The sequence below is a fragment of the Bos indicus x Bos taurus genome, chromosome 16 (genome assembly GCF_003369695.1).
Source record: "Bos indicus x Bos taurus breed Angus x Brahman F1 hybrid chromosome 16, Bos_hybrid_MaternalHap_v2.0, whole genome shotgun sequence".
In the NCBI taxonomy this organism is placed as follows: Eukaryota; Metazoa; Chordata; class Mammalia; order Artiodactyla; family Bovidae; genus Bos; species Bos indicus x Bos taurus.
Window position 1 is genome coordinate 75136971 of NC_040091.1, and position 66368 is coordinate 75203338.

General features: G+C 40.9%; 1 protein-coding gene and 1 pseudogene across 1 annotated transcript; both read left to right on the plus strand.

The window, feature by feature from the left end:
* Positions 1-12171: 12171 nt before the first annotated feature.
* Positions 12172-34531, plus strand: LOC113906254 (annotated as a pseudogene).
* A 7388-nt stretch (positions 34532-41919) lies between these two features.
* Positions 41920-48387, plus strand: LOC113906941 (complement factor H-related protein 2-like). Its single transcript, XM_027565761.1, has 5 exons — positions 41920-42072; positions 42493-42687; positions 43031-43207; positions 47483-47665; positions 48099-48387. Exons 1-5 carry the CDS (start codon positions 41988-41990, stop codon positions 48293-48295), a joined length of 837 nt encoding a protein of 278 aa, XP_027421562.1. The 5' UTR covers positions 41920-41987; the 3' UTR covers positions 48296-48387.
* The last annotated feature ends 17981 nt before the right edge of the window (positions 48388-66368 follow it).

Below are 66368 nucleotides of genomic sequence, written 5' to 3' on the forward strand. Positions count from 1 at the left end.
CTATGGTTTTTCCAGTGGTCATGTATGGATGTGAGAGTTGGACAGTGAAGAAGGCTGAGCACCAAAGAATTGATGCTTTTGAACTGTGGTGTTGGAGAAGACTCTTGAGAGTCCCTTGGACTGCAAGGAGATCCAACCAGTCCATTCTAAAGGAGATCAGTCCTGGTCAAAGCTGAAACTCCAGTACTTTGGCCACCTCATGCAAAGAGTGGAAAAGATTTTGACTCATTGGAAAAGACTCTGATGCTGGGAGGGATTGGGGGCAGGAGGAGAAGGGGACGACAGAGGATGAGATGGCTGGATGGCATCACTGACTCGATGGACGTGAGTTTGAGTGAACTCTGGGAGATGGTGATGGACAGGGAGGCCTGGCATGCTGCAATTCATGGGGTCGCAAAGAGTCGGACACGACTGAGTGACTGAACTGAACTGAACTGAACCATATAATACTAATACTATGACCAGAGCTCTTCCAAGTCAGATATATTTCAATGGCTCCCTTATTCCCTCATGATAATGTATAAGGTTCCTTGATACGGCTAAGACAGCTTTAGTATCTGCTCACTCTTGCACACTTGTCTAAGCCACATTCAATTCCACCAGCAGTGCCCATTAAGTCACTCAGCTTCCTGTAGCACTCTGGACCTCTATGCATCATTTGACTTCAGCTTTGACCAGAGACCTTGCCATTCCTCCTTCAGTGTCATCTTAGATGCCACTTCTTCCCTGAGGCTCTTAACATCTATCACGCAAAAAACTGGGTCAAGTGTCCTCACGGCTGCCACAATTTACTTCTTTCATAGCACTTTTCATGCCGGATTGCTCATTGCTTATATTCCTAGGACATGGTAACCTTCCTGGGAGCCATGTCTCATTCATCACTGCGTTTCTAGTTCCTAGGGCCACAGCTGAAGGAGCACTGTTATCAGCTTTACATACTTTTGATAAAATTAAAACTCTTTATTCTTCAGCCAAACTGCTCCAGAAATATATTCAAACCATCACTTTTTTTTTTTACTGCTGTTTTTGTCTGTTTCCATTTTGGGGGGGTTTCTTTACAAAAATTTCATTTTATCAGAATTTTTCACTTCTTTCATGTCAAAATATTTGTTTCAATATTTTATTATAAACCTATTTTATATCACTTCTATGACTAGAAATAGTATTTTAACATTAAAAGTGAACTTCAAAGACTGTAGGTTATATTTTCCCTAAAGATTAGCAATGGACAATTCCAGAACATGTTTCTTACAAAAACATTGGTGATATCAATCATTTTAGAAACAGCAAATCAGGCATTACCTGTGCCAATCATTGTTTCCGTGTTTTTTAAACTAACGTATCCTTCACAGTCTTCCTATGAATTGAGTGCTACTTTCCCTTCTTCAAGATAAGCAATCTGAACTTTCCCATGAATACATTCCTAGTAGGTAGCACACCCAGGGTCAAGCCAGGAATCTTGGTTCCATTACCAACACTGTGTTCCCTCACTGTCAGTCATCTGAAACCCTCTATGGTAACGACAGCATCCGCATTTAGTCCTTAAGAAATGGTCTTATACTGAGCCTGGGGAAATTAAAGCAACCTGGTTTAGATGTGGTTTCCTGGGTGGTGCAGTGGTAAAGGGTCTGCCTACAAACGCAAGAGACACCAGTTAGATCCCTGGGTCAGAAGATCCCCTGGAGTAGGAACTGGCAACTCACTTCAGTATTCTTGCCTAGAAAATTCCATGGACAAAGGAGCCTGGCAGGCTGCAGTCCAAGGGTCGCAAAAAGTCAGACACAACCGAGTACACACACACGCAGAGTTTAGATGTGCATTTGCTAGAGCCCACAAAAAGTCTCACGGTGCCCAAAAAGAACAAGTAATAATATCGTAATCTGATTTTTAGGATTTTAATTGTTCATTCCTAACTATCCTGTTTCTCCACAATTATTCACTCTGTGATCTACGCTGCTTCCTTCCTCTTGCCTCCTTCACCCCACTGCTGCCACACGGGGTAGCTGGACAGGTCAACACTGCCCCAAGCCACGTCATCTCTCTGAGCCTTTGCTCACACTCCTCCCTCTGCTCTGAACACCTTTCTTCCTTCTCTGGAGCAACTCCTTCAGCTCCTATCTTCCTTGTTCACTCAACGTCTCCTCTAGGAAGTAGTTTCTGCTTCCCTAGGGAGGCAGTGACCAGTCCCTTTTCTTGTGTAAGCAGCTTTTTGTAGGAAAGAGCTATCTGTAGGAGGTCCCCTTTGGCTTGTCACTTGATCAAAGCTATATTTTAACTAACCTCTGGCCTAATCATACTTTTCACATCTTTTGATCACACAATACTCTGCCTATTGGCTCTTTTCTAAGTTCGAGAAATAGAAATGAAGAATAATTAAGAGATGGCCAGCTCTTTCCCCCAGTTTTCCCTTCAGTAATCTTGAGAGCAAACTCTGGGAGAGAGAATCTAAAGAAAGATCACAAGGAGTCAAGAAGTCTGCAGGCAATTGGAGATGTCAACAAATATGACTCCCTATTACAATGACTGGGCTTCACGGTGATGCAGTGGTAAAGAATCTGCCTGTACACGTATGAGACGTGGGTTCAATCTCTGGGATCAGGAAGATTCTCCCGGAGTAGGAAATGGCAACCAACTCCAGCATTCTTGCCTCGAGAACCCCATGGACAGAGGAGCCTGGTGGGCTACAGTTCATGGGGTTGCAAAGAGTCAGACACGACTGAGCATGCACGGCCATCACAATGATTAACTTTGGAGATTACTTTCCCTTTAAAAACTTCCAGGGCCAAGCAGAATCTTCAGAGTAGGTTCTGGGACAGAAGTCTGCCTTCTCCCCAGATGCCAGCCTTCTGCTTAAAGCAACCTTTCCATTCCTACCAGCACTTGTCTCTTAAGTATTGACCTTCTGAGAGGTGAGTCGTCCAACCGAAGTTGAGCAGCACTTGGACTTTCCTCTGCATGCTTCTCATTACATGATTTTATGTTTAGCACATAATAGAGTGGACTCCCTTCATCCCTGTGGCCAACATCATCTCACACAGCATGTCCGTCACAGTCACTCTTCAAAACACTTTGGTTTTCAAAGTATCACTACCGTTCAACAGAAATCAATGGTAAAAAATATAGTACAATAAATCCAACCATTGAAAATAATCATTTAAAACTTTATGCACTGGAGAAGTATTTGACCACATCATTTCCTTTGTTGTCTATCTCCCGGTAGTATGGTAACCTAGCAACTGACCAATAAGGACTGTTCTTCTTGCACTGTAATACGAAGAGTAGGAAAACTAAGAAACTATCATGTAAGCATTTACTGGTCTTGGCTTCTTTCATTAGGAAGAAAGAAAAGACTTAATATAGGCAGAAGAGATCACCTATGAAAAGAAATTATAGGTTTTGGCCCAAAAAACAGACCCTGCTCTGGAGGAATGAGACTGGTCCCTTCTGTGGGCTCCTGCCATTTGGCAACTACCTCTGAGCTAGCAAGCCTTCCAGGCACAACAACTGCTGCTGCTGAGTCGCTTCAGTTGTGTCCGACTCTGTGCGACCCCATAGACGGCAGTGCACCAGGCTCCACCATCCCTGGGATTCTCCAGGCAAGAACACTGGATGGGGTTGCCATTTCCTTCAGGCACAACAACTACTACTTCTTAAACCTGCTCCTCAAGAGCCACTTCTGTGACTGTTAGTACCCACATACTTTCCATGCCCAGTATAGTGAGCTCCCATTTATACCTTATTTAGGTTTCCTACCTATCCTGATTTTACCTTTCAACCTTAAACATAACCTTTTCATCTATTCATTTTATCTTTTTTTCTCTATTTTGAACAATTTTCATCATCTCATTCAACTTCTAGCCTTAAGCATATTTTAAACATCATTAAAGAATTCCTTTTAATGTCTTGTTAGCACGGCCGTTCCATCACTCACACCTCTCCTGCAGAGAAATAAACTTTTTAAATGATCTGTAACAAGCAAGACTGTAGTCGTGTGAGCCCTGAGGAGTCTACTATCAGGAGCATATAAATCCTTTCTGATCCTCAGCTGCCTCTGCCTTAGCTTTTAGGCACCACAGAAAGGCCATCCTAAGTGTGGCTCTTTAGAGAACATTCCTCCTGGAAGCAAGAGAAGTTGTTTCTGGGATCTAAGCCCCAGCTGAAAGTTACCTGTAATTTTCCAGTACTTGATAGTTATACGAGAGTGTTGACACTGAGGCAAAAAAAAAAAAAAAAAGGGCATTTTGAACCACGAGTGTGCCAAGACAGCCAAGATCTCTGCATTCTAGTGAGGAGAGAATGGAGAACACAGTTTGGGTGGGTGACTACCAGTTAGCAGGGGGACTAAACTGAAGTGTGTGTGTCCACTGGGAATGGTAGGTCAGAGAAGGTCCCTCTGAAAAGGTGACATCACAGAGCTTGAAGAATAAGAAAGAGTTAATTATGCATAAGGCAGAAGAATTTTCCAAGCCCTCTGAGGAAATAGCAAGTGCACAAGACAGGGTGGCAGAGTCTAGCCTGTTTGTTGAGCAGAAAGTCTTCCCTCCCACCGGCCCTTTGTTAAATGCCATCAGAGAATCACGCTTCTTTCCTCTTGGGCACTTCTCTTGGGTTATAACATATTCATTAATCTTATGTGTTGGCTACCGTCTGCCACTCCCAATAAATTCTAGCAAATATTAATATTTGATTTCCTAATGTGTGCCTGGCACTGGGGATGTAACAGTGAGCAAAACTCAGTCCCTGCATACACTCACATGTGTGTGCAGGAGGGGGACAGACAGACAGTGAAATCAGGATAGTGAAAATAGGAATGCTGCGTTTATTGTTCACCAGTGCATCCTCAGGACCTGGACAGGACCTGGCATACAGAAGACAAGTATTTGTTGAGTGAATGCTGCTAAGAAAAACTGCAGCAAACAAACTACATGAAATAGATCCTAAAAATATCCGGGGCATAGAAACACATCTGTGGACAAAGACCAGGAGATATACCAAAATACTAAAAAATGGTTGTCCTTGTTTATGTGTTATACAATAAGCATGTATTTTTGTACATATTTAAAGTATTATTTATTTGATTCAATGAAACACACAAACTTAGTGAACGGGGTCTCAGCTCTAATTTGTGAGCTTTAAGGGAACACCAGGTGAACATCATTTATAGTTCATTTCCAGGATACTCATTTCTCACCAGGTTTGACTACCAATGTGTTTTTGGTTGCTTTGGTAAGCCCCATGCAAAGCAAACAGTAAGCTTCCTAGTCCCACACTGGGCACCACTGGGTTGGTGACTTTCACAAAGCTTATACCGGGGTACACTTCTCCCGGCTCCCCCAGCGGGACACAACCCACCGCCCCCCCGCAACCGCTCAGGGAACACAAGGCAAACTCTTCCCCTCGCAACATCCTCAGACACTTAAGCCCTCCCCACCAGCACCAGGGCCCTGCACCTGTCCTCATTAGGCTCTGTCCTGTAAACACCCTACAAGCTCTTGCCAGGGAACCAGCCTGGCCCTGGTCAACCCAGGCCGAGCCCACCATCGCGCAGCTCTCAGTGCCCCCCAACAAGCAAGCCTTCTCCTTAGGTGTCCGCACAGCTAAACCCGGGAAACACCCGCCTCGCCCTCTACCCCAGCTCCGCCCTCTACCCCAACTCCGCAGGATCCCCGGTGGATCCAACTCCGTGTCAGCGCCCCCCGCCCCGGGTTCTGGCCTGCCCGCCTCCGACCCACTCCAGTTCGCCGCCTGGGCGCACGCTGTCTACAGTCTCCTACCGGAGAATATGGGTAACGGGAGCACTAGAGCCGCCAAGAGCATCCCGACGCAGCACCAAGGGAAGGGGGGACTCTCGGGGCGAGCGGGAGGTGCCTGGCGAGGCGCGCAAGACGCTGTCATTTTCTGGACGAACAGCGGGACACCGCAGACCAACGCGGGACAGACCTTTCCGAATTGAGTTACCGCGCGCAACAATCCGCGGATTCACCCAGTCCGGTGCTGTCACGGAGGTGGGCGTGGCCTGGAACGCGGCCCGGCCGGCCAATAGGCGGGCTGCAAGGCGGGGCCTCGGGCCAGGGGCGGTCCTTAGGCCGGGAAGGGCGGGGTGTTGCCCCCGCCCAGGTCTAACCGGTGAGCATGCGGGCCGCTTTGCACCTCCTGCTCAGACCCGGCCCGGACGTCACTTCTCCGTCTGCAGACCTAAAGGAGAACCTCAGCGGCTCGCGGGAAATGTTCACCGCCTCTTCGTGAACACACTGTCACTGCCCTACTTAAGAAGGATGGGAAGGAATCAAGGGCAGGCGCAGTCGTCGTTGGCCCTTTTCCAGAACGCTGTACTAAATAAAAAGAATCAAGCGCCTCCATCTGAAAACAGTCTGGATCCCTGTGGGGCAGACACAGCTCAGGACTCCACTTTGGACCTGGGGCCCTCCAGACTGTCCCGACACCTAGGCCCTTGCTCAGTCTTTGGCGTTGCTGCTGCTGCTGCTGCTAAGTCGCTTCAATCGTGTCCGACTCTGTGCGACCTCATAAACGGTAGCCCACCAGGCTCCCCCGTCCCTGGGATTCTCCAGGCAAGAACACTGGAGTGGGTTGCCATTTCCTTCTCCAATGCATAAAACTGAAAAGTGAAAGTGAAGTCGCTCAGTCGTTTCTGACTCTTCGCGACCCCATGGTCTGCAGCGCACCAGGCTCCTCCATCCATGGGATTTTCCAGGCAAGAGTACTGGAGTGGAGTGCCCTTGCCTTCTCTGGTCTTTGGCGTTAGGCAGGCATAATTCAGGACAATAGCTGAGGTTTCCGTGGTTGATTGTCTGCTGCTGAAGCCTCTAGTGGCCCGATAGATTTCAGAATTAGGAAAGGTATGACCATTGCTCTTCCAAATGCTAGTCAATTAGTTTCCCCTCTGCTCCCAGAAAAGGACTCCTGGTAAGGTAAATTATTTACACCGACCATTAGCATAAGAGACCTCAACTCTATGGGGCTTCAGTCCTTGAGCAACTAAGTTTTATTGAAGGTGAAATGTACATGCATGAAAAAGGTAAGGACAAAGATTCTGGAGAAGACTCTTGAGAGTTCCTTGGAGATCTTGGAGATGCAAGGAGATCACACCAGTCAATCCTAAACAAAATCCATCCTGAATATTCAAGGACTGATGCTGAAGCTTCAATATGTGGCCACCTGATGGGATAACCTACTCAAGAAAAAGGCCCTGATGCGGGGAAAGATTGAGGGCAGGAGGAGAAGCGGATGACAGAGGATGAGATGGTTGGATGACATCACTGACTCAATGGACAGGAATCTGAGCAAACTCTGGGAGATAGTGAAGGACAGGGAAACCTGGCATACTGCAGTCCATGGGGTCACAAAGAGTCGGACGTGACTGAGTAACTGAACGACAACAACAAGGATTGCTACTGCTGCTGCTAAGTCGCTTCAGTCGTGTCCGACTCTGTGCGGCCCCATGGACAGCAGCCCACCAGGCTCCCCCGTCCCTGGGATTCTCCAGGCAAGAACACTGGAGTGGGTTGCCATTTCCTTCTCCAGTGCAGGAAAGTGAAAAGTCAAAGTGAAGTCGCTCAGTTGTGTCCGACTCTTCGTGACCCCATGGACTGCAGCTCACCAGTCTCCTCTGTCCATAGGATTTTCCAGGCAAGAGTACTGGAGTAGGGTGCCATTGCCTCCTCCTACAACAAGGATTAGATGAGGTATTTTGGATGGAGCACTTATGAACAGGATTGGGGTTCTCCAAAGACGTGCTTCCTTTTGCTTCCATTTGTTCTTTTTATTTCATGCTCTCCCTGAGAATTGGTAGAATGTTTGTTCCTGCTCTGTAGCTTCTAGGAGTGAGCATCTATCTTTGGTTTTTTTGGCTTGCAGCTGCATCATTCTAATCTCTGCCTCTCTGGTCACAAAAATATCTCCCTGATTGTCTTTGTCTTTACATGTATTTTCTTCTTCTTACAAGGATGTCAGTCATATTTGATTGGAGGTCACCATAATGACCTCATCTTAATTTGATTACATCTGGTAGACACCCTAATTCCAAATAAGGTAACACTTTTAGGTCCTGGCTGTAAGGGACCCTGTTTGACACATAAGTGTTCACATTGCAATCTCTCAGATTCCTATTTTCCCATATGTCAAATAGATTCACCCAATTCCAACATCCTCCAAAGTTTTCACTCTTTACAGCATCAACTCGAAGGCCCAAATTTTACTTAAATGTCTTCTAAATAAGTTATGAGCAAGACTCAGTTTCTGGACCATCCCTGGGAAAAATTTGTAGTCACATGTGACCCTGTGAACCAGAAAACAAGTAATGTGCTTCCAAAGTACAATGTTAATATTGACATAGGATAGAAATTACCATTCATAAATGGAGAAAGAGATAAGAAAGGGGTCACAAGTCTTAAATTCAAAACCCACCAAGAGAAATCTCATTAGATTCTGGGACCAGAGAACACTCCTCTGTGAAAGTAATGCTCCATGTCAGCCCCTGTGCAGGCAGACTCAGCTTTATGGACCACCAGGGAGGTGAGACTATTTTCTCAGCTGGAAGAGGCCCCGCCTCTTCCTGTTGGCCCCGCCTCCCAGGGCGCTGTCTCTGGAGACATTCCTCCTCTACATGTATGATGCCTGCTCCTTTCAGTCCTAGCTGGAAGCATTTCTGCTAGAATAACCTTCTCAAAAACTTTGTCAGTCTCTTGTGCCCTAATACATGCCAGCTGTTAGTTGTGTGTGTACATCATACATCTTCCCTGGATAACAGCATCCGTGCTTCTGGCTTAGGCTGAGACAACTGATTGGATCTCTACACTCACCTGCATACCCTTGTAAGCAAAGGACTGTCCAGCCTCACTATGGGCTTGATTGGTGAGTATAGTATGTGGATAGGCTGACTCATTTCAAATCATCTCACATTGGTTCCTTCTTCTTTGACAGTTCATTCTTCAATTTTCATCGCATTGAATGTATTTTACTACAAGAAGCAAGACAAAATCAGGTGGGTCTTTCATAGTTGGGTTGGGAATCTTTGGAACTAAATATCCAAGTTCATCTTGGATATTTTGTGTGGTGGTTAATTTTGTGTCAACTTGGCTAGACAGTAGTATTCAGATGCTTGGTGAAATTATCAGCTAGATGTTTATGTGAAGGTATCTTAAAGATTAGATACATACAGTTATATAACCACCCTATTATCAAGATGTAGAATATTTTCATCATCCCAAAGGTTCCTTCATGCCTTTTGAAATCACTCCCTATTCCATAATTATATTATTATTTTTTTAGGGTGAAAGTTTGAGTTCAATGAAAAAAATGAACATTTGAAATAAAACAGTAACTTTTAACTTTATTCTTCAGAAAAATGGTATTTTTAAAGCTAAAGTAAACATATAAATAGTTAAGTACCTAAAGTGAAATTAACCTTAAGTGTTCTGATTGATGTCTCTTAATCACATATATATACCCATATAACTACTACCTAGAACTAAAGAGAGCAAATTTCCAGTACAACATAAGATTTCCTTTTGTCTTTTCCCATTCTGTACCACACCTTACCTCCATAGGCAACCACCCTTATGGTCAGGTTTTCCACGTTTTAAAATTTATATCAATAATAAATTGATTAACCTAGTGAGTGTGTTTGACTTTTTTGTTTAGCTCATGAGAACTGTGAGATTTTGTGAAATTGCTGTCAATAGCTATACTTCATTTTGGTTTCTAAATTAGTGAATATTAATCCATTGTATGAAAATGCTACAAATGCTTTGTCCAGTCTCAGAATGTTCATGGGAACAATTTGTACCTTTGCCATTTATAAATAAAGCTGCTGTGAACCCTGCTGTATGTGTCTTTTTATGGGCATGCACTCCTGATCCTCTGGTGAGGGAGGTTAGGGAGGACAAACTGCCAGTCCAAAATACGTGAGTCAGGAGCATGAAATATTCAATGTAAAGAATATGATCATTAATTGTGTAATTTTTAAAATGTTGATAGATGGTAATTAGACTTATTGTGGTGATTATTTTGAAATAAACAGAAACGTGGAATCACTACACTGGGTAACAGGAAGTAACAGTGTTCTTGGCCAATTCTACGTAAAAAAACAAGCACACTGAAAAAGATCTGGTATGTGTTTATCAAGGCTAAGGCTGGGGATGGGAGAATTGGATGAAGGCAGTCAAAAGGTAACAACTTCCAGGTGTGAGATAAATTAGAACCAAGGATGTAGCATACAATGTGGTAAATATGGTTAATATTGCTGTATCTTATGTATGAAAGTTAGTAGAACAGTAAGTCCTAAGAGTTATTTTCACACAAAAATTTTTTTTTCTATCTTTAATTTTGTATTTATATGAGATGATCTGAAAGTGAAAGTTGTTCAGTTGTGTCCAACTCTTTGTGAGGCTGTGGACTAGACAGTCCAGGAATTCTCCAGGCCAGAATCCTGGAGTGGGGAGCTTTTCCCTTCTCCAGGGAATCTTCCCAACCCAGGGATCGAACTCAAGTCTCCTGCATTGCAGGCGATTCTTTACCAGCTAAGCCACAAGGGAAGCCCAAGAATACTGGTGTGAGTAGCCTATCCCTTTGCCAGTGGATCTTCCCAACCCAAGAATTGAACTGGGGTCTTCTGCATTGCAGGGGGATTCTTTACCACCTGAGCTATCAGGGAAGCCCATATGAGATGATAGATATTCACAAAAGTTGTAGTCATCATTTCAAGATATATATAAATTAAATGATTATGCTCTATATATGGAATCTAGAAAGATTGTACTAACGATCCTACATACAAGACAGCAAAGGAGACACAGATGTAAAGAACAGATGTTTGGACTCAGTAGGAGAAGGCAAGGGTGGGATGCCTTGAGAGAACAGCACTGAAATACATACATTACTGTATGTAAAATAGATAACCAGTGTGAGTTTGATGTATGAAGCAGGGCACCCAAAGCCAGTGCTCTATGACAACCTGGAGGGGTAGGGTGGGGAGGGAGGTGGGAGGGGAGCTCAGGATGGAGGGGACACGTGTATACCTATGGCTGATTCACACTGATATATGGCAAAGCCCATCACAATATTCTAAGATAATTATCCTTCAATTAAAATAAATACAATTTAAAAACAGAACAGAGGGCGGGTGGAGGGGTCGGGAAAAAAAAAAAAAAAGAACAAAACAATTATGCTCTGCACACTTGAAACTTATGCAGTGCTGCATGTCAATTATATGTCAAAAGAGCTGGAAAAAATAACAACCATAAAATATGCTCCCCAGTCCCTGGGATTCTCCAGGCAAGAACATTGGACTGGGTTGCCATTTCCTTCTCCAGTGCATGAAAGTGAAAAGTGAAAGTGATGTTGCTCAGTCCTATCTGACTCTTAGGGACCCCACGAACTGAGCCTACCAGGCTCCTCCGTCCATGGGATTTTCCAGGCAAGAGTACTGGAGTGGGGTGCCATTGCCTTCTCTGACCCAAACATAAGTATCATATAAATACAAAGAATTCACCATAACTTGTGTACTTGGTATTAAGATCTAATGTAATTTTTAAAAAATCTCCTCACTTCCCTGTTGCTTCTGCTAAGTCACTTCAGTCGTGTCCGACTCTGTGCGACCCCATAGATGGCAGCCCATCAGGCTCCACCGTCCCTGGGATTTTCCAGGCAAGAACACTGGAGTGGGTTGCCATTTCCTTCTCCAGTGCATGAAAGTGAAAAGTGAAAGTGAAGTCGCTCAGTCGTGTCCGACTCTTAGCGACCCCATGGACTGCAGCCTACCAGGCTCCTCCATCCATGGGATTTTCCAGGCAAGAGTACTGGAGTGGGGTGCTTGCCGCTGCCTTCTCTGCCTCACTTCCCTAGGCATGTGAAAATACAGATAATTCAAAGGCTGGGAAAAACTTCACCTATTCTCTAGAAATGTTTTAATAAAAATTAATATTTTATGTTACTTTGAAGCCAGTCCACACCCAGTCCCACACAAAGTTGTACACGGACATAACAGGTGTTGAACACAATAGCTTATTGTAAAACCACCAATAGAAATCATTTATGGACATTGTAAAACATTGAACTTTGATATTTATTAAATGGCACTAATTAACTAGCTTCATTGTAAGGCACTTAAATTCGAAGTCACGTTTGCTAGCTGCAAATGAAGTAGATTTTAAACCTCAAAGACGGCCACTGGAGTATTTGTGTGAATGTATCATCAGAAAATCGAACATGTTTTTGCTAATCAATATTGTTCTCACCTTGTGGTTTTCCTGTGCTCATGGGCAAGGTAAGTTGAAAAAGGTATGAACACTCACCCTTCCTCCTACTTCGTTTCTACTTTCATGTATGTATTTTTGATTGAATCAACTGGCAGAAATAGTCTTCAGGATGTGATAACCATAAAGAATATCTTAATGAAATAATGATCACATATTCACCTGAGGGGGAAATAAGATAAATTATCTTCTACATCCTCTGAGTACCACAGTATGCAGAGCCACTGAATATTGATTTGTGAGGTCATGTGAATATGCTCATGAAAATGTGAACAGAAAATATGTCACAGAAAAGCTAGAGTATGACTCCAAAATGTTTAGGGGATTCTTCTTTGTAATACAAGAAATTTAGAGAACAATGTATATCTTCATAATCTTATATGTGGTAAGATTATTGATTTTGCAGATTCACACTTCATCAAATACTAAATTTTAAGTATGTTCAGTTGACTGTATTTCAATTATATCTTAGTAAAGCTACTAAAAGTCATTAACATCACTGCCAAATTAATGTTTAAACAAAATTAGCTACAGGTAACAGGCATCTCTTTTAACAAAATCCGGAGTATATTCTTTATTTCTGCTGCAATGCCAAAACTTTAAAATTGTTTTCAGAGAGCATTAGAAATTGTGAATTAAAAAAAAAAATTAATCACTTCTATCTTGAAATTTATAAGTTCTTCATTATGATGCTTTTCTTCTGTTTTTCTTTTTTAATAATTCAGTCCTTTCTTTCTTGTAAATATGTCTTCTAATGAGTTTTACGATTCCTCATTAAACACTGCTACTGCTAAGTCGCTTCAGTTGTGTCTGACTCTGTGCGACCCCAGAAATGGCAGCAGGCTCCCCCGTCCCTGGGATTCTCCAGGCAAGAACACTGGCGTGGGTTGCCATTTCCTCCTCCAATACATGAAACTGAAAAGTGAAAGTGAAGTCGCTCAGTCATGTCCAACTCCTAGCGACCCCATGGACTGCAGCCCACCAGGCTCCTCTGTCTATGGGATTTGCCAGGCAAGAGTACTGGAGTGGGGTGCCATTGCCTTCTCCAACACTAGGTGTGACTATAATATGCATTGCTCTGCATTATTGATTTCCTAATATGTTGCATGTTGGGTTTTGCATATTATTTAAATCAATTTGTCAATTTTCCTCATAAACAATGTTTACAACACAACAGAGCTTCCTGTCCAGTCCTAAGGGTAACAATTAAAAGCACCTCAGGTCCCAGGTCACCTATAAGAATGGCTCCATTACCAGAGTGCTTGCTGAAAGGGAAGACAGATGTGTTACTCAGTTTATCCCTGGTTCTCAGGTATATGGGAGATGGTCTATTAATCAGTTACAGAAAATATTAAAGGCATATTTCTAAGTAAGAGAGATAGCAGAGGAGAAGGAGTATACAAGAATGAGAGAAATTTGGAATTTTGACAAATCCTTGCCTGATATTCCAGTTGAAAACCAGTCTTCTCATTAGCAAGGGAACTCTTTCTAAAAGTGGCCTTAGAGATAAATGTTCTGAATATTTGTGAATAATTATTTTTCACAATAGATAAGTGCTTCACAATTGTAGACTTCTTGTAAGAACTACTTCCTCATCCAACAGAAATAGAAAGTCATATCTTTTTCTTAATTGAAACTCAAAATTACAGAAATAGATTCATCATCTGTTGTTCATGACCCATTCTCATCATGAAATCACACTTGTTAACGACATATGCTGAAAACTGAAAAATCCAAGAGTAAAGAATAATTATTCCAAATCTCCAACAGTGTTGGAAACATACACTAGAATGTTAACCAAAAGGAATGAGATTAAATTAGTAGTTTATTCCCAATATGGGAAGTGAAGGGGAAGGGGAAAAAAATCCAACATTACAACATGTTACAGCATTAGAGTATCCTGCATGCAACCGTACACTTACATTTACCAGTGTACTGTGTATTTTCATGATATTAATTCACATGCTTCAATTTCACCTTGAATAACTCTTTTCAGGGTTTCTAGTAAGGCAAGTCTAGAGGTATTCAGTTCCTTCAGCATTTGTTGGTCTGGAGAAGTCTTTATCTTCAATTCATTTCTGAATGACAGTATTCTTGGCAGTTTTCTCTTTCAGCACTTGGAATATATCATCCCACTTTCTCCTGGCTACTTAGGATTCTGCTTTGAAATATGCTTAGAGACATATGAGTGTTCCTTTGTAAGTTTCAAGCTTTTATGTTTTGCTTTGATTTTTTTTTTTTCATGCTTTAAGATTTTAAGCCTTTAAGACTTCAAGCCCTTAAATCTTCTCTGTTTTTCTTTAATTTTTGAAGCTTCATTATAGTATGTGTTGTAGCTGCGTCTTAATGTTGATTTTGTTTCAGTTCAGTTCAGTTCAGTCACTCAGTTGTGTCCGACTCTTTGCGACCCCATGAGTTGCAGCATGCCAGGCCTCCCTGTTCATCACCAACTCCCGGAGTTCACTCAAACTCACGTCCGTCAATTCAGTGATGCCATCCAGCCATCTCATCCTCTGTCGTCCCCTTCTCCTCCTGCCCCCAATTCCTCCCAGCATCAGAGTCTTTTCCAATGAGTCAACTCTTCACATGAGGTGGCCAAAGTACTGGAGTTTCAGCTTCAGCATCATTCCTTCCAAAGAAATCCCAGGGCTGATCTCCTTCAGAATGGACTGGTTGGATCTCCTTGCAGTCCAAGGGACTCTCAAGAGTCTTCTCCAACACCACAGTTCAAAAGCATCAATTCTTTGGCACTCAGCTTTCTTCACAGTCCAACTCTCACATCCATACATGACCACAGGAAAAACCATAGCCTTGACCAGACGAACCTTTGTTGGCAAAGTAACGTCTCTGCTTTTGAATATGCTATCCAGGTTGGTCATAACTTTCCTTCCAAGAAGTAAGCGTCTTTTAATTTCATGGCTGCAGTCACCATCTGCAGTGATTTTGGAGCCCCAAAAAATAAAGTCTGACACTGTTCCCACTGTTTCCCCATCTATTTCCCATGAAGTGATGGGACCGGATGCCATGATCTTCGTTTTCTGAATGTTGAGCTTTCAGCCAACTTTTTCACTCTCCACTTTCACTTTCATCAAGAGGCTTTTTAGCTCCTCTTCACTTTCTGCCATAAGGGTGGTGTCATGTGCATATCTGAGGTTATTGATATTTCTCCCGGCAATCTTGATTCCAGCTTGTGCTTCTTCCAGTCCAGCATTTCTCATAATGTACTCTGCATATAAGTTAAATAAACAGGGTGACAATATACAGCCTTGACCCACTCCTTTTCCTATTTGGAACCAGTCTGTTGTTCCATGTCCAGTTCTAACTGTTGCTTTCTGACCTGCATACAGGTTTCTCAAGAGGCAGGTCAGGTGGTCTGGTATTCCCATCTCTTTCAGAATTTTCCACAGTTTATTGTGATCCACACAGTCCAAGGCTTTGGCATAGTCAATAAAGCAGACATAGATGTTTTTCTGGAACTCTCTTGCTTTTTCCATGATCCAGCGGATGTTGACACTTTGATCTCTGGTTCCTAAAACCAGCTTGACCATCAGGAAGTTCACGGTTCACATATTGCTGAAGCCTGGCTTGGAGAATTTTGAGCATTACTAGCGTGTGAGATGAATGCAATTATGCGGTAGTTTGAGCATTCTTTGGCATTGCCTTTCTTTGGGATTGGAATGAAAACTGCCCTTTTCCAGTCCTGTGGCCACTGCTGAGTTTTCCAAATTTGCTGGCATATTGAGTGCAGCACTTTCACAACATCATCTTTCAGGATTTGGAATAGCTCAACTGGAATTCCATCACCTCCACTAGCTTTGTTCATAGTGATGCTTTCTAAGGCCCACTTGACTTCACATTCCAGGATGTCTGGCTCTAGGTCAGTGATCACACCATCCTGATTATCTGGCTCGTGAAGATCTTTTTTGTACAGTTCTTCTGTGTATTCTTGTCACCTCTTCTTAATATCTTCTGCTTCTGTTAGGTCCATACCATTTCTGTCCTTTATCGAGCCCATCTTTGCATGAAATGTTCCCTTGGTATCTCTAATTTTCTTGAAGAGATCTCTAGTCTTTCCCATTCTGTTGTTTTCCTCTATTTCTTTGCATTGATCGCTGAAGAAGGCTTTCTTATCTCTTCTTGCTAGTCTTTGGAACTCTGCATTCAGATGTTTATATCTTTCCTTTTCTCCTTTGCTTTTTGCTTCTCTTCTTTTCACAGCTATTTGTAAGGCCTCCCCAGACAGCCATTTTGCTTTTTTGCATTTCTGTTCCATAGGGATGGTCTTGATCCCTGTCTCCTGTACAATGTCACGAACCTCATTCCATAGTTCATCAGGCACTCTGTCTATCAGATCTAATCCCTTGAATCTATTTCTCACTTCCACTGTATAATCATAAGGGATTTGATTTAGGTCATACCTGAATGGTCTAGTGGTTTTCCCTATTTTCTTCAATTTAAGTCGGAATTTGGTAATAAGGAATTCATGATCTGAGCCACAGTCAGCTCCCGGTCTTATTTTTGCTGACTGTATAGCGCTTCCTCATCTTTGGCTGCAAATAATATAATCAATCTGATTTCGGTGTTGACCATCTGGTGATGTCCATGTGTAGAGTCTTCTTTTGTGTTGTTGGAAGAGGATGTTTGATTTTGTTTAGTCACATATAAACTTCATGAACTTCGATATCCAATCACACCCCTGATTTTGGAAGTTCTCAGTTATTCTTTAAATTAGCTTTCACACTCATCTCCCCTTTCCTCCTTCTGAAAATTCAAGAGTTCACAAGTTAGTTCTGTTGATGCTGCTCCATAGATCATATAGACTTTTTTCATTCTTTTTTTGTTTTTTATTTTTATTTTTGTTGTTGTTGTTTTATTTTCTTTTTGTTCTCCTCTAACTGGATAACTTCAATATGTCACCTATCTCACAGATTCTTTCTTCTGCTTGTTTCATTCTGTGGTTGATGCTCTCTAAAGCATTTTCATTTCATCCTTGAATCCTTCAGTACCACAATTTCTGGAGTTTTTATATGATTTGTTTATTTTTTTAAACTGCTCATTTTGTTCATTTATTGTTTTCCTGCTTTTGTTTGACTGTCTTACTGTATTTTCTTGTAGCACATGGAGTTTTTAAAAACAGCTGTTTTTAAATCTTCATTGGGTAAATCACAGGTCTCCAATCTTTGGGTGGAAATGTGCATGCATGCATGCTAAGTCACTTCAGTTCAGTTCAGTCGCTCAGTTGTGTCTGACTCTTTGCGAGCTGTAGCACGCCAGGCCTTCCTATCCAACACCATCTCCCGGAGTTTACTCCAACTCATGTCCATTGAGTTGGTGATGCCATCCAACCATCTCATCCTCTGTCGTCCCCTTCTCCTCCTGCCCTCAATCTTTCCCAGCATCAGGGTCTTTTCAAATGAGTCAGCTCTTTGCATCAGGTGGCCAAAGTATTGGAGTTTCCGCTTCAACATCAGATTTTCCAATGAACACCCAGGACTGATCTCCTTTAGGTTGGACTGGTTGGATCTCCTTGCAGTCCAAGGGACTCTCAAGAGTCTTCTCCAACACCACAGTTCAAAAGCATCAATTCTTCGGTGCTCAGCTTTCTTTATAGTCCAACTCTCACATCCATACACGACTACTGGAAAAGCCTTGACTAGACGGACCTTTGTTGGCAAAGTAACGTCTCTGCTTTTTAATATGGTGTCTGCTGCTGCTAAGTCACTTCAGTCATGTCTGACTCTGTGCAACCCCAGAGATGGCAGCCCACCAGGGTCCCCCGTCCCTGGGATTCTGTAGGCAAGAACACTGGAGTGGGTTACCATTTCCTTCTCCAGTGGGTGAACGTGAAAAGTGAAAGTGAAGTCGCTCAGTCGTATTCAACTCCTAGCAGTCCCATGGACTGCAGCATACCAGGCTCCTCCGTCCATGGGATTTGCCAGGCAAGAGTACTGGAGTGGGTTGCCATTGCCTTCACCGAATATACTGTCTAGGTTGGTCGTAACTTTTCTTCCAAGGAACAAGCGTCTTTTAATTTCATGGCTGCAGTCACCATCTGCTGTGATTTTGGAGCCCAGAAAAATAAAGTCTATCACTGTTACCATTGTCTCCCCATCTATTTGCCATGAAATGATGGAACCAGATGCCATGATCTTAGTTTTCTGAATGTTGAGCTCTAAGCCAAAATTTTCACTCTCCTCTTTCACTTTCAATAGGCTCTTTAGTTCTTCTTCACTTTCTGCCATAAGGGTGGTGTCATCTGAGTATCTGAGGTTATTGATATTTCTCCTGGCAAACTTGATTCCAACTTGTGCATCATCCAGCCCAGCATTTCTCATGATGTACTCTGCATAGAAGTTAAATAAGCAGGGTGACAATATACAGCCTTGATGTACACCTTTCCCAATTTGGAAGCAGTCTGTTGTTCCATGTCCAGTTCTAACTGTTGCTTATTGACCTGCATACAGATTTCTCAAGAGGCAGGTCAGGTGGTCTGGTATTCCCACCTCTTTAAGAATTTTCCACAGTTTGTTGTGATCCACACAGTCAAAGGCTTTGGCATAGTCAATAAAGCATAGTCAACCTTTCTAGAGACTCTCAAACTAACTCAGATCTTTTACGGGGCACCTTCTGACACTTATTATCCCTCTTTTCCCAGAATTTCTGCGCCTTGTCTGTATCCTGTAATGCACAAGAAAGGGTGCTGACAGCCTGTCTTTTGTTTCCCCAAAAGCAGCACCACACCTTGAACTCATGGTCTCCTCCTGTCCCACAGATTTGAGCCAGATTTCTGTGCACACTCACTGGTGACCTGTCAAAGCTTGCTCTTGCCTCCGATGTCAGTTGTACCCACAGGGAGCTGGCTATAAGGTGGGAAGGTGTGTGAGTGAGGCAGACAGAGTTTCTGTGAAAACTGGACTTCCGCATAAGGACTTAGCTCCATGTTGATTTTCTAAGATAGTGTTTACAGGGGCTCTTGGACTGTGGCTGAGAGGTTGAAAGCTGGTTCATGAGCCACTGTAGGCACCACAGTCAGGACAGAGGCCTGTCTGCCTTTACCTCATGCATGTATGGGTGAGACTCCTTCTGGGTCCCTTGGCATAGGGTGTTGAGTCAGACACCTCCATCCAGGGCAGGTTTCTCTGTGGATGGATGTCTAATTTCTGTTGTTGGGTTAGAAGCAAAAATAATGGATGTCTTATTATTCTGATGTGAATATATTTCTTGTTTTATCATTTTTCTGGATTTCTGTGTTGATATCTGTAAATTATATTAAATGTCCACTTTTCCTAGTCTTCACAGACCTGTCTCATACATAGAACCCTTTCATCAACCAGCCTAGCCAGAGATTCTGGGTGCCTCTCTAACCTCTATGCTCATCCAAACCACCGTCTTTATTTTTAGCATCTTTCAGGGGTCTAGAGTATGCCAACTCCCATTAGTGTCCTGAGAGAGGTAGGCTAGGAGCCAGAATAGTTGGTAAACCTGGGAACTGGAGGTTATCATTTCATTCACTCTGGACTGAGCTGGGGAGAGGAGCTGTGCAAATGCATGCACGCTCCTTCAAACCTTGTGCTCTTCGAAACCATGATTCAGCTCTCTGTAGTCCCCAGGCACCAAGCAAACTCTGGGCTTCCTCAGCTCTCAGGGACAGGTTAGTTAGAAGCCAATTCCTCGGGCAGCAGCTAAAGAAGATGAGGGTCTAGATGTGTGGTGTGACTCTTCCATGAAGAAACTTGGAGCTGCTCACTCCACATGTAGCTGGGAAATGACTTGTGAGGAGTGCTGGCACAGCCATTCACAACTGCTATTTCGTTCTCTGTAATCCCAGGAAACTGGAAATTATGGGCCTCCCAGAGGCAGGCAAGGAGAAACCAGACCCTGGACTAGCATGGATCTCCTTACATATGTTAGTCATCTCAAGTTTTTATACATTTTTTGGTCCTAGAATCCCTAGTGCAATGAGTGTAATTGTGCTAGTAAGAGGATATAATTAATAGATGAAACCATTTTGATTATTAAGATAAAATATTATTTATACATTTTTTTCATTTCAAGTGAAACCTTGTGATGTTCCAGTAATAAAACATGGAAGGTTATATTATGCATTTAAAGGATACTTTCCAGCGAGTGTAGGTCAACAGTTTTCCTATCGCTGCAACCGGTATTTTGTGACTCCTTCACAAAGTTCCTGGGATTACATGACTTGCACCCTGAAAGGATGGTCTCCAGAAGTGCCCTGCCTCAGTAAGTAAACCTCTTAAATTTTATGTGTATAAATCTTTCAAAGTGTGAAGAGACACTAGTACTCACTAGTAAGTGAGTACAATTAGGTCTTGTATACAACAGGAAGGCTGAGGGACATGTTCTATGAGTAAAAAGATCCAAATAGGTCTTCCTTTCCTGAGGAGCTCTTCCTGGAAATCACAGGAGAATTATAGAGACCTTACAAGAATATCTGCATCATTTATACGTATTTTAATTATAAAAACTAAAGATAAATGACATGGAGTATTCATTTATTTTTTTTTTCCTTTTTAATAAGTGTGGTAGTAACTTTCCTTTTTATTAAGTTATATGTTATTTTAGAATACTAATGCACTGTCAGGTAAATACTATAAAGTTAATTTTTGCTGTGCTTTTACCAAACATATGTTATTTTTCTATTCTGTTGTTTTTATGATCCTTAGGACAATGCACTTTCAATTATTTGGAAAATGGATATTACACAAACTCCCAAGAAAAGTATTTACAAGGTAAAACTGTAAGAGTCCGCTGCCATGATGGCTATAGTCTTCACAATAATCAGAACACGATGACTTGCACAGAGAAGGGCTGGTACCCTCCTCCAATATGCATCCGCGTCGGTGAGTAAACTGGGCTCAGACCCCAGTATGTTCCTAAGTTTCTAAGACTCAGCTGTATTATCCACTGAAAAATGTGTAGATCAGCCTCTTGTTTTGTCTGAGGACCTATTTAATTTTATTCTCTAACAAGCGTGTATGAGTGTACAGATTCCTAGATAAGTGTATAACCAAATAAATGTGCCTATTGATGGACATTAGTCAAGAAAATGAAAAGAATCACAAAGAAGAAACCGTAATAACAGGGTGAAGTTAGAAAGCTGGCAGAATAGGAGTTTTGCTGTCTCTCCTGATATAAACACAGCCTTTGACAGTCACGCATGAAGGAGTATCTTTGTGGGAGGCAAGGAGTCTAGCAGAGCGATTACAGCAAATACTCAAGACCCGGCACGTCACAGAGGCTTGGAGGAACAGCCTCACCCTTCGTGTGTCGCCCTCCCCTAAAGCGGCACAGCTTAGTGCCAAGAGACACCGCTCAGCACGGGATTTTACCTGTGGGGGAATCAGAGCATCTGACCAAGCGTGGCTTCCTCAGCCTCCAGCACTGATGAGAAGGCGCCCTTCTCTCTCCCCTCATCCAGGACACAGGACACGGGGGTCACCTGCATGGCTGAGGGGGGGGGGGAGAGGCCGGCTGTACAGCTTCCAGAGCTAGAACTCATTGAGGGACATGGATCCCACTGACCATGTTGGAGACACTACCAGGAAGCCCACCCTGTAGGCATTGCAGACACCTTGCTTGTGGGTCCTGCTCACCCACGGGCACCTCAACACATCCACATCATCCTGCCCCAGGGCCAGCTCCCTGTGTAGGTCCTCACGGTGGTGTCCCAAGCCTTTGATCTGTGAGACGTCCAGAAGCCAGTCTGACTCCTGGGACTGTGAGAAAGCACACAAACTGACTATTCAGCATTGCCCCAGGGAAGCAGCCGGGAAGCTGTCAGCACAGAGACTGGCTTTGCTGGGTGGAGAGAAGCAGATGAGCTTCAGAATTCTCTCCCAAGAGAAACTGAGATATGTGGCCAGGTGTATCCTTAAAAGAGGTCTGGAAAAGCCTCAAAATCCTATCAGTGACAGAGTGAACTTCTCTCCCCAAGGAAAGTCTGTAAAGACTAGAGGAAGTGACTGCTGCTTTAAATGCAAACAGCATGCTTTAAACGCAAAACAAACATGACTATAAGGAACACAAAGATCAAGGACTATAACACAAACAGAAGAACATAATAATTATACAGCAACTGATATCAAATAATGAAATGATGGGTGTTCACTAAACTTACTGTTGTAAACATATTATTATATATAAGTCAAATCATTACACTGTGAGTGATCGGTCACTTCAGTTGTGTCCGACTCTTTGCAACTCCATGGACTGTAGCCTGCCAGGCTTCTCAATCCATGGAATTCTTGAGGCAGGAATACTGGAGTGGGTTGCCATGCCTTTCTTCAAGGGATCTTCCCAATCCAGGGATCAAACTCACGTCTCCTGCACTGGCAGGTGGATTCTTTAACACTATCACCACATTTAACACCCCATAACCTGTGTAGTACATAAGATCTACTGTAATTTTAAAAAATTTATCAGTTTCCATAGCCCATGAAAATACAGATGATTCAACAGGCAGAAAGAACTTCACCTACTGTCTTGAGATGTTTTCTTGAAAATTAGTATTTTATATTACTTCTGGAGCCAGTTCATACCTGGTCGCACATAAAGCTATGGCTATATTTGTCAGGTGATGAATAAAGTAACTTACCATGAAACTACCAACAGAAAACATTTAGGGATAGTGTAAGACATTGAACTTTGATATTTACTAAATGATGCATTAACCAGCTTCGCTGTAATACACTTAATTTCGGAGTCACATTTGAGAACTGCAAATGAGGCAGATTTTAAACCTCAAATGGTGCAACTGGAATATTTGTGTGACTGTACCATCGAGATAAACCTAACGTGCTGTTACTAATCAATGTCTTTCTCACCTTGCGGGCTTCCACTGCTTAAGGACAGGGTAAGTTGAAATTGATTCAGACACTCAGCCTTCCTCCTTAATGTAATTTTATCTACTTTCATGTGCATATATTTTTGATTGAATCTCCTGGTAGAAATAACCTGCAAGGTGAGATACTTATAAATAATACCTTAATGAAAAAATCAACATGTTCACCTAAGGGGGAAATAAAATGAATTGTTTTCTGTATTCTGAGTACCACAGTGCGAAAGGCCACTGAATATTGCTTGTGAGGTCATGTGGATATGCTCATGAAAATGTGAATAGAAAATATGTCACAGAAAAGCTAGAGTATGACTCGAACATGTTTGGGAGATTCTTATTTGTAATATGAAGAAACTTTGGGGAACAATGGTTATTTTCATAATCTTGCATAGGGAGATGATTTTGCAGATTCAAACCTCATCAACTCCTATATTTTAAATATGTTTAGTTGACTATATTTCAAAGTCACTAACAACGCTGTCATGCTAATGTTTTAACAAAATTAGATCTAGGTAACAGGCATATCTCTTTTCACAAAATGTAGAATATATTCTTAATTTTCAGTGTAATGCCAGTATATTTAAATGCCAGTTCATTTAAAAATTGTTTTCAGAGAGCGCTGAAAACGTTGAAAACGTAAAAAACTGTTCAATGGAAAACTCTGGGCTGCAATCCTGACACTGTCCTAAAGGTTCCCAAGGGATTCTGTGCACATTTCAGTCTAGGAGCCATGGCTACAGCCTCTTGTACCTTACATCCCCTCAATCTCACTGAGGAATTATACACATCACTCACTGCAGTGTCCTTAAGCATTTGCCCAAAATATCATTAAAGAGTAGTTTTGTAAATTATACCTTTATTTTTCTGTTATTTTGTCAGATCTTCTATTTGGATCTTTTGGTCATCTTCTTCCTTCAACCGTGTTATCCTCAATGTGTGTTAATCCCACTTTTTTACACTAATGAATTGGCAACAAAGTCATGAGACAGACTCCTTTATTCAGTATATCAAACTTTGTATGTATTATGGCACTTATATGTAATTTATATATTAATGCATTTAATTAATTTTTGCATATTCAAATCATTCTTTTTCTTAATTTCACTGGTTTCATATAGAATCACTTTTAATTTTGGCAATTTTTTTGTGTTGGCAATGGATGTATATCAAAATTAAACCTTCCTATTCATATCAGTAAATGTATTCATAATTTGACTATTTATAGAAGTTGAAGTGTTTGCACTGCCACCAAGTTTTTTTCCAAAAAATGTCCTCTGTCCTTCCTACAATGTCCCTTCTAATAACTTACAATATATAGCACTTCTTCTAAGATGATGGAATCTCAGTGTGCTTTTCTTTAATTACCCATGATTGGTTAGAGAGCGCAGATAGTCTCCTTCATATATTGGTACTTTTGGTTTCAAGTTCTTGCTTATGTGGACAGCTGGACACACATCAGAATGGTGATTTTAGGACACATGTGTGCACTTCTGTGTGATATCATGTAAGCTCCTGTAAAATCGTTTATTACTTTCAATTAAACTATCAAATATGACAAGCAGTACATAAGTTAAATTTCAGAGTTAGTGAAACATAAAATCTTTCTTCCATTTATTCCTAGGACTTCCCTGTGGACTTCCACCTTCAATTCAGAATGGTGCTGTACGTCACAAGAAAGACAGTTACCAATATGGAGAAAAAGTCACATACACCTGTGACGAAGGATTTAGGATTTATGGATTTGCATCTATAAGATGTTTAGGAGGAAAATGGTCCCGTACACCAAAATGCATAAGTATAGTGCATTTCATTTTATTCTAATGCTGATAAATATCTTTAATTAAGAGCATAGATGGTACAAATATGAAACTAAGCAGTAATTCTAGAACTTTACAAGGCATCTTGTGAAAGTTCTGAATTCTAGTAGGGAATTAACAATCCTAGTAATAACAGAAGTTTGAAAACAGGAGCTAAATTATCTCATTTTCATATCAACTTGGGTGCAGTTTGGACATCCTCTGATAAACATTCTCAGATTTCTGGTCTTTGTTCCACACGACTGTATCACAGTTGACCTCTGCTTATCAGTCTTATCACTACTCAATGTACTGTTAATTTATCAATCATTTCTTTATAATACATAATTTTCTAAGACACGTGACGTAATTCAAGGTAACAGATTTTGATACAAGAAACAGAAACACGTTTATAATGTAGGCGGCCTGCAATGGGGAAAAAGAATTTAAGTGTGAGAAGTATGCTCTCAAGCATCACACGCATCCCTATCTCTTTGAATATCACCATTCCCATGTTGTACTTCTGATGAGTATAGAGACACTCAGTGTGACTAGGTCAAGATGTCTGACATGTGTTTTAAGTTATAAGAGAAATTTGTACAATATTCATTGGTTTGATATGTACCTATCAATTTTTCTGGAATATAATCATTGGTCACTATGTATTTTTAAAGATGGACTAAACTAATATATATTCCTTTTTTTTCAGGCACAGATTGTTTTAACTTGCCCAGCTTTGATGATGCTGTACTCACAGGCAAGAAGAAGAAATCATACAGATCAGGAGAACAAGTGGCTTTTAAATGTCGACCATATTATCAGCTGAATGGATCCAACACTATACAGTGTGTTAAGAGCAAGTGGATAGGAAGGCCAGTGTGCAGAGGTACTTTGGTAAAATTTTTAAATTTTATTGTTAAAGTATCTTAAGTAATATAATATTCACCATCATTAAATGGCCATAGATTATTCGTTGTTCTTATTGTCGTTCAGTCGATAAGTCGTGCCTGACTCTTTGCGACCCCATGGACTACAGCACACCAGGCTTCCCCGTCCTTCACTATCTCCCAGAGTTTGCTCAGACTCATGTCCATTGAGTTCATCTCATCCTCTGTCACCCCCTTCTCCTGCCTTCAATCTTTCCTAGCATCAGGGTCTTTTCCTGTGAGTTGGCTCTTCACATCAGGTGGCCAAAGTATTAGAGGTTCAGCTTCAGCATCAGTCCTTCCAATGAATATTCAGGGTTGATTTCCTTTACAGTTGACTGGTTTGATCTCCTTGCAGTCCAAGGGACTCTCAACAGCACCACAGCTTGAACCCATCAATTCTTCAGCACTTAGCCTTCTTTATGATCTAACTCACCCATCCATACAGGATGAATGGAAAAAAACATAGCTTTGACTATACTGCCCTCTGTAGGCAAAGTGATGTCTCTACTTTTTAATACGCTGTCTAGGTTTGATACAGCTTTCCTCTAAAGGAGCAAGCATCTGTTAATTTCATGGCTGCACTCACCGTCCACATTGATTTTGGAGCCCAAGAAAATAAAATCAGTCACTGCTTCTACTTTTTCCCCTTCTATTTGCCATTAGGTGATGGGACTGGATGCCACGATCTTAGTTTCTTGAACATTGACTTTCAAGCCAGCTTTTTCTCTCTTCTCTTTCACTCTCAAGACTCTTTAGTTCCTCTTTACTCTCAGCCATTAGAGTGGTACCATCTGCATATCTGAGGTTGTTGATATTATTCCAAGAAATCTTGATTCCAGCTTGTGATTCAGCCAGCCTAGCATTTCACATGATGTACTCTGCATAGCAGTTAAACAAGCAGGGTGACGATATACAGCCTTGTCATACATCCTTCCCAATTTTGAACCAGACAATTGTTCCATGTCAAGTTCTGACTGTTACTCCTTGACCCGCATACAGACCAAAAAAGTTTATGTCTCAACATAAAAAGAGATGGGATTGTGTTCTCAGTGTTTAGCGTTGTAGCCCAATAATTCTAAAAGCACATCCCTGGCACAGCAATCTCAGTATATTCTGGAAAACTGTTAGATATGCAAGCAGATTCACAGGCTCATTCAGACCTGTTGAATGAAAACCTCTGGGGCTGCAACTCTGACACTGTTTTAAGGAATCCCAAGGGATTCTTTGCATATTTCAGTTTAGGAGTCAAGGCTACAGCCTCTTGTACCTTACATCCCCTGAATCTCACTGAGGGATGACCCATCACTCACTGTGGTATCCTTAAGCATTTCCAAAAAATACCATCAAAGAATAGTTTTGTTTCCCAGATATGTTTGAATCTTTTAATTAATCATCTTCTTCCTTCAACAATGGTATTCTTCAAAGTGTGCTAATTCTTAATCAAGTTTCTAAAGAAGTATCTACTGTGTTTATTTTTCTAGGTGTCTTAAGTTACAGTTAATAAACAGAATGACTATAAACCAAATCCTGATGATTTAAATCAAATCCATATGATCTTATTATTATGACTTTCTTATGGTTTATAAATTCATTGTGAATTTATATAACACTGATTTTACTAAACTCAGAAAGAGTTGTCCAGAAAAGCTCTCATTTTCACTGGCCTGAAATCATGTATTAACCTGCTAGTGAAGGCTGGGGCAGAGATTTAAGGTAAAAAAAGCTTAATTTGCACTGAAAAATATTGCTTTATCTCCTTTTCCTTAATCTTATATGTAAACTTATTGAATTTAGCAGTCTTTCATGACAGATTACCTATTGAATTTAAGTAACCATGGAATATATTTGACATTCACTCATTGGCTTATTGTTCATAAGGATCATTATATTAGAAATACTTTTTTTCTTTTTTTCAGATGTTTCCTGTGTGAATCCACCCAGAGTGGAAAATGCAGTTATACAAAGTGAGAAGCCTAGGTATCAAAATGGTGAGAGAGTACGTTATAAATGCACTGGAACTTACGACATTTTGGGGGACATAGAAGTGACATGTTTAAATGGAACTTGGACAAAACCACCTCAGTGCAAAGGTAGAGTATCTTGTCTACCCACTCCTTGATTTAAGAGAAAGTTCTATACAGTCAGCAAAAACAAGACCAGGAGCTGACTGTGGCTCAGACCATGAACTCCTTATTGCCAAATTCAGACTTAAATTGAAGAAAGTAGGGAAAACCACTAGACCATTCAGGTATGACCTAAATCAAATCCCTTATGATTATACAGTGGAAGTGAGAAATAGATTTAAGGGCCTAGATCTGATAGATAGAGTGCCTGATGAACTATGGAATGAGGTTTGTGACATTGTACAGGAGACAGGGATCAAGACCATCCCTATGGAACAGAAATGCAAAAAAGCAAAATGGCTGTCTGGGGATGCCTTACAAATAGCTGTGAAAAGAAGAGAAGCAAAAAGCAAAGGAGAAAAGGAAAGATATAAACATCTGAATGCAGAGTTCCAAAGACTAGCAAGAAGACATAAGAAAGCCTTCTTCAGCGATCAATGCAAAGAAATAGAGGAAAACAACAGAATGGGAAAGACTAGAGATATCTTCAAGAAAATTAGAGATACCAAGGGAACATTTCACGCAAAGATGGGCTCGATAAAGGACAGAAATGGTATGGACCTAAGAGAAGCAGAAGATATTAAGAAGAGATGGCAAGAATACACAGAACTGTACAAAAAAGAATATTGGAGTGGATTGCCATCCCCTTCTCTAGGGGATCGTCCCAACCTAGGGATCGAACCTGGGTCTCATTCATTGCTGGTGGGTTCTTTACCAGCTGAGCCACCCATGTGCTCCTGCACATCAACCAGGAGACATTTAGGTTGTCTCTGTGGCCTGCCTATTGTAAATAGTGCTGCAGTGAACTGTGGTGTTGGGGAAGACTCTTGAGAGTCCCTTGGACTGCAAGGAGATCCAACCAGTCCATTCTGAAGGAGATCAGCCCTGGGATTTCTTTGGAAGGAATGATGCTGAAGCTGAAACTCCAGTACTTTGGCCACCTCATGTGAAGAGTTGACTCATTGGAAAAGACTCTGATGCTGGGAGGGATTGGGGGCAGGAGGAGAAGGGGACGACAGAGGATGAGATGGCTGGATGGCATCACTGACTCGATGGACGTGAGTCTGGGTGAACTCCGGGAGTTGGTGATGGACAGGGAGGCCTGGTGTGCTGTGATTCATGGGGTCGCAAAGAGTCGGACATGACTGAGCAACTGAACTGAACTGATCTGATCTGATTAGGAATAAAATATGTTGATATAAATAGATATTGAAGAAGTTCTTAGGGAATAATTTTTTGATTAAAAGAAAATGATGGTGCTTAACATATTCTTTTGTGGAATGAATAAATAATCTCACATACATATTTTATGAAATAGTTTACCAGATTTGAACGGTTGGAATCATGGAAAATTTCCAGTCTTAAATATTAAGATAGTTATTTCTTGAAGAATAAATGTGTTAAAGATACCATAAGTACATTTGACAGCCCAAGGAATTTCACTCTGAGACATGCAATAGGCAACTGGGGTCTGATAATAGAATGTGGCGTCTTTTGGGATTCTTCACATATGGGTGATATTTAAAGTTATTAATGAGTTGAACTCATTCAGGGAATTAGTGTACACATAAAAAAAAAAAAGTCTGAAACTTGATCTTAGGACGCTTCAGTGTTTAGAGTTCAGAAAGGAAATCTAAACAAGAAATTGTTGTAAGTCATATCCCTAAGTCATGTCCAACTCTTTGCGACCCCACAGACTACAGCACACCAGGATTCCCTGTCCTTCACTATCTCCCAGACTTTGCTCAAACTCATCTCCGTTGAGTCCGTGATGTCATCCAACCATCTTATCTTCTATCGCTTCCCTTCTCCTCCTGTCCTCAATCTTCCCCATCATTACAGTCTTTTCCAATGAGTTGGCTCTTCACATCAGGTGGCCAAAGTATGGAAGCTTTAGTTTCAGCATCAGTCCTTCCAATGAATATTCAGGGTTGATTTTCTTTAAGATTGACTGGTTTAATCTCCTTGCTGTCCAAGGGACTCTCAAGAGTCTTCCAGTTTATCAAGTTAATTTTTGCCTGGTGTGAATTTTTGGCAAATTCTACTTGAATATGTTTTCCTGTTTAAACAGCATACAGCTCAGCATACTGTTTTTGTGTTCACCTGCCACTCTGTCTTTAAACTGAAGTATCTAGACCATTTACATTTAAAGTAACTACTCTTAGGGACAGTGTCTGCCATTTTATTATTTGTTTTGTGTGTGTTTTCTTTGTTTCTCATCTCCATTTCCTTTTCTTCACTGTGGCATTTTGAACACTATAGAATAATTTAACTGTGACACATCTGCATTGCTTTTGAGTACATGCTTTCTCTGCAGGGCTTTATTAATATTGCTCTAGGCATTAAGGTAACATAGGTAGTTTATCACTCCCTACTGTTGCTGACATTTCATCACCTCAGGTGAAATGTGGAAACCTTATTTCCATTTAGATTTATTTACCCTCCCCACATTTTTAACATAAATTCCTTAAATATTCCCTCAACATATACTGAGCACTATATCAAATGACATAATTTTGCATGACCATGATCTAATAAAATCATTAGGGAAAAGACAGTCTTATTATATTTACCCCTGAATTTTAAAAATCAATTCTATTATTTTTCCTTCCTTCCTAAAGTCTCAATCCCTTTTCTATTTTCCTTTCTATCTTAAGAATTCCCTTAGCAATTCTTTACGTAGGTCTGCTGGCGACAAATTCTGTTTTCCTTTGTCTGGGATGTCTTTCTTTCTCCTTTTAATCCTATAGGATGGTATCACTGGATATAGAATTTGGGGTTGATGATTCTTTTCTTCCAGGATTGGAAAAATGATGTCACTTTTTCCTGGCTCTGTTGTTATGGATGAGAACTCTACTGATGCTTGGATCCTTTTTCTGTATAAGTATTGCATAATATCTATCTAGCTGCTTTTGAGATTTTTTCCTTTGGTTTCCAGCGATTTAGTTATGATGTATCTTGACATTAATTTCTATGGGTTTATACTGTTTGGAATTCTTCAGATGTTTTAATATGTGGTGTTGGGGAAGACTCTTGAGAGTCCCTTGGACTGCAAGGAGATCCAGCCAGTCCATTGTAAAGGAGATCAGTCCTGCGTGTTCTTTGGAAGGAATGATGCTAAAGCTGAAACTCCAATACTCTGGCCACCTCATGCGAAGAGTTGACTCACTGGAAAAGACTCTGATGCTGGGAGGGATTGGGGGCAGGAGGAAAAGGGGACGACAGAGGATGAGATGGCTGGATGGCATCACCAACTCGATGGACATGAGTTTGGGTGAACTCCGGGAGTTGGTGATGGACAGGGAGGCCTGGCGTGTTGCAATTCATGGGGTCGCAAAGAGTCGGACATGACTGAGCAACTGAACTGAACTGAACTTTAATATGTAGACTTGTGCTTTGTGCCCTATTTGGGAAATATTCAATCATCATAGTTATTTTTTCATCTCAATCCTCTTTCTTTTTACCTTCGGGGTCTCCAATCTTTTACTATCTTCCTATGGTTGCCTGAAGCTCTGTCCATTTTTTTTTTCAGTCTATATTCAAAGTTAGTCTGTAGTTAAGCTTTTATCCCTCTGTCATCTGCAGTGTATTATTGAGCCTATCCAATGTGTTTTTAAAATTATATTAGTCTTTTTTTTTAGTTCTATAAATTCAATTCCATTAAGAAAAAGCATTTACCAGTTATTTCAATATCTGTGTCATCTCGGTGTTGTCTTCTGTGGATTTGTTTTTTCTTTTGAGGCTTTCCAGGTCCTTGGTATTATGAATGATCTGTATCCTAGACTTTTGGGGTATTATCATTTTTGAGACCCTAGATTTTATGGAATCTTTCATATATCAGGCCTCCATTACTGCCAAGCAGGGTGTAAGTCAGGGTCCCCACCTGGCCTCCACTGACTCAGGGAGAAAGGGCAGAGCGATCTTGCTTCCCAGCCATGTGAGTGGAGGTCTGGGCTTCTCGCTCGGCCCCTGCTGATCAAGGCAGGGAGAGAGTTAGTCTTAGGCTTCTGTTACGGTGTATTTCTAGAGTAAGTCAGTATTATAAAAATTCTTTGTCTCGCTAGCCTACTCCGTTTCTGGGCTTCCCCAATGTCTCAGCAGTAAAGAATCCGCCCACAGTGTAGGAGCTGCAGGAGATGTAGGATTGATCCCTGGAGGAAGATCCCCTGGGTTGCATGGCAACCAGTATTCTTGCCTGGAGAACCCCATGGACAGAGGAGCCTGGCGGGCTACAATCCATAGGGTCGCCAAGAGTTGGATACAAGTAACTCAGCAGGCATACACACACCACTTTCTGGGCCTCTGATGAAAAAGATCAAGTATTTCTTGAGACCTTTTTTTTTTCTTTTTGCTTGAAGTTGTTATCATTTCTGGGTTGTCATCTCAGTGGCTTGACCAAGATACACAGAAAGCAAATTAAAACCCAAGCCACCGTCTGCAGTGTAATTTCTTGAATCTCAAGATCTCTAATCAGATTGACATCTTCTCTACATCTTTTAAAATCTCCTGTGTTGGTTTTTATAATGTCAGGATTTTTAATTATAAGAAGGAATACTTCACAGATGTAATAAGCATCTCAACTTGTCCCAGAAAGGAAGTCCACTATTCAAATCTGTAATTGTTTGAATTTTATTTAAGGAGTTGATGGAGCTAATGTTTTTTTGTAAACAATTTGAAAATCAATAAAAATGACTAGAGATTCAAGACACTGCAGTATGTTGTACATAAGGACAAAAGAAATGTTTTATTTCCCTTCAGTATCCATCTGCCTAGCATACATTCACTAAGAAAATGTATTTTAATACCAGAACCCTGCACAGAAGACATATTTGTGAATGTATTATGTGTGATTTCAAGTGGGGTAAAAGTAAACCTTAAAAATATGCCTTTCCTGTTAAGTGATTGGATTTTCTTCAATAAATCATTTCTGTCATCAGAAGTCACAAGTCTCAATATTACATAGTAGGCTACATTTTTTTCCTTTATTTTAAACTGTGGGGGGTGGTGGTTTTTCAGTAAATCAAACAACACAGAATTTAGACTCTCAAGGAAAATGTGGGCCTCCTCCAAAAATAGATAACGGAGACATCACCTCATTCCTCACACCTGTATATCCTCTGCGGTCAATTGTCAGTGTCAGTGCCAGGCCTACTGTGAGCTTCAGGGAAACAGAAACGTGGGTGAGAATGGAGAGTGGGCTGAGCTGCCAAAGTGCTTGGGCAAATGCCCCAGTCTTCCCATGGATCCTGGGGAAATCCTGGTACTGGGCATGAGGCTTAGCTGTTTATAATAGAGCTTTCGTGGACTAACAAGCCATTCTGTTGCATGCTTGATTACCAAATATTACTATGTGTGGAAATAAAGTTTGAAAATCTTCTGGTCAGGAACAATAGCAACAAGAGGTTCCTTAATGAAATCTTTCATAAGTTAATTGACATTGTAAGTCTATGATTATAACATTTAATTATTACATTAAATATAGTACCTCATTCTTACTTTTAAAATAATGAAACCTGCATGATAGATTTTCAATGAGTTGGTTTGGAAAAGGTTTTGAGAAGGAATTTTTGGACTAGAGAAGATTCTACTCGAAAGCTTGAAATTCTGTGTAAAATATTTGTTCACTATATAATATTTTATGTTTATATTTTTATCTTCAGAGGCCTGTGAAATTTCAGAAGAAATGATGAAGAAACATAACCTACAGTTAAAATGGACTTCAAAAAAACTTTACTCAAAAACACAGGATCATATTGAATTTATATGTAAACGTGGATATCATCCAGTGACACCATATCCCACATTTCGAGCAGCTTGTCGGGAAGGACAAGTGGTGTATCCTCACTGTGGACAAGACACTGGTTAAATGCAGTTGTATATACATGTACTGAGAAGTTTCATTATTAATCCAGTTCTCAGTTTATCAAGTATTGTTTAACTCATTTTGATTCATAAATCAGATGTTATGGGGACGATGAAATTATAATCAGGAAGACTAATGAATCACTTCTTTAAAGCACCTCATTAAACTTGGCAAACCAAGTGCTATGCGTCCTGTTGATAAAATACCCGAGTATGAAATTAATGCAATCACTTCAATGCCTCTTCTATAGATCAGTTTCCTAACTTTCTCAAAGATTTCTCCATAACTTCTGAGGTTTTCTGAGACTCTTTCAGAAGAAAAAGGAAAAGAATCCTTGTTGGTATCTTCAAAATAATATCATTTCCAAACATGTAAAGAGCGAACTATGTCATACATATGATAGTAACAAGATGTAAGTAGATATTTCTTATTTTTGCTCATCTACCAAAAGGTAAATATACCAAAAAGTGATGAAATACATAACCATTTACAATATGCATATCTAGCACACAGCAATTCAAAGAAAGAGGAATTAGAATCCAATTGGGTACATAATGATTATAACATGACATTAAAAGTGATTAAAGTGGTTAAAAACATTTGACATCTAGCATAAACACACATGTACATAAACACACTATGCTTTAAACACTGAATGTGTTTTTATAGAAAAATATTGGCAAGAAGCATAATAGAATATTTAGAATAACTATAGTTGAATTTAGAGATAATGGGGTAAAATATGGTGTTTAACTCCTTTTTGCGTACATGCATTCTTGAATTTTTCTATCTTTAATGTGTATCACCTCTGAAACATAGAATATGTTATTTTAACATAAAGACATATACAAAGTAAGGGTATATATTCCTTGGTGGCTCAGTGGTTAAGAATCTACCTGCAATTCAGAGACACAGGAGATAAGGGTTCAATCTCGGGGTTGGGAAGATGCTCTGGAGTAGGAAATGACAACCCACTCCAGTATTATTGCCTGGGAAATGTCATGGACAGAGAGCCTGGTGGGCTACAGTCCATGGGGTCCCACATAGTCAGACATGATTGAGCAACTGAACACACATATAAGGTAAGATAACATGTGTTGGGAATTCTAGAGCCCTCTTTTGTAATGATCTTCAGATCTAATAACATTTTCATGATTTTGCTGGTATAGAGTTTTTGAAACATTAAACCACAAAGGTCTGAAATGTGATTTTTATGTTCATACATTACAAACAGCATAGTTAGCTTCAATCAGTTGACATAAACATTTTTAATGTCTAAAAATCATGACATAATAGTTCACTTTGTGGCCACACGAATTCCTACCTTTCCCATATGTAAAATATATTCACCCATTTCCAACAGCCCTCAAAGTTTTAATCTGTTCGAGCATCAACTCTAAGGCCCAGATTTTACTTAAATATCTTCTAAATAAGTTATGAGTGAGACTCAGTTACAGGTCCACCCTTGGGCAAAATTTCTATTCATGTATGATTCTGTGAACCCAGAAAATAAGTAATGCATTTCTAAAATTAAAACAGACATAGGATAGATATTACCATTCAAGAATTGACAAATGGAAAATTTTTGAAAAAAAAGGGTAACAGATCACAAACTCAAAACCCATCAGGAGAATTTTCATTAGGTTCCAAGAACAGAGAACAATCAACGGTGAAGGTGATGTTCTGTCCTTGTGCCACTAGGGGGCACCCCAGCTTCTTGGCCCCCCAGGCACGTGAGCCTACTTTCTCAACTGGAAGAGGCCCTGTTGGCCCAGACTTCTGGTGCAGGGCTCTGTCTTTGAAGACATTCTTCCTTTATTTATATGATGACTGTTACTTTCAGCTCAGGCTGGAAGCATTTCTACTGGTATAGAAATGCTTTCTACTGGGATGACATTCTCAAAACTTTGTCAGTCTCTTGCACACTAATAGGTGCCAGTTCTCAGCTCTGCAGGTACATCACAGGTCTTTCCTGGATAACAGCCTCTCTATTTCTGGCTTAGGCTGAGACAGTTTTTTGGATCTCAAGTCACGTGCCAAACCTTTTAAGCCAAGGACCGGCCAGCTTCACTCTGGGCTTGACTGGGGAGTACACTCTGGATAGGCTGAGAAATGTCAACTCATCTCATGCTGATTTCTTTTGGCTTGACAGTTCATCCTTCAATTTACATCTTATCACATGTATTTTACTACAGGCAGCAAGAGGAAATCAGGTGGATCTTCCATAGTTGGTTTGCGAATCTCCAAGTTCATCTTAAATATTTTGTTAATTTTGTGTCAGCTTGGCTAGACTACAGTACTCAAGCACTTGGTCAAATTATCAACCTAGATGTTTCTCTAAAGGCATCTTAAGATGTGATTAAAATTTAATCACAGACTTTGAACAAAGCAAAGTACCTTCCATAAAGTAGGTGTCCATCCAATCTGTTGATGGCTTTAAGAGAAAACACTGAGCTCCTTCCAGAAAGAAGGAACTCTACCTCCAGACAGCCTTCAAACTCAAAACTGCAACACACATGCTTTCTAGGTTTCCAGGCTGCCCCCTGCAGGTTTCAGACTTGCCAGTCTCACAATCACATGAGACAATTCTTTAAACAAATCTTCACTTCTCCATGTATGTCTGTCCCTCTGTCCGTGTGTGTGTGTGTGTGTGCGCGCACGCGTGTATTATACTAATTTAGAATATGCTTCTATTCCTCTAAAAAGAACTCTTAATTCTTTATATAGACTTTGGCAATGAGGGATCCTAAAGGAAGAAAACCTTTAGGATAAGTTTTCAAAATTGGTTCTGGAATTTCTGAAATTTATTCTCAAATCTGATTTTTCTTTTTTTTAGATTTTCTTGATGGACCATTTTTAAAGTCTTTATGGAGTTTGTTACAATATTTCTTCTGTTTACATTTTGGTTTTTTGGTCACAAGGTATGTGGGATCCTAGCTCCTCAACTGAGGCTCAGACCCACACCCCCCGGGGTTGGAAGGTAAAATCTTAACCAGTGAACCACCAGGGAAGTCTCCTCAAATCTGACTTTTTTAACAGCACGAATGCATCTACTGCCCAGAGGAAAGATGACGCTAATAGTCCATGGCATGCTGTGATGATAAAGATACACAAAATATCAACAATCGATACCTCCAATTGTATTTATAGGAGACAAGTATTTGATATCGTAGAGCATTTTTGTAAAACTAATGAGTAGAATTGGGTGGGCTGGTTGATCCTCGTTGCAAGAGACAAAGTGAAGAAAGAATGAGACGAGCTCGGGAACTGAAACAGACAGTTCAGATGCTGCACAAATGCCCTTAAAGTTTCCCTGCTGACCCTGAATAAAATCCTTATCTCCTGTACCCACTGAGCTGGGATCCCTGAAAAGGAAACCCAGAGTTTCATTCTACCAGTAGCTAGATTACAGTGAAAATTATGTTTTCAACCACACTAGGATGTCTGCAGTTAAAGTTGAAAAGAATGGGGTCCAAGAATTAGAATGAAAATAGTTGGAAAATTGGCCACGAGATGGAAAGATGTATGTGGATAGATCTCTCTGATGAGCAAAAAAGGTGAGGAAATGTATGTCCAATGTGATCCTCACCAAAGATTGATCTCAGCAGAGGCAAATTTAAAAGTCAAGTGGGTAAGATGATGTGTTTGGTGGATACAGTCAGACTGTCCCCAGCCTCTGCTGTTATGTCCTGGTGGGTTCACGTACAAATGGGCCATGGTTTCAGAACGAAAGTTATTTATGCTCTCAGAAACATGACTTCCACTCCACAAAGCCTATCCCCTTAGCCCCTGCTGAGTGTCCTGTCTGCTAGCAGCAGAGACCAGCTGAGTCTCTAGTGTGGCACAATCCCAGGGTGAGGACCACCCACCTGATGGCAGGTGATTCCTCTGACACTTAATCATGGAAGGGGCTGTGCTTTGTTCTTCCTGGAATACAAAGTCACTCTGGATGGACATGCTTTCCCTGCACAATGCATCTGCCAAAACAACCCTCTGTGGACGGTGGCGGTCCACAGAGCAATGCTTCTGATCAAGGAACTCACGTCACAGGAAAAGAAATGCAGCAGTGGCCTAGTGAATTTTGGAATTCACTAGTGAATGTATAGGCCCCAGCAACCTGAAGCAGTTCGATTGATAGAACAGTGGCAGAGCAGTCAGAAAACTCAGTTTCAGTGAGTTTCCAAGGTGTCAGTCCTTTGCCCGGTTGTGGCCATTTTCCCTCTGCGCTAAGTCAGCATCTGATACATGGTGGTGTGTCTCCTTGGACAAGATTAATAGCACCAGGAATCCAGTGGAAATGGGAGTGACACACTCTTGTGGTGTGCTGTGCTTAGTCGCTCAGTCATGTCCAACTCTTTGTGACCCCATGGACCGTAGCCTGCCAGGTACCACTGTCCATGAGGATTCTCCAGGTAAGAATACTGGAGTGGGTTGCCATGCCCCCTCCAGGGTATCTTTGTGTGCATCTGAATATATTTTTAAATTAAAAGGTGCCTCAAAGCACATTAAAGAATATTTAATGTCAATAATATGCTGAAACTCTTGTACTCACTACTGTTATCTCAAGTGATTTTTTTTTCTTTTTTTTAAATTGGTGCTTCCCTAAGCACCAGCTTCCCTGGTGGCTCAGACACTAAAGAATCTGCCTGCAATGTGAGAGACCCGAGTTTGATTCCTGGGTCAGGAAGATCTCCTTGGGAAGGAAATGGCAATCCACTCCAGCATTCTTGCCTGGAGAATCCCATGGACAGAGGCTGGTGGGCTATAGTCCACTGGGTCTCAAAGAGTCAGAGATGACTGAGGGACTTTCCCTTTATAAGCACAAGAAAGAATACACGGTGGAGTGAGGTCCAAAGACACGTTGGTTTCCATAGAGCCCCAAGCAAAGCATGAGAAAGTGATGGTGAGATGGAATCAGTTATTCACATACGCTTCACCTGGCTGAGAGGGAACTTCAACGATTTTTGAGAAGTGTTTAATTTAAAAATTAGATTTTTATATCACTTTTGGAGTCAGTCTGTTACTGTCTTAAAAAAAAAAAAAAAGACTTGTAAAAGTACATATCAGGGAATGAATTCAAGAAACTGTTGGGAAACCACTACTAGGAAATCAGGGATTTTTAAAGCTCTTTGAACTTTGATATTTACTAAGTAACCTCACTTAACTAGCATCATATTGATAGAAATCCCCTTAAATTCAGTCACACTTGATGAGCCGCTAAACAACCAAACAACACAACTGGAATATGTATATGAACATGCCGTTGGGAATGTCTAATATACTGTTATACTCAATGTCGTCCTCACCCCGTGGGTTTCCTGTGCTCATGGAAAAAGTTGAAACAGATCTGAACACTCAGTTCCCCTCCTGAGTGTAACTTCATGTTTATCCACCTCCATGTGCCTCTGTAGAAATCGTCTATATTTGTCATCACGATGGAGAGTAAACTTACAGGAAAATTCCCACACACTCTCCTAGGGAAAAAGAAAAGTCATAAATTAATTAAGTTTTCTGGTTTTTGAGTTGCACATCAAAAGGATTCTCAATACTAACTATGCAAATAGAGAAAGACAAATGCCATATGATATCACTTATATGTGGAGTCTAAAATATGACAAAAGGAACCCATTTATGAAACAGACTCACAGACATGGAGAGCAGACCCGTGGCTGCCAACGGTGTGGGGGAGGAAGAGTAGGGAGAGTGGCATTAGCAGACACGAGCTACTATAGATACGAAAGATAAAACAAAGCTACCATACGGCACAGCGAACTGTATTCAATATTGTGAGACAAACCACAAAGGAAATGAATGTGAAGAAGAATATATGCATAACTGAACTATTTTACTATACAAGAGAAATAAACACAGCATCGTAAATCAACTATACTTCAATAAAAACATTTTTTTAAAGGGTTCTATTTTGTTTACCAACCAAAAGGCAACTGTCTGTCACCTCACTCTTTCTGGGGAAAACTTCTCTTCCCTGCTGAATTACATTGGTGCACAAAACGTAATCTCTGGGTGGGTGTGTATTTCTGAACTCTCTTCTTTCTACTGATCAGTTTGACTATCATTAGCCAACTACCACATGGTGATAAACACAATACCTTAATTATAAATCTAGATATCTGGTATTATGAATCTTCTTTTATTTTCAAGATTGATCTGGCCATTGGCACATGCATTTTTAAATCATATCATTAACTTTTGGAGGACAAATTAAAGAATCACCATCTACTTCTTCCTTGATTTGCATTTTAACATTTTTCTCAGTTTTGTTTTACAATTTGCAGTGTAGCACTCTTCAAACATTTTCTCAAATGCATTTCATAAAGTTTTTTAACTATTTATAAAAGTCAGTGTGGCTTTTAATAAAAGCCACAGTGTGGCTTTTCAATTTTTGTTTCGTATGAATTTTTTAATACAATTGGTCTAACAGCCTTTTTTTGGTGGAAGCCTTAATTTGTAAACATTACGTGTTATAATTACATTTTGCTCTGCCCTTACCACTTACCAGCGTAATGGCTTTTTTTCTTTTGCCTCAGTGAATTCAACACCATCTGGACTATTTATTATAAAACACTCTTTATTATTATATGGTAATTCTCTTTTTAATTTTATTTTATCTGATTTTGCAGTTTCACCCCATAAATACTCATGTGGATTTTGTAGATAAGGAGAAATATGAAGATTTGGGGGAATTTCCCCAAAAATGGGTAAATACAGGGCCCAGTTTAGTTCCATTTTTTCAAGGGTTGGACACTTACCATTTTTTGCTTTCTTTCAGTATGTCAAGTACTCATTGTTGTAGTTTGTATTAGTTTATAATATTTCTTTAGAGAAGGGTTAGTTGCTATAAGCTGTTTTTCTATTCTGGAAGTTTTAATGACATTAATAAATAATTTAGTATTTTGAAACTATTATAGTAATATTATGTAAGGAAATAATAATTTCTGTGCATTAACTCTCACATTGGTGACTGATCTATTTTCTTTTCCTTTATAATAGTATTATATTTTCCATGTTAATTATCTGCTTGATAATTAGATAATAGAATTTCTTGATAATAGAAATTCTCTTCTATTAAAAGAATTACAGTTTAAATGATGACAAATATAATTGGTTATATAAATACACACATATAAACAAAATAAAGAATAAAAGCAAATAAGTCAGTGAAAGAACAGATGCAGATTCTTGAGTTATATTCCTATAAAAAGAAGATTATCATTGTGTACATCTGAATATGTTTTAAAATTAAAAGGTGCCTCAAAGTACGTTATAGAAAAGTAAATGGTAACCCACTCCAGTATCTCTTCCTGGGAAATCCCATGGACAGAGGAGCCTAGCAGCTAGAGTCCATGGGGTCACAAAGAGTCAGACTCAAGGAAGCACACACACAAAGCACATTCAATACTTAATGCCGAGAATACACTGAAACTCCTGTACTTATTAGCATGATCCCAAGTGAGTTCCAAAAAAACTGGTGCTTCCCTAAGCACAAGAAAATATAGAGGGTGGAGTAAGGTCCAAAAACACATCCATTTTCATAAATCCCTACCCCACGCAAAGCTGGGAAAAGGTAAGTAAAGGCCATGAGAAAGTGTTAGTGACATGGACTCGGTTACTCATTTGGCTGAGAAAGAAATGGTGTTTTTTCAAGAAGTGTTTAATTTAAAAATCAGTGTTTTATATCACTTTGGAGGCCAGTCTAGTACTCTCCCTAAAAAGAAACAAACTCATACAAGTACATTTGTTGTTGTTCAGTCACTCAATCGTGTCCGACTCTTTGGGACCCCATGGACTGCAACACACCAGACTTCCCTGTGCTTCACCATTTCCCGGAGCTTACTCCAACACGTATCCACTGAGGTGGTGATACCGTTCAACCGTCTCATCCTCTGGGTTCCCTTCTCTTCTTGCCTTCTGTCTTTCCCAACAGACAAGTACATATCTGGGAATGAATTCAAGAAATTGTTTTGAAACCACTTCCAGGAATTCAGGGATTTGGCAAAGTTCTTTGAACTTTGATACTAAGTGACCTCACTTAACTAGCATCACATTGATAGATATCCCCTTAAATTCGGAGTCACACTTGAGGAGCTGCTAAACAACCAAACCACACAACTGGAACATCTGCATGAACCTGCCTTTGAGAATGTCTAACATGCTGTTACTACTCAATGTCATCCTCACCCTGTGGGTTTGCTGTGCTCATGGGCGAGGTAAGTTGAAACAGATCTGAACACTCAGCTTCCCTCTTAAGCGTAGCTTCGTGTTTTACCTACTTTCATGGGTCTTTATATTTTAATAGGCGACTTGTGGAAATTGTCCGCATTGTGTCGTCATGATGAAGAGTAAACTTATAGGGAAATTACCTCATACTCTAAGGAAAAGAAAATACATTATGTTTTCTCTCTCTTCTTTTCCCCTGTATAATGTCAATATTAGAAACACTTCCAAAGAACATAAACATCCTGCGTTTCTCCAGGACCTTTGCACCCTGTTAGTTATAGACTGTCCCAGATCTTTATCACTACTACAAGTGAGATAATTAAGCTAAGAAGAAGAATAAATTCATCAGTGGGATTATTAACAAACATAAAACTACTCACTAATGTACAATAACTATTTTTTTTCTTAAGGAAAAACGTGTGATTTTCCAGAAATAAAACATGGAAGCATATATAATGAAAATAGATATAAAAAAATCTTCCCAGCTGATGTAGGGAAATATTTCTACTACACCTGTGAACACAGCTTTGTGACTCCTTCACAATCACTCTGGACTCGAATAAACTGTACAGAGGAAGGATGGTCCCCAACACCAAAGTGCCTCAGTGAGTAAGCACCCTACTCATTACTGGGATGAATTATCAGTGTGTCCAGTGGGTGGAGAGGCTGTGCCTGAAGGAATTTCAGGGTCTGGACAGTGGAGACCAGAGGAGCCAGCAAAGATGACCTAAGACAGTTATTATGAGAAGATGTCTGTGGAAAGTGACTTTACAAATGAAAAATGTTTTCATTATACAAGTTGGAATTAATGACATGGCATACTAATTTTTTACATGCATGGCCAAATTTTAAGAAGCAATTTTTTTGTACTTGATTTCTCTTTGGAACTTCGCAAAATGTCATACTCTTTCATTGCAAAATGAGTACCAGTCATTTTTTGCCTTTTAGGACAGTGCTTTTTCCCTTGGGTGGAAAATGGTCAATCTACATCTTCAGGACAAACGCACCGAGAAGGTGACATCATTCACATTGTGTGTGATACTGGCTACAGCCTCCCAAATGGTCAGAGCAACATTACATGTGGAGAAAGAGGCTGGTCCTCCCCTCCTGAATGCCGTCATGTCTGTGAGTAACATGCTGTGCTCTCAGGTCCGGTATTCACTTATATTTTATAGAGAAATAACAATATTAAGTACAGGCAATATTGCTGTTGCTACCATCATCACCTTTTCAGTTCAAGGTTCCAACTCTGCCTAAGTAGAGCTGCAAATATCTGGGTCATCACTAGAAAATCATTTTGTCTACTTACATAAGTTAAATGTAGGTAATAATAGCAAACACTAGCCAAGAACATGGTGAAAAACTATAATTCTCACATTATATAGTTTCTTCAGTGAACGATTTTTATCAGAATCAACAAATCTTGGTAATACATATTGTGCTGCTTTTGAATATACAGCATTTTAATGTGAATCCTAATAGCTTCACATAATGTAACAATGCATCAAAAGAAGCAAGTCAAAATATGGTTCTCTCATGGAACTTTAATGGAGAAGGCAATGGCACCCCACTCCAGTACTCTTGCCTGGCAAATCCCATGGATGGAGGAGCCTGGTAGGCTGCAGTCCATGGGGTCGCACAGAGTCAGACACGACTGAAGCGACTTAGCAGCAACAGAGCCTGGTAGGCTGCAGTCCATGGGGTCACTAAGAGTCAGACACAACTGAGCGACTTCACTTTCTCTTTTCACCTTCATGCCTTGGAAAAGGAAATGGCAACCCACTCCAGTGTTCTTGCCTGGAGAATCCCAGGGACGGGGGAGCCTGGTGGGCTGCCGACTATGGGGTCGCACAGAGTCGGACACGACTGAAGTGACTTAGCAGCAGCAGCATGGAACTTTAAAAGGCAGCCAGTTGACTCTGACAAGGTCCTTCAGCAAGTAAGTGAATGATACATAGGGAGGAAACAAAGGGAAAGAAAACTAGCCTTTTTCAAATTTGTCAAATTGAATATTTCAGTTACCACACGTGGCTTTTACTTGAACTTAGGACAAACCTAGTTATAGTTGTTGAAATAGGCCATTCCAGTTGTTTAATGATCTTTCCTATCACGACGATGCATGTTTTCCATAGCACCAAGCAATTCCCTGAAACTGTCTAACTGGAAATACGATCAGTTCCCACAGGCAGACGCTCAGGCCCCCAAGACTTCTTCCTCCCATCGCCCACTTCACAAGTCAGTCACCAGTCTAGCTTGTCATCTATGCTTTTGTCTACGGGCTATGTATTAGAGGGTCCCACCTCTTCTTCCCATTCAATTAATTTGCTAGAGTGGTTCACAGAACTGAAAGAAACATTTGGTTTCCCAGATTCCCAGCTTAAAGAATATAAAGAACATAACTGAGGAACACTCAGATGGAAGAGATGCATAGGGTGAGGTGTGTAGAAGGCGAGGAACTTCCAGGCCCCTCGTAGTAGCCACTCTTCCAGCACATCCACATGTTCACCAACCAGGAATCTCTCAGAATCCCATCCTTTTTTTCTTATGGAGGTTTTATGACAGGGGCAATTGATTACGCCATGGGCCATCAGCAGTTGATGCGATCTGCAGCCACTCTTCCCTCCCTGGAGGTCAGGGTTGTGGGATTGAAACTTTTAATCTTCTCATCACAAGGTTGGCCCCCCTGGCAACCAACTCAGGTGTTTTCCATTGTATATATACAGTGGAATACTACACAGCCACAAAAGAGAATGAAGTAGTGCCATCTGTAACAGCATGGATAGCCCCAGAGAATATAATCTTCAGTGAAATGCACTCAACTCAGAAAGTCAAATACTCTGATATCATTTATATATGGAATCTAAAAAATAATATAACTGAATGTATATGCAAAACAGAAACAGACTCCCAGATATAGGAAAAAATTCATAGTTACCAAAAGATGGAAGGAAGTAGGGAGGGGCAAGTTAGAGGTATGGGACTAAGGGGTACTAAGTACCATGTATTATATAGAACAGATATGCCACACGGGTATATGGTATAGCAGAGGGAATTACAGTCTCTGTCTTAAACTACAAGGGAGTATAATCTATAAAAGTACTGCATCACCATGCTATACACCTCAGACTAACACAGTATTGGAAACCAATTGTACCTCAGTTAAAAAAAACCCAATCATTCTGTTTGTTAGTGAGGATTCAACTGGAACTCTCACACATTGCTGGTGGGAATGTAAGATGGTACAATCACTCTGAATATCAGTGTGGCAGTTTCCTATAGATTTAATCATGCATGTATCAGATAGCCCAGCAATTTCACTTTTAAATATACAGCAGGAAATAGGAAATACATGTTTACTCGAAGACTTGAGTTCAGGTGCTCATAAATAGCTCAATTATAACTGCCACAAGCTGGAAGCACTTCAAAAGACAGTCAACAGAGGATAAAATGGATAAACATACTTATGTTTATATAAAGCTACCCTGCTCCACAATGAAAAGGAGTGAGCTAATGATGCAAGACACCACAGAGCAGACGGGGCCCGACATTTGATGCCATAAAGCAGCCAGATGCAAGAGAAGGCATGTTGTATGAATCCATAAACAAAGTTGTAGGAAGACAGCATTGCTCCGGAGGGACAGAAAACATGAGCTTCCAAGAGGAGGAGAGTTGTGGGGGAGGGATGGAGTAGAAATGGAACAGGAACAGCAGAACTGTAAAGGGAGAAGAAAACTGCCTCTAGTGGGTTGGGTTTGTGACACTTACACATTGTCACATCATTGGCTGACACGTGGATTTTATTGTATGTAATTCAAATCTGAATACAGATGATTTTAACAATTTTTAAAAATCACCTTTATTGGGTGATTATGGGAAATGAATCTAAAAAACAGTCGATATATGTATAAGAGATTCACTTTGCTTTCCGCCTGAAACTAACACAACACTGCAAATCAACTATACTGCAATAAAAACAATTTCCAGGAAGAGATACATGTATATGTATAACTGAGTCACTTTACTGAACACTGTACTGAACACCTGAGTCACTTTACTGAACAGTTCAGCTGTGCTCTGATATAGAATAAATTTTTTTTTAAATGAGCATTTGCAAACCAAACATATAGGTGTCCAAAAAACTGTAATGTGATTGAATTATTATTAATTGAAGAAAGGAAACAGAAGCAATCTGCTAAACAGAGATTAATAAAATAGAGAATATACAAAATTATTAGAAACAAGAAATTCCAAACAGAAAGAAGAGAACAATTATGAAATACAGACAAAAATAGCACAGAGATTAGAGTGATGTCAGCAAGATAAAGGATAAGATGCTCCTCCTGGTATCCCACCTTCCATAATAAAAATTTAGCATCTATCCACAAAAGTAACTTTACGGCAGATGTAAGATCCAGGTTCCAGGAGACCATGAAACCCCCAGGGTGCAGTCCAAACACAAGGACAGGCATCTTGTTCCCTTCCAGCGCGGGTGAAAAGTCTAGGCTCATCAAAGGCCCCTGCTGATCAAGGTGAAGAGAGCGTTACTCTTAGGTTTCCTCTGTGGTGTTTTTCTAGACTAAGTCCTGTACTGTGAAAAATGTTTCTGCCTTGCTAGGTTGGTCCTTTCCTGGGCCTGTGCCTAAAGAAAGCAGAACCTTCTTGTGACCTTTTTGTTTGTTAATTTTGCCTGAATGTGAGATCATTTCTGGGTTGCAATCTCAGTGCCCGGTCCTGATACATACAAAGCAAAGTGAAAGCTCCAACAACCAGTGCATCGTAACTCCTTGAATCCCAAGGTCTCAAAACAATCGACTTCTTTTCTACACTCTTCACAACCTCTTGTGTTGGTTTTTATAATTCTGTTCAGGATTTTTAGTTAACAGAGGGAATATGTAACAGAAGAAATAAGCAGAAATGTTCCCTTCTCATTTTGTCCAGACAGAAAGCCTGAAATTCCCTTCACATTATACACATTTGTAATTCCTTGAGTTTTATTTAAGAAGTTGATGTTTCTCTTGGAAAAAAAATGAAAATCAATTTTAAAAATAACTAAAGATTCAATAGCCATTGCAGTATGCTTAATACCTAAGACCAAGAAACTTCCTTTGTTTATGGTAGCAGTCCATCTTTCTAGCATACATTCATTAAGGAAAACATTTTTAAGTACCAGAATACCACGAAGCAGACATGTTTGTTAATGTCTAATGTATGCTTTCACATGGGGTGAAAGGAAGGCCTTAAAATTTGACTCTCAGTTTAACTGATTAAAATTCCTTAAATGAATCATTTCTGTCATCAGAAATCATAAATCTTGATATTACATATTGTGGTATACTTTTATTTGCTTTCTTTCACCTCTGTTTTTCTTTGGTCTCTCAATAAGTCAAATTATGTGTTTAGACCCTCGAGGAAGATGTGGGCCTCCTCCACCAATAGACAATGGAGACACTGTCTCATTCCCATTATCACAGTATCCTCCAGGATCGGCTGTTGAGTACCAGTGCCAGGCCTACTACGTACTTCAGGGAAACAGACACATAGTGTGTCGGAATGGAGAGTGGTCTGAACCACCAAAGTGCTTAGGTAATGCTTTCATCTTCTCATAGGTCCTGGGAAACTCAGTGTAATTCGTATAACATTTTGCTATTTAGAATAGAAATATTATGGACTAACAACAATTCTATTGAATGCGTGACTAACAGATAATAATACATGAGAAAATAAAGTTTGAAAAACTCTTGTTCAAGGAATCATAGCAATGAAAGATTATTTAATATAAACTCAATGTGATATTGACTTCATGACTCCTTCATTATAACACTTAATAAATTAAACGTAGCACCTCATTTTAATATCATTAATTGGAATCTACATAATGGATTTTCAGTAAGTTGGCTTGGAAAAGATTTTGAGAATAAAATCCTGGACCAGTGTAGAAGATTCTACTTGGAAGTCTAAAATCCTGAGGGATATACTTGTATACTACTTAATGTTCTATGTTTCTTTTTAACTTCAGATGCATGTGTAATTTCAGAAGAAATGATGAAACAACATAACATACAGTTAAAATGGAGAGATGATAAAAAACTTTATACTAGAACAGATGACACTATTGAATTTACATGTAAACGTGGATATCGCCCAACGACACCAAATCGTACATTTCGAACAACCTGTCATGAAGGAAAAGTGGTGTATCCTCATTGTGAATGAAACATTGGTTAAATGCAGTCATAAAACTGAACTTTTCATTATTAATCCAATTCTTATTTTATCAAGTAAACCAGAATTTATGTTAAATATTATGTGGATGGTGCAATTATAATCCAGGTGACCAACTAATCACTTCTTAAAAGCACTTCATTAACACTTGGAAAGTCAAAATGTTACATGTCCTATTTATAAAACATCTTTGGGAAGAAATTAGATGCAATCACTTCAGTGCCTCCTTCCATCCATCATTCTAACTTTCTAAAACATTCTCCATAACTTCTGAAGTTTTCTGAGACTTTATTTCATAAAAAATGCTTATCTCCATCCTCATAATATCATTTCACAAACACGTGAAAACCTGTGTGTCATACCTACATTAGTCATTAGATCTAGTTTATTAGATTAGTAATTAGATTTCATTTCTTTTTATGACTATGTAATATTCCACTGTGTTTTTGTACCACATCTTCTTTATCCATTTATCCGTTGATACACATCTAGGCTGCTTCCATGTCTGGCCTATTGTAAATAGTGTTCCAATGAACACTGGAGTACATGTGTCATTTTAAGTTATAAATTTTTAAATCCCTGGTTTTCTCAGGGATATCCCAGCAGTGGAATTGCTGGGTCATATGGTAGTTCTATTTTTACCTTTTAAAGGACCCTCCATAGTGTTCTCCACAAGGATGTATCAATTTACATTCCTAACAATAGAGCAAGAGGGTTCCCTTTTCTCCACACCCTCTCCAGCATTTATTGTCTGTAGATTTTTTATGATGGCCACTCTGACTGGTGTGAGGTGATAACTCATGGCAGTTTTGATTTGCATTTCTCTAATAATTAGTGATGTTTAGATCTTTTCATGTGCCTCTTTCATGTATGTCTTCTTTGAAGAAAGGTCTATTTCGGTCTTCTGCCCATTTTTTGATTGGGTTGTTTGTTGTTTTGCTATTGAGTTGCATGAACTATTTGTATATTTTGGAGATGAATCCTTTGTCAGTTGCTTGAGTCTGTCATGCAGAGTGAAGTAAGTCATAAAGAGAAAAAATATCATATACTAATGCATATAGGTGGAATCTAGGAAAAATGATACAGATGAACCTCGTTGCAGGGCAGGAATAGAGACACAGTTGTGAACAAACATGTGTACACAGTGGGGGAAGAGGAAGGTAGATGAAATCGGGAGATTAGATTGACATACACACACTACCAAGGGTAAAACAGGTAGCTGGTGGGAACCCGCTGTGGCACAGGAAGCTCCAGCCGGTGCTCCGTGACAACTGAGATGGTGGGATGACGCGGGTTGGGGGGAGGGAGGGGATATATGTAAACATATGGTGGTTTCACTTTGTTGTACAGCAGAAATCAACACAACACTGTAAAGCAATTGTATTCCAATGAACAAATCAGTTGATTAGAAACATTTCAAATTTCTACAAAAATATGAACACTGAAAGATGAAAATAAATATAAATAAAGCAAAAATATTTTAAGGTAAAATACTTTGTTACTCTTTTGTTTAAATATCTATTACTATACATTGTTATAAAATTTTTTTGTGGTAAGAAGTTTTAAGATCTACTGTCTATAGCTTTAAAATATATTATTTTAACACATTATTAGCTGTGCTTACCTGCTGTATGTTACATCCCAACAACTTTTTTTTTTTCCCACAACTGAAAGTTTTTACTTTTTCTTCACCCGTTTTGCCCAACTCCCTATTCTACCTCCAGACTCTGGCAACCACTAATCAACCCTTGGTATCCTTAAGCTCAGTTTTTGGTTGGTTTGTTTATTTGTTTTTATGGGTTTGTTTTTTATTTTACATGTAAGTAAGATCATATGTTCTTTGTCTTTCTCTGACATTTCATTTAGCGTAATGCCCTCAAGGTCCATCCATGTTTTCACAAATGGAAAAATTTCATCTTTTTAAGGCTGGATAATATTTCTCTGAATACATATACCACATTCTCTTTATCCATTCTGCCATCTATGAATACTTGGGTTGCTTCCATATCTTTGCTACTGTAAATAATGTAGTGGACACTGGGCACATGTATCTTTTTGAATTAGTATTTTCATTTTCTTTGTATAAGTGGAATTGCTGGATCATATAGTAGTTCCATTTTTAATTATTTGAGGAACTTCCATACTGTTTACCAAACTGGCTGAACCAGTTTGTGTGTGTGCTAAGTTGCTTCAGTCATGTTGGACTCCTTATGACTCCACAGACGGCCGCCCGCCAGGCTTCTCTGTCCATGGGATTTTCCAGGTAAGAATACTGGAGTGGGTTGCCACACCTTCCTCCAGGGGATCTTCCTGACTCAGGGATCAAACCCGCAACTCCTGCACTGACAGGCAGGTTCTTTACCACTAGCGCCACCTGGGAAGTCCAACCAGCAAACCAGTTTGCACTCTACCAAAAGTGCTGAGGTTTCTCTTGTCATACCCCTGATGCTAAGTCGCTTCAGTCGTGTCCAACTCTGTGCGACCCCATACACGGCAGCCCACCAGGCTCCCCTGTCCCTGGGATTCTCCAGGCAAGAACCCTGGAGTGGGTTGCCATTTCCTTCTCCAATGCATGCATGCATGCTAAGTTGCTTCAGTCGTGTCTGACTCTGTGCGACCCCATGGACAGGAGCCCACCAGGCTCCTCTGTCTACGGGATTCTCCAGGCCAGAATACCAGAATGGGTTGCCATTTCCTTCTCCATCATACCCCTGCTGGCACTTGGTAACTTTGTCTTTTTAACAACAGCCTTTCTGGCAGGTGTAAGGTGACATCTCACTATGGTTTTGATCTCTTCATCTGGCTTGTGATTTGTAGTCTTTAATGTCCTTTGTAATAAGCTGATAATCTAGTGAGAAAGCCATTTTAGTAAATTAATCAAACCCAAGGAGGGGAAAATGGGAACCTCTGATTGATAGCCAGTCGGTCAGAAGTACATGTGACAACCTAGACCCTGACTGGCATCCTGAGTTGGAGGAGGTTGTAGGAACCTCCAGTTTGTAGCGGTTGGTCAGAAGCACAGGTAACAAACTGAGTGTTTGAAGTATAGGGTGATCTTATGGGAATGAGCCCTTTACCTGTGGAATCTGATTTTATCTCTGGATAGTGTCACAATTAAATTGATTTCTTGGACACCCTGCTGGCATCTGGGATCTGCTTACTGGTGTTAGAAAGGCTTCACACAGATACACAAGCACAGTGGAATGGGGTCCAGGAAGTCTTTTAGTGGGTATCCTTGTCCGTCTTGATGATAGACAAAAAAACTTTCAGCTTTTCATCATTAAATATTAGTTGTGCCATGTACGGCCATTCCCTGTACACCCACTTTATTGATAGCATTAACATAAATGGATGTGGAATTTTGTTAAATGCTTTTGCTACAACTATTGCAATGATCTTATGATTTTTATCCTTCATTGTGTTAATGAGTTATATCACAGTGGTTAGTGAATGTTGAACCATTTCCACATCCTTGGAATAAAAGCTACCTGAGCATCAGCAGCAGATCACAGCCTATGATCCTTTAATGTGTTGATAAATTCAGTTTGCTAATATTTTACTGAAAATTGTTATATTTATATTCACCAGGGATATTGGTCTGCAATTTTCTTTTCTTGTGGTGTCATTATCTGATCTTATTATCAGAGTAATGTTGGCCTCTTAAAATGAGTTCAGAAGAGTTTCCTTCTGTCAAATTGTGATTTATAAAAATGTGTGTATAATTTGACATTCAGATGACCAAACTCTATTTCTCATACATTTAGTCTCCCTACAAGGTTTGTGCTTCACAGTTCTAAACACTAGCATAACATAAATGGATGTGGAATTTTGTTAAATGCTTTTTGTGCATCTACTGCAATGATCATATGATTTTTACTAAGTGCTGAGAGTAATAAATGTGTATATTGCTATGTTAACGAGGTGACTTTGGGAAAGCCCCTAAAACTGGAGCTGGCTGCCAGTTTTGGCTGGCAGAGCCAACTTTATGATCAGAGGATCAGAACATTCAGTCTTATCTCCTAACCTCCAGGTAAGACTGCACTGACTAAGGTTATTAAGAAGTAAATGGAAACCCACTCCAGTACTCTTGCCTGGAAAATCCCATGGTCAGAGAAGCCTGGTGGGCCACAGTTCATGGGGTTGCAAAAGAGCTGGACACAACTGAGTGCCTGAGCACATTAAGAAGTAGGAAAGCTGTGGGGCCTAACTTATTTTACATATATAAAGTTTGTAGGAGCAAAGGAGAAAAAGCAAGACTGTTTTATAATTGTCCTAATAGTTCAGAATGCCAGGCACAAATAAAATTCATTAAAAATTTCTTTAGTCTGTAGGCAACTATTTATGATTTTAAAAAGAACTCAACAAAGTGGTTATAGAGGGAACATTTATCAACATAATAAGAACATCCAAATTGGAAAAGATGGAGTAAAACTGTCACTATTTGTAGTGCTGTGTGGGACACCTAATTCTCCACCGCTGTGTAACAAATTAGACCGATTGTAACCACTTAGAACAACAGACATTTGTTACCTGACAGGTCCAGTGGGTCAGGAGTCTAGGGGCTAAGCTGGTGGCTCTGGCTCAAGATTTCCCCTGGGGCTGAGGTCAAAGTTCATGGCAGTGAGGTCTCCAGAGACTGTCCTGGAGCAAGCTTCTCCTCCGAGCTCACTTCTGGGCCCAAGTTCTCCCCACATGGCCTCTCTCCACAGGGCTGCCCGGTGATGGGCAGCTGGCTACTCCCAGGAAAAAGTAAGAAGAAAGAGTGAGAAGACAGGCAGAATTTAAGCTGCAGGCTTTTATAACCTAGTCTAGGAAGAGATACCATGTCACTTCTGCCATTGTGAATCCCTAAGTTCACACCACCCAAAGACACAGATTATTTTCCCTCTTGAATGAAAAGAGGAATGGCTAAGACTTTTTAGACACATTTTGAAAACCACCATGGATTCTTTAGTTCTAGAAGAAGCATTCTATTGTTCATGGGGATGTACAGCCTCCAGACTCAGAAAATACATCTACTCCAGAGAGGATAATACCACCTCATCCATCATAGAAAGAGTTTAAAGTAAACCACAGGCCACAAGTAGGTGGTTGGTTCCTAGCCTGTTAAAAAGAGTTGAAACAAACATTGCAGTGACTTGAGCTTAAGAGGGCTTATATTTGCAATGTTAATGTGATGAATAGCATTGCAGTATGAAATAATAAACATAAATTTAGTGTATTAGAAAGTATCATCGTTCACATTAACGTTTTGCTTAAAAATTATAGTGTTCTCATTGAGAATCAATCCTAAGGGATTCAAAAATACCTTTATAAACATTTTTGAGTAAGTATTGTCCAGGTGGCACTAGTGGTAAAGAATCCGCCTGCCAAAGCAGGCAACACAGGTTAGATCCCTGGGTCAGGAAAATCCCCTGGAGAAGGAAATGGCAACCCACTCCAGTATTCTCACCTGGACAATCCCATGGACAGAGGAGCCTGGCGGGCTCTGGTCCATAGGGTCACAAAGAGCCGGACACGACTGAAGCGACTTAGCATAGAGTGTTCTCATTGTGAATCAGTCCTAAGGGATTCAAAAACACCTCTATAAAAATTTTTGGGTAAGTGTTGTTAAGCTAACAGGGTTCAACATCAGGTCAAATTGGGTGTCAGTGAATACAATTTCCTATCTCACTTTCCTCATTTTGGTTTTCCATTCAGGGAGTTTTTTTTCATGTATTCTGTGTGGCTGTACGCACATCCACAGGTTATTTTTTAGTCTCCTCATGTCTTTAGAGGAAGCGCGAGCAGCAGGGACAGCAAAAGAAGCCGAACCGCCGGTGTCCCTCCTGGCCTCGCCACTCCCAGCTGGCTGGACGCCGGCCTCGCTCTTCTGTGAATCGCGAATAACGGTCTCTGCTCCAAGGGTGGAAGGGAAGGTGGAGATAAACACGTGCAGGGCTTAACACAACCCCTGGCAGAGAGTAACATGTAGGCTACAATCATTACTATCAGATATATACAATTTAAATGAAAACCGAGAAGTTATCTGTCGAGGGCCATGCCCGTAAAGACCACCGCTTATGAATTACTGGGAATTTCGGGTTTTGTTTGTTTACCTGGTTTTGCTCCCAGAATCCCGAGGTAAGAACCAGCAGGTAAATTACTGAGCCACTGCACCGACACCACGCACTGACATCAGCACGTTCGCACTAACTGTACATTTAATTTCCATTTTCCTCATTTTCTCCCTTTTGGGCCCAGGAAGTGGCGGAGGGATCCCGGGCGAGTACATTGATCTCCCTCAAAGTACTGTGAGGGAATGACTATGCCGGCAACCGCCAAGACAGCTGCATTTACGGTGGAAGAGCTGTGACTCTCTTCACTTCAACCAAAGTGAAGTCGCTCAGTCGTGTCCAATTCTTTGCGACTCCATGGACTGTACCCTACAGGCTCCTCCGTCCGTGGGATTTTTCAGGCAAGAGTACTGGAGTGGGTTGCCATTTCCTTCTCCAGGAGATCTTCCCCACCCAGGGATTGAACCCCCGTCTCTCGCGTAGTAGGCAGATGCTTTACCATCAACCAACCGGTTCACCAGACATCCTGGAATGTGAAGTCAAGTAGGCCTTAGGAAGCATCACTACTAACAAAGCTAGTGGAAGTGATGGAATTCCAGTTGAGCTATTCCAAATCCTGAAAGATGATGCTGTGAAAGTGCTGCACTCAATATGCCAGCAAATTTGGAAAACTCAGCAGTGGCCACAGGACTGGAAAAGGTCAGTTTTCATCCCAATCGCAAAGAAAGGCAATGCCAAAGAATGCTCAAACTACCGCACAATTGCACTCATCTCACATGCTAGTAAAGTAATGCTCAAAATTCTCCAAGCCAGGCTTCAGCAATATTTGAACCGTGAACTTCCTGATGTTCAAGCTGGTTTTAGAAAAGGCAGAGGAACCAGAGATCAAATTGCCAACATCCACTGGATCATGGAAAAAGCAAGAGAGTTCCAGAAAAACATCTATTTCTGCTTTATCGACTATGCCAAAGCCTTTGACTGCGTGGATCACAATAAACTGTAGAAAATTCTGAAAGAGATGGGAATACCAGACCACCTGACCTGCCTCTTGAGAAATTTGTATGCAGGCCAGGAAGCAACAGTTAGAACTGGACATGGAACAACAGACTGGTTCCAAATAGGAAAAGGAGTACGTCAAGGCTGTATATTGTCACTCTGTTTATTTAACTTATATTCAGAATACATCATGAGAAACGCTGGACTGGAAGAAACACAAGCTGGAATCAAGATTGCCGGGAGAAATATCAATAACCTCAGATATGCAGATGACACCACCCTTATGGCAGAAAGTGAAGAGGAACTCAAAAGCCTCTTGATGAAAGTGAAAGTGGAGAGTGAAAAAGTTGGCTTAAAGCTCAACATTCAGAAAACGAAGATCATGGCATCTGGTCCCATCACTTCATGGCAAATAGATGGGGAAACAGTGGAAACAGTGTCAGACTTTATTTTTTGGGGGCTCCAAAATCACTACAGATGGTGACTGCAGCCATGAAATTAAAAGACGCTTACTCCTTGGAAGGAAAGTTATGACCAACCTAGATAGCATATTCAAAAGCAGAGACATTACTTTGCCAACAAAGGTTCATCTAGTCAAGGCTATGGTTTTTCCAGTGGTCATGTATGGATGTGAGAGTTGGACTGTGAAGAAGGCTGAGCACCGAAGAATTGATGCTTTTGAAGTGTGGTGTTGGAGAAGACTCTTGAGAGTCCCTTGGACTGCAAGGAGATCCAACCAGTCCATTCTGAAGGAGATCAGCCCTGGGATTTCTTTGGAAGGAATGATGCTAAAGCTGGAACTCCAGTACTTTGGCCACCTCATGCGAAGAGTTGACTCATTGGAAAAGACTCTGATGCTGAGAGGGATTGGGGGCAGGAGGAGAAGGGGACGACAGAGGATGAGATGGCTGGATGGCATCACTGACTTGATGGACGTGGGTCTGAGTGAACTCCGGGAGTTGGTGATGGACAGGGAGGCCTGGTGTGCTGCGATTCATGGGGTCGCAAAGAGTGGGACACGACTGAGCGACTGATCTGATCTGAACCTGTTCACAAAACCGAAAAGCGAATTCCGAACCTAAGCCCCGGCCCTCAGAGGCCGCGGAGACCCCGCTGCCCTCGCTGCCTCCTCAAGGAAAGCGACGCGCCAAGTTTAAATAAGGCGCCGTCTCCTCATTGGCTGGCGCTGCTGCTGGTTGATTGGCTTCGCGCGAAGGTGGGCGGTACCGGGCGTGCCCATTGGTAGAGGCGGGAATTTTAAACTGGGCGATGCCCCTGCGCCATTAGCTCCTCCTTGCAGTTTGAGAGTCTCTTGGCCTGGCTATCTTCCTGGGACTCGGCGATTCGAGAAGGGGCGAATTCTCTCTAGATCCCCGCAGCTCCTCGAGGGGACGCGGTGCGCCTTCCTTCGGAGGCCGCTCGGAGCATCCCGGCGGACCCGGAGGCCTCGGTGGCGACCTGGCACCCAGGTGGGGGGCGGGGCGCTGCTGCTGGGAGAGAAGCCCGCCAGAGCCAAGGCCGCGGGCGGGGCAGAGAGGTCCCAGGGCAAAGAAGGCGGCGTCCCGGCCCGCCCTGTCCCTCAGCCACTTCACGGAGCACTTGAGCATCCTGTTTGCACGTGTGCTCTTCTTCTGGATTAGTCAATTAAACTTTCAGCTCCCTGGTGGCTTCGACAGTAAAGTGAAGTGAAAGTCGCTGAGTCCTGATCGACTCTTTGCGACCCCATGGACTCTCCAGGCCAGAATACTGGAGTGGGTAGCCTTTCCCTTCTCCAGGGGATCTTCCCAACCCAGGGATCGAACCCAGGTCTCCCACATTGCAGGCAGATTCTTTACCAGCTGAGCCACCAGGGAAGCTCAAGAATGCTGGAGCCTTTCCCTTCTCCAGGGGGTCTCCCGCATTGCAGGCAGATTCTTTACCAACTGAGCTATCAGGGAAGGTCCAGACAGTAAAGAATCTGCCTGCAAGGCTAGAGACAGGAGTTCCATCCTTGGCGGGAAGGTGGGAAGGAGCAATCTCTGGAGGTGGGAAAGATCCTCTAGGGAAGTAAATGGCAGCCCACTCCAGTATTCTTGCCTGAAGAATCCCATGGACAGAAGAGCCTGGCTGGCTACAGTCCATGAGGTCACAGAGTTGGGACACAACTGAGTGACTAGCACTTTTACTTAAGGAAGAAAAGAATAGTACTACATTTTGTCATGCCTTAAAAAAGGAAATAGACAAACTAAAACACCTTTGCAGCCCCCAAATATACATCTAAGTAATGTTTATAATTCAAATCTGCTAAATTACGTGTCCCCAATCTTTTGAAAGATTTTCATTTTAATGAGAAAGCCATAACTGAAACTTCCTTTGACTCCATAGATAATGGCCAAATTAAAGAGAAAAGTTAACTCATTCTTACCCCAAACTATTCTTCAGCTTTGAACATCATACAAAGTCAAGGACATTTTCTAAGTCCAGATTTTTTTTTTTTTGGTGGGGGAGGAGGTGTGTGTGAATAACAGCTGTGCAGCTACTAATCAGAATTAGTGGAGAGTCACCAGACATATTTGTAAAAAAATATTCAAAGACTGTGTTTGGAATCAAAATGTGTGCATGAGATTCACTGGACAATTGTAAGTCCCGATTCTTTCATAAATGATAATTACAGGCTAAATTAGGATCTAGAATCAGGGTAAATTAATCCAGTTCTATCTCCAAGTCAATGTGTAAAAGATACCATGGCATGTGTATATGTATATCTCAGCAAATATGTAAATTGTCACCATCATCAAATGGAAGTTCTTTGATTTGAACTCACAATCTTCTCAAGATGAGACAATGAAGTTTTACCTTGATTCCTGAATTTCAGGGTTCAAAATCTCCAAAAGCTACTTTTGGAAAACTCAAATAAACAGTACCAGAACTAAAGTTTCTGCAGTTCAGGATATCTCCAATCATGGCTGTAATAAACAACTTAAGTGCTGGCTGCATGAAATGACCTAAGATACAGGACTCTGACAGTGCCTGAGACAAAATATTCAACTATGAGCCATCACCGTCATTTTTCATATTGTTGAATTCCTTTCTTCCTCTTCCAACCTCTTTTTCGTCTTGCTTTTCTTGTCTGTGTTCTTGGCTCCAGGCACCACCATGCAGTTCGTTCAGAGGCCCCGTTCCTGGTGCGTCGTGTCCACTGCAGGGTCAGCCCAGGGGCGCTCCCGCCAGGAGGCTGTCTGCCTTCCAGGTGACTCAACTTTCCCTCCCCTGTACTGGACCCAGAACGTCCTGAGAGAAGAAAATCAGTGTTTTATAAAAATTCAAATTGCATTTCAAAATTTAATTTTAACAAATCATATTCTTTAAGGGCTTACCTTTTTAATTTATAAAGCCAGGGAAGCAGAGAGACCAGATAGGAGGCTGTCTCCTTAGTCTGAGTTGTGTGTGTGTGTGTGTGTGTGTGTGAGATGTGCTCACTCTTGTCTGACTCTTTGCCATACCATGGACTGTAGACCACCAGACTCCTTTGTCTGTGGAATTTTCCAGGGAACCATGGTTGCCATTTCCTCCTCTAGGGGATCTTCCCGACTCAGGGATGGAACCCGAGTCTCTTGAGTCTCCTGTATTGGCAGTCAAATCCTTTGCCAGTGAACACCTGGGAAACCCTAGTCTGGATTAGAGGTGACCACGTTTGACTTTGTTTGACCACAGCAGTGGAGGGTGTGAAGAGTGGTTAGACTTGAGATGCAGTTTGCAGGTGTATCTCGAGTATGTTAGTCACTCAGTTGTAACAGACTCTTTGTGGCCACATGGACTGTAGCCTGCCAGGCTCCTCTGTCCATGAAATTCTTCAGGAAAGAATACTGGAGTTGGTAGCCTTTCCCTTCTCCATGGGAATTCCCGACCCAGGGATTGAACCCAGGTCTCCTGCATTGGCAGGCAGATTCTTTACCACTGAGCCACCAGGGAATCCCAGAATAAAGATTACACTATATTAAAGAAAAACTATGAATGTATTATTTCCAATATACTTCTGTGTTGGGTGAGTTTATTACTGGTGAAGTTAGGTGAATTTCAAATTCACTATCTTGTTACCTGTAATTAACCCAAAATTTCAGTAGATGCCATGATGACACTAGAGTGACATTATTAATTTAGTTTTAAATATATACATACATAATGTTACAACCTATGATTTTTGCAAATAAAACCCATACTTTTACATTCTTCGAAATTTTTATCTATGCATTCCTAATTGAGGTCAAGTGGGCCTTAGGAAGCATCACTATGAACAAAGCTAGTGGAGGTGATGGAATTCCAGTTGAGCTATTTCAAATCCTGAAAGATGATGCTGTTAAAGTTCTGCCCTCAATATGCCAGCAAATTTGGAAAACACAGCACTAGCCACAGGACTGGAAAAGGTCAGTTTTCATCCTAATCCCAAAGAAAGGCAATGCCAAAGAATGCTCAAACTACTGCACAGTTGCACTCATCTCACACACTAGCAAAGTAAAGCTCAAAATTCCCCAGGCCAAGCTTCAACAGTACATGAACCATGAAATTCCAGATGTTCAAGCTGGATTTAGAAAAGGCAGAGAACCAGAGATCAAATTGCCAACATCCACTGGATCATCGAAAAAGCAAGAGAGTTCCAGAAAAACATCTATTTCTGCCTTTTTTAATACACCAAATCTTTTGGCTGTGTGGATCACAACAAACTGTGGAAAATTCTTCAAGAGATGGGAATACCAGACCACCTTATCTGCCTCTTGAGAAATCTGTATGCAGGTCAAGAAGCAACAGTTAGAACCGAACATGGAACAACGGACTGATTAAAAATTGGGAAAGGAGTACGTCAAGGCTGTATATTGTCACCCTGCTTATTTAACTTATATGCAGAGTACATCATGTGAAATGCTGGGCTGGATGAAGCACAGCTGGAATCAAGATTGCTGGGAGGAATATCAAGAACCTCAGATATGCAGATGACACCACCCTTATGGCAGAAATTGAAGAGGAACTAAAGAGCCTCTCAATGAGAGTGAAAGAAGAGAGTGAAAAAGCTGGCTTAAAACTCAACATTCAAAAAACAAAGATCATGGCATCTGGTCCCATCACTTCATGTCAAATAGATGGGGAAACAATGGAAACAGTGACAGACTTTATTTTTTTGGGCTCCAAAATCACTGCAGATGGTGACTGCAGCCATGGAATTAAAAGACGCTTACTCCTTAGAAGAAAAGCTATGACCAACATAGACAGCATATTAAAAAGCAGAGACATTATTATTTTGCCAACAAAGATCCGTCTAGTCAAAGCTATGGTTTTTCCAGTAGTAATGTTTGGATGTGAGAGATGGACCATAAAGAAACATGTATGGCAAAATCAATACAATATTGTAAAGTAATTCAGTTCAGTTCAGTTCAGTCACTCAGTCGTGTCCCACTCAATGCGACACCATGAATCGCAGCACGCCAGGCCTCCCTGTCCATCACCAACTCCCGGAGTTCACTCAGACCCACGTCCATCAAGTCAGTGATGCCATCCAGCCATCTCATCCTCTGTCGTCCCCTTCTCCTCCTGCCCCCAATCCCTCCCAGCATCAGAGTCTTTTCCAATGAGTCAACTCTTCGCATGAGGTGGCCAAAGTACTGGAGTTTCAGCTTTAGCATCATTCCTTCCAAAGAAATCCCAGGGCTGATCTCCTTCAGAATGGACTGGTTGGATCTCCTTGCAGTCCAAGGGACTCTCAAGAGTCTTCTCCAACACCACACTTCAAAAGCATCAATTCTTCGGTGCTCAGCCTTCTTCACAGTCCAACTCTCACATCCATACATGACCACTGGAAAAACCATAGCCTTGACTAGATGAACCTTTGTTGGCAAAGTAATGTCTCTGCTTTTGAATATGCTATCTAGGTTGGTCATAACTTTCCTTCCAAGGAGTAAGCGTCTTTTAATTTCATGGCTGCAGTCACCATCTGTAGTGATTTTGGAGCCCCAAAAAATAAAGTCTGACACTGTTTCCCCATCTATTTGCCATGAAGTGATGGGACCGGATGCCATGATCTTCGTTTTCTGAATGTTGAGCTTTAAGCCAACTTTTTCACTCTCCACTTTCACTTTCATCAAGAGGCTTTTGAGTTCCTCTTCACTTTCTGCCATAAGGGTGGTGTCATCTGCATATCTGAGGTTATTGATATTTCTCCTGGCAATCTTGATTCCAGCTTGTGTTTCTTCCAGTCCAGCGTTTCTCATGATGTACTCTGCATAGAAGTTAAATAAGCAGGGTGACAATATACAGCCTTGATGTACTCCTTTTCCTATTTGGAACCAGTCTGTTGTTCCATGTCCAGTTCTAACTGTTGCTTCCTGGCCTGCATACAAATTTCTCAAGAGGCAGGTCAGGTGGTCTGGTATTCCCATCTCTTTCAGAATTTTCCACAGTTTATTGTGATCCACACAGTCAAAGGCTTTGGCGTAGTCAATAAAGCAGAAATAGATGTTTTTCTGGAACTCTCTTGTTTTTTCCATGATCCAGCAGATGTTGGCAATTTGATCTCTGGTTCCTCTGCCTTTTCTAAAACCAGCTTGAACATCAGGAAGTTCACGGTTCAAATATTGCTGAAGCCTGGCTTGGAGAATTTTGAGCATTACTTTACTAGCATGTGAGATGAATGCAATTGTGCGGTAGTTTGAGCATTCTTTGGCATTGCCTTTCTTTGCGATTGGGATGAAAACTGCCCTTTTCCAGTCCTGTGGCCACTGCTGAGTTTTCCAAATTTGCTGGCATATTGAGTGCAGCACTTTCACAGCATCATCTTTCAGGATTTGGAATAGCTCAACTGGAATTCCATCACCTCCACTAGCTTTGTTCGTAGTGATGCTTTCTAAGGCCCACTTGACTTCACATTCCAGGATGTCTGGCTCTAGGTCAGTGATCACACCATCCTGATTATCTGGGTCATGAAGATCTTTTTTTGTACAGTTCTTCTGTGTATTCTTGCCATCTCTTCTTAATATCTTCTGCTTCTGTTAGGTCCATACCATTTCTGTCCTTTATCGAGCCCACCTTTGCATGAAATGTTCCCTTGGTATCTCTAATTTTCTTGAAGTAATTAGCCTCTAATTAAAATAAATTTTAAAAAAAATCCTAAAATCACACACACCAAAAAAGAAAGCTGAGTACCGAAGAATTGATGCTTTTGAACTGTGGTGTTGGAGAAGACTCTTGAGAGTCCATTGGACTGCAAGGAGATCCAACCAGTCCATCCTAAAGGAAATTAGTCCTGAATATTCATTGGAGGAACTGATGCTGAAGCTGAAACACCAATACTTTGATCACCTGATGAGAAGAACTGACTATTGGAAAAGACCCTTATGCTGGGAAAGATCAAAGGCAGGAGGAGAAGGGGACGACAGAGGATGAGATGGTTGTATGGCATCACCAACTCGATGGAAATGAGTTTGAGCAAACTCTGGGGTTTGGTGATGGACAGGGAAATCTGACATGCTACAGTCCGTGGGGTCGCAGAGTCCAACATGATTGCGCAACAGAACTGAACTGAATACAGTTTATTATCCATACTGTTTTTTGACTTTATGCTTGAAAGCAAGAAACTGACATTGTGCATTCTGTACTGAAAATTATTGAATTTTTCTCAGTAGGCAAGTGATTTGTTTTGAAGTTTTATTGTCTGTATAACATCCAATTTTTGTTTATAACAATTAAAAACTAATACATTTAAAAATCTTTACTGATTAAGAAAATACTGCCTTTTGGGTAGCTTGTTGCTAGTAGCTAGGCTTGCTAACAGGCTTTATTTTAATTTTTATATTGTTCATTCAGTCAAGAAAGAATGATAACCTACTGTAGTTCTGCTTTCAATGAAGAGGGAGAACTCCGATGAAAGTACTTTACTTATGACTTCTTAATCAGAGGTAAAAATAGTGCAGATAAGTATTTATTTACAATTTTTATTTGATCGTATATGTATTTGTTGCTATGTGTAAAATATTTTGGCCTACATAAAGGAAGAAAGAAATAGTCCAAAAACTTGCTTATTTCTAGGAATACTTATGGGGGCCTATCTAAAATAGTGCTTCTTCATCTCACATAAAGTATGGACCCTTTTTTTCCCTCCAATTTTGCAAAAGCCTACTTCAGAAACAAGTCTTAGAGGGTAGAGTTTTATTCTATGAATAACATTCTACCATTGCTACAGATAACTTTTATATTTGGTATACTTGTGGTTTATTTTCAATTACCCGAATGAGGAGGCATAAGAGACATGGGTTTGAGCCCTGGATGGGAGAGATCCTCTGGAGGAGGGCATGGCAACCCACTCCAGTATTCTTGCCTGGAAAATCCCATGGATGGATTCTGTAGTCTATGGTGTCGCAAAGAGTTGGACATGACTGAAGCCACTCAGCACCCACACACACGCACCTAAATGAGAACAAAACAGAATTTGATCTAACATTTGCCTTTCCTTTGCCAAAGCATCATTAAGCTTCAACCTGCCGAGCATCGTAGGCGTATTAGAAACAGGCTCTTCCTGTTGTCAGTAGTCGTGACTGATCCTTATTGAGGTACGTTCAAAGAATAGTCCAGTGACTTTTATGTTTATGTTCAGTTCAGTCAGTTCAAGTTCAGGCACCCAGTCATGTCCGACTCTTTGCGACCCTATGGACTGCAGCACGCCAGGCCTCCCTGTCCATCACCAACTCCTGGAGTTCACCCAAACTCATGTCCATCGAGTCGGTGATGCCATCCAGCCATCTCATCCTCTGTCGTCCCCTTCTCCTCCTGCCCCCAATTCCCCCCAGCATCAGGGTCTTTTCCAATGAGTCAACTCTTCTTATGAGGTGGCCAAAGTTAGCAATGTTATTAAAGACATAGGTTACTCAGTGTCTCCCCCTACTGTTACTTTCTCTGAGACTCTCTCTGCTCCATGGCCACTTTCCTACAAGCCCTCTCAATGCCACGTGTGTCCTCTCTGCTCTAAAGTAGGTGATGACCTCCTGGACAGGCAGCAGCCCTCTGCTTCCCTCACATGCAGGCGGCTTTTGAGTGAAAACCCACCGTGATTCGTAGCCTTGCTGTCAGCATGCAGATGTTCGCTCTTCAACAACCTCCATCCTCCACATTTCGAGATGCTCTTTCTTTCAGGGTTTGAGGTACACAATATTTGCCTTGCCCAAGACTCAGAATGTACACCTAAAATTTCTACATTTCTTTGTAAATTTCAAGTCAAAAAATAATCTGCAAAACTGCTGAGTAGAATTAAGGATATATTTGCTTTATTTTTTAGAGGAGCACACACAAATACCATTTACTTTTCAATGTGTCAAAAAAGGACAGGCGGATAGATGAATAAAGACATGATTTTATAAGTATAATAAAATGTTGATGGTAGAATCTAGTGGGGAATGTTATGTTTGAAACTGTTCAAATTAAAAAATAATCAAAATAAGCAGAGGCCATCTTTATACCTTAATTGGAAGTCACTTAGATGTACAGGAAGAGTAGAATGGGTAGGTAATCCGTGTCACATTAGCAAAGTGGAAAACTACTCAGGGAAGGAGTTATTCACTATAGCCCCAGACCAGGGTGAATCTCACAAGCACAGTGTTAAATGAAAGAAGCCAGATATTAAAAAAAAATACTCTGGGATTGCAAAATGTAGGATAAAACCGGGCTTCTCAGGTGGTGCAATTGATTAAGAATCTGCCTGCTCAACACAGGAGACACAAGAGTTGAGGGTGCGATCCTTGGGTTGGGAAGATTCCCTGGAGCAGGAAATGGCAACCCGTTTCCAATATTCTTGCCTGGAAAATCCCCTGGACAGATGGGCCTGGCAGGCTACAGTCCATGGAGTTGCAAAGAGTCAGACATGACTGAGCACGTATGCACTACATCCATCACAAAATAAAACCAGGCAAACTGACCTATGCTGTTAGAAGTCAAAATTGCGCTTATCCTGGGAGTGGACCTTGGCAGTGACCTGGGGTGGGAGGGAATCAGAGAGGTGGTGCATCCCGTCTCTTGTTCTGGGTGCAGGTTCACAGGTATGTTCAGCTAGTGAGACTCTGTTGATCTGTGTAGAAATGGTTCATGCACTTTCCTATTGTATTTTAAATAAATTTCCAAAATTGAAATAATAGGACTTCCCACCTCACAGTATTATTTTGTAGTTTAAACTAAAGCCCTTTAGAATGTAAACTCCATGAGGGCAGTCATGAGAATCTTTTTTTTTTTTTTTTTTTTACTGTTATTGCTGACTTTAAAAAACGCACGATGTGGGGGTTGTGAGTTCAGTTTTATTGGGGCAAAATGAGGACTAGAGCCCAGGAGACAGCATCTCAGACAGTTCCAAGAAGCTGCTTCGAGCAGGTAGCAAGGAAGGTGAGTATATATGTGACTTTTGGTGAAGGGAGAGTACATGCAATCAAGCCTGTATTTTTTGCAGAAGGTTTCTGCTAGTCACGAAGAGTAGATGTCATCATGCAGGATCTCAGTGTACTCCTGGATATGAGGAGCTATACTATTTGGGCTCATAAAATCAGCTCCTGAAAATATCTATCTGACGACATGTTCTGCCAGTTTTCCAGAGCACAGAGTGCCTCATGTCTGCTCTCCACCCTGAGCTCCCTCCCAGGGGTGTTGCAAGTCAGCCCCTGCAGCAGCACAGGATTTAATCCTCGTGGAGGTAGAGGGCAAATGCCAAGGACCAAATGGCAAGTGCCAATTTGGAGCTGACACTACAAACGCAAGACTAAAGAAGTCCTGGCATACACCGCACTCTCAAAGCACTTCTCAAAATTCAGCACACTGCTTGTCTCCTCACCTGCCACAGGATACAAACTCTCTCAACATGAGACTTTGCAGGCAATAATAATAGTCTATCACCACTCAAAACAAGGCCACTTTTCGCTTTAGCAGCTCTGCTGCTGCTGCTAAGTCGCTTCAGTCGTGTCCACACTATTTTCATATCAAGGATTCATTAACTCACAGACCTAAGTTCAACC

Coding starts and splice junctions, on each gene's coding strand:
- LOC113906941 (XM_027565761.1), top strand. CDS start 41,988: ATGAACCTGCCTTTGAGAATGTCTAACATGCTGTTACTACTCAATGTC. Junction 42,073..42,492: donor TTGCTGTGCTCATGGGCGAG/GTAAGTTGAAAC, acceptor TTTTTTCTTAAG/GAAAAACGTGTGATTTTCCA. Junction 43,208..47,482: donor TCCTGAATGCCGTCATGTCT/GTGAGTAACATG, acceptor TTATGTGTTTAG/ACCCTCGAGGAAGATGTGGG.